Below are 72089 nucleotides of genomic sequence, written 5' to 3'. Positions count from 1 at the left end.
TTAGTGATGCATTCTAACACACAAAGATACCTCTGGATCAGGTATAAGCATATGATAGCCTTTCGGTCAAATTTGTCTGCCCATAGCCTATCTTTTGTAAATAAAGTTTTATTGCTTTCATCCTACAATAGCAGAGTTGCGTAGTCATAACAGAAACCATATGGTCCACAAAGCTGAAATATTTGCTATCTGGCCCTTTACAGAAAAAGCATATTGGTTTCTTCTCTAGATGACAGACAAAATAATTTTGACATTTCCAAAACACAGATAAGGAAAATAAAAAGAGACAAAGGAATCAATAATACATCCTTAAGAACTGTCATGTTCATATTTTATATTTCATCATGATATTAAAACAGTAAACTATAGTTGCATTATTCATTGTTATTGGTTGTTTAAATGAATATAAATGTTTAATCTAAGGTCAGTGCTGGAAACAGAGATGGACTTCAATAAAAGCTTGCTGAAGAAATAAAAGAGTACAAGTTGTAATTTCAAATTAGAAAAAAAACATGCATAAAGGACCCATGGACAAAGCAAAGTGGGGAAGGATTGAGGGTGGGAGGCAGGGGTGGGTGGAGTAGGGGGAAGTGGTGGCTGGAAAATGGAGACAGATGTATTTGAACAATAAAAAAGAAAAAAAGAAAGAAAAAGGAAAAAAGAAAAAATTGAAATAATATTAGTGATTTATTCTCATCATTATTGATTTATCAATATTTTTCCAGTTATTTATCAATATTAAACTATGCGAATAGGATAAAATACCAAGATACTTTCTACATCCAAGTTTTTTTAACTTTTTATTATGCAAAATTTCAAACAGACAAGAGTTAACAGAAGGGTTAAATAAATCCCCATGTACCCTCTACCAACCTTAAGCAATATTCAACTCACAGCCAATCTTTGTTTCATCTACAGTAAAACCTCTGTTTTCTCTGAGATCAGTTTGAAACAAATCTCATCAATTAATCTTTAATTATTTCAGTAAGTGTCTAAAATTCAGACTTTTAAAAGTTATACCATTACTGTACCTAAAATTAACAATAATTTCTTTTTAAAAAAGATTTTACTTATTTATTTTTAGACAGAGGGGAAGGGAGGGAGAGAGAGAGGGAGAGAAACATCAATGTGTGGTTGCCTCTTATGTGCCCCCCAACCAGGGACATGGCCCGCAACCCAGGCATGTGCCTTGACTGGGAATTGAACCAGCGACCCTTTGGTTCACAGGCTGGTGCTCAATCCACTGAACAATACCAGCCAGGGCTAATTTCTTAATATTATAATATATCCAGTTTGTGTTTATATTTCAAATTATCTCATATCTTACCTCTTTTTTTGTTATATTTTTTATAATTTATTTTTAAATCAGGATTCAAATAAGGTCTAAAAATTTTACAACCAGTTTGGGATTCACAGGGCATGTCCTCACCTTCCTTTCTATTTAGACTGTTTTTTTTAAGGCAGGTATAGAGAAAAGGAGGGCGTAACATCAGTACAGCCTAGAAGGTCTCTAGGGAGTGAAAGGTCAGAAAAAGCAGATGTGGTGTGTCCACGTGATCTCTACCTCATACTCACTCCAAACTCTCAGGCTTGCAAAATGACAGTCTAGGTAGAGTATGCTCCTAATTCTCCTTCTTTCTAAGAGCTTAAAGTCATCCCCAATTAGTGGCATTAGCTGGTGTCAGGCAACAAATTAGTGTTGTCAACACAGGTGCTGAGTTATCTGGGATTCTCCTGCTTAGAGTCATCTCCTTCTGGCTCCTCAAATTCATGTGGGATGAAGACTAGGCTCTTGGTTCCTCCTCACATCACTGTCAAGAACAGGAAATCAGGGGCCAAAATAACCTCATAACTGAGGAGTACAACTACCTCAAAAATAAAACAGTACAACAAAGGGGGCAGTAAACCACATTTGAAGCAGAATTAAAACACTAAACCAATAATGTAAAAAAAGCATCAAAAATATACTTAAAAAGATAAGGAAACATATTAGTAATCTGAAGCAAAACCAAGATATGAGGAAAAAGAGTTGAAAATATGAATGAGATAATAAGCATGAAAGATAGTAAAGAACACCTATTAGATGTAGAACAAATGAGTGAGTTATATTACCAAACTGAAGAACTCTTGTCAGAAGGCAGCAGGAAGGTATAAAAATATAAAAATACAAAGGAAAAAAAGAATAATACTAGAATTATCAGAAGAGATATTTGAAAAAAAAGGAAAATATTTCCACAATAAAGCTGGGTGAATGACCTCAAATACAATGCATTCATCTTGCTAAAAGAAGCAGCAATAAAACAAATCCACACCTGGGCACATTATAGTAATATTAAGAACATCTTAAAAATAAATGTAATTGTGTATAGAATAAAAAGAAGAGTTTAACATCAAAAAAAATCTAATAAAAAAAGTAAAAGAAAAAAAAAAAGAACATTGAAGAAAAACAAAATTTTAAAAAGCTTCCAGAGAGAAAGAGCAGATTTCTTGCTCAAGAATAAGAATCATGCCATGAAATGTATTAAAGTGACACTGGATTAAAAAAATAATAATATTTTTAAAGTATTTATGGAAGAGAAACTTAAAATTTTATAGCCAAAGGTCAATGAAGATTTCCTCTGGTTAAAACAAACACACAACCTCATAGTTCTACCATTGACTACGAAGACTAATGCTAAAAACACTAACATAGTAAAAACTCAAAAGAAAAAAAGAAAACAGGAGAAAACTTCCAGATATATAGAAAGTAAGGATAAATCAAATGCCTTGTAACAATGTATTATTGAAAGAAAGAAAGAAAGAAAGAAAGAAAGAAAGAAAGAAAGAAAGAAAGAAAGAAAGAAAAGAAAGAAAGAAAAAGAGTTGAAAATATGAATAAGTATGAAACCAATCAATCAATCAATCAATCTAGAAGAGCCTGAACAGAAGAAAGGAAAAATCAGATTGACTCCACAACAACCCAGGACCAAAAATCAAGAAATGCCAAGATCTTTCTGGATGTAGAGGTAAAGGGAGACCAATGTGACAGAAAAGCATGGCCATGTAAATATCTGGTTTGGGAAGATAAATAGATATACTACGATTAAGAAATTAATAGGAATAAGTAAATATGAGTAGAAGTTCCAAGTTAGGGACAACCACCATAAGAAGAAAAATAAATATAAAACTTTAAGCAAAGCTGAAAAAGAAAACTCAATGCATGCAAAGTAAAGATTACAAATTAAAACACATCTGAATGTTTGCCCATGGAAAGAAATGAGAAATGAGGATAAAAGGAATGAATGAATGAATGAATGAATGAATGAATGAATGAATGAAGTAAGAAGAGTCTTGCATGAACCAATGCCAAAAAGGAGCCACAGATAATTATAATAAATTTTACCTTCTGTGCCTGAAGTCCAAACAAAATGCACAAATGAATGAAAGAAAATTACAATGCCTTTCTTTTGTTTAAAAATTAAACCATATATTCCTTAAAATTCAGCTATCAAAATGTATTTGTGTAGGGTTTTATTTGCAGTATATGAATATCTAGAATAATAAGTCCCCCAAACATAAATTAAAAACTTTGAGATCCTATAAAAGTTTGAACAAAAAACAAAAAACAAAACTAACCTGTTCTCTGCCTGAAGAGAATGAACTGAGCAACTCTCAGTGACTTACGATGATGAATGATGCTTAAAAACACAGCCGATTTCTATATGTATGTGAGTTTTATTGTGTGAGCTAAAGGACACTGACATTTTTTTTTCCATTAAAACCTGAGAGGTTTTACTTTACTATTACAAATCCTTGGAAAGCAAACTGCAAGTGTATATGCTGTCTTGGCACTAAATGCTCTCAGAACATTCCTCTTTTTATTGAGAGGTAAAGGATCCTGAATTCTGATGTTGGTAGTGCTTAATTTTGCCCCAGTTTTCCCATCTACTGAGTAATGTTTGGCACTAGCATTTGAGATGAAACAATCTCATTTCCCTGGATGAGCTGGTTTCACGAAGGCAGGCTGTCATAAGGAGAGCTTTGCTTTGTGAATCAGTGTTAATAGCCAACGTGAAATCTGAGCTGAGGGGTACAAACATTTCTCCTTTACTGAACAATGTCTTTTTGAAAGGTCTATATGTGAAATCAGCAAAATGAATCATTTAGGTCTTTGTCATTTGGAAGAGAGGGCAGCTAGAGCGCCATCAAGGGGGAGCTGGTGGAGAATAGAAGCAGCTCCTTCTTTAGCTGGTAGAGCAGAGTAATAGAGAATCCAAGTTATGCAGTTAGAAGCACTTAAGCCAGAATCTTGACTCTTTTGCTATGTGGCCTTTCTGAATGTTTTCTGGTCTCTAAAATGAGGATAATAGTACCTATCTGAAAAAATTAGTGGCACATTTTTAAAACATAAAATACAGAAAGCAATTAGCATATAATAAGCATAAAAATGTTATCTTTCCCATCCTCTTATTGGAGTCCTCAAGTTTAGTTTTTCTTTTCCTTCTTCTTGTAGAAACCATAAGGGTCTAGAAATAACTCCTTATATTAATGTCAGAAGCTACAATTTCTACTTCCTCTGTACCCAGAAAATTTGCACCCCCATATAAGAAGTTGTGGTCAGGAGCTGCTCTTAAGGGAAAAATACATGTAGAAGAGGATAGTGATGAAATTCTCACCTGAGCATATTTGGCCAGGAAGTAAGCATGTCCTTATTCTGCTCATTTCTTAGACTTTCCAGACACTACATCTCATTTTCCTTAATCCGGGGATAGAAGCTTATCCCCTACACTGCTCCTGCCTCCACAGCGCCTGCCTTGACTTCCTCAACTGGAGGAGTCCCTGTCATTCTAGTCCATAGAAAGTGGAATTCTAGGATTGGCTCCTGTTCCTGCACCTGATACTTGAGTATAACAATGACTCAGACTCCTTCAGGACTTGACATTTGCTTTAAATCTGTATAGATGACCTTCTGGTCATCTTTTTATCAAATTTAAAATCCTAAAAAAACAAAACCCAAAATATGTGGTTGAAGTTCAAAATATGTTTCAAATTTGTTTGAGATACATACTGATGCTAGAAAATCTTTGTACAAAAAGATTCACAAGAGAGCGTTACATGGGAAGGTAGGCGAATTATACCAATTACTCTCTATTTACAAAAACATTTCCACTGTGTTCTATCTGGATGTACTGGGAATGTTGGCTGAAGTTTACTGGTTCTGACAGCTCCAGCTCTCAGTGGCAGTCTCAGCAAGATGGCGGATGGTGCTGCACTGTTACGGGTTCTATTGCCTAAATTATAACATGGAGTCCTGTGTATTTAAGACAGATGCACGTGGTTACATATTTCTTTAGATGAAAATTTTAAAACATTAACTCGAAATACTTAAGTATAAAAACTAATAAGGACAGTTTGACTATTTCAGTATTTTTATACAAATAAAATACAACTGGATTTTTATGTAGGCAAGAGAAAGATAATACTTTTTTAGAGTTCAATCGAATAGGAAGGAAAGAAATTCCTATTGTTTAAGAATAACAAGCTCACAAGAAAGGGGAAATACTTGTTTCTACCAGATATTCAACTTGTACAAATATACATTTAAATAGCCACTTTCTCTGGTACCCAGTCCTTGAAATATCCATTTAAATAGCTTTTGGCTACAACTACCTAGTTTTTAAAATAGTTCTGTTTCCAGTGTCAAACATTTGGTGTCCATTTGCTATACTTAAAAAAGAGTGTGGGCAATGTTGTGTCTTTTGAGATACAGTAACATGACAGAAAGTGACAAATGAGGGAATGTGTCACAATGAAGCATGATATATTATAGTGGAGTGATATGCTGATACTCAACGAATCCATAATATGCATCTTTCTTTTTATTTGCTGCTACAGCAGAGAAGATTATTCTTATAGATTAAGGGACTACTGTCACATCTTAGGTAACAAAGTAAATATATTTCACTGCATTAATATTTCTCTATAAGACTGTCATGTGCTTTTTCTGTACTTCCTTTCTATTAATTTCAGATTAACAGTAGATGCATTTATAAATAGAAATCTATTCTTTATGCCTGACTTATCCAGTGGCAACACAATATTCTGAGTCTGAATTCCAAGTCATTAATAAGGAAAAAAGATTAATGCCAACAATGGACATAAGAATAGGTTTAGACACAATGGCATTTTGATGATTTCCAGAGGATCCTTTATACAAAAATACAACAAAGCATAAAAATCTCAAATTTTAAACAGAAAATTATCCAGATCATAAAAATACATTTTAAAAACAAAAATTGCATTGTCTTTTTATGTGTCTGTTCAGGTTTAATAGCTGTTACATGGTTTTTTGTTTTGGTTTTTTTTTTGGTTCCAAATGTTAGCAACCAGTACCATCTATAATATTCAGTAAAGATGGCTTACCACCAGCTTTTTAATTACAACTATTAACCTTTGGATTTTTTTTTTAAAGAGATGTATGCATGTTGCTCTGTTTCTCAGAAAATTGCTGAGGTATGTTTTGAAGCCAAAGCAAACTACGTACAATCTGTGTTATTAGGCATTAGTGATCATTACATATTTTAATGCCAAAGTAATATTCATTGCGAATACAAATGCAATATTAATTAAGTTGAAAAGAGGAGGCTTTTTTTTTTTTTTGCTAAAAGTAAAGCTTTGTTATGCTACTTTTCTTTCTTTTCAACATGATTTCTTTCTATTAACTTTCTTTATTTCTTCCATCCTGTCCTCTTATTTATTATCAGGAAGGGATGCCCACTGACTGATTTGTATAGTATCATCTTATGACTACTAGAATGTGGCTTAAAATCAAAAGCTTATTCTATATATGAAAACATTATATGTGAATTTAAATAATCATTCTGAAGGAATTCACTGCTAATATATTGTATACAACTTTCCCAAGACATGGTGACTCATGTGCCATTAAGTTGATACTTTTGTCCTAACCTCTGTATGTATATAGGTAAGTTCCTTTAAATAAAATAACAAGTCAATTTTATTTTCACAAGTCAAAAAGTACAAATTAACTCATTCATGAAGCAATCACAAGTTATCCCATTTCTCCTGACTCGTAAAAATAACAAAAAAGAAATTAATTATTTCTGTACAAACAGGTTACATAGACTCATACTCATAATTAAATATGTTTAATAGTTCTCTGCAGCAAAGGAACATCAATTTAAAATAAAATTGCTTTGGTATTATGAGTATTGTTATAAGTGTGAAACTCAACATTTTGCATGTAATAAATTAGGTTATTTTAAAATTTCCAATTAAGTTTTTATATTCAGTATAGAGGATATTTAGTCATAGAAAAGACTTCTTTTTTTTTTTTTTACATGAAAATGACATTTGCTCTAGTAGGAGAGTGTTAAAACACTAATGATAGAGAATGTTACTTTTTCAGAGAAGAAAGGCCCTTGATTTTACATATGTTCTTTTAGAGATAAACTTTTTTGTTGAAGCTCTATTGACCAAACTCTCCCTTAAATGTAAAATCAGAACTACTTCAGAATTATTAAAAATTTGGGAATAGATATACTTAATGGACGGTAAAGTTTATAAATCATAGTATCACCTTATAAAAACAAAAGATCAAAATATTCTCACACAATTACCTTTCAGGACATAATACTTGATATATAAATGTGTATAATTTGTTTAGAGAATATTAATATAAAAAGGTAAAAATGGCCAGCTTGTAATTTTTAACAATAAATGTTTTATTTTAAAACATAACAAGCTTTTATTGTTTGGAAGAACACCATTATGAAGGTCATCATAAATATTTCCATTTCCATAGACACACATGTCTAAATCACTTTACATAGCCAACAATTTCGGTCCATTACAACCAGAATATCTGCTCCCTAGAGAAATGTACCTTATCACAGGAAATAAATTAATTCTTCTGTAATGCTCATTGAAAAATAAAAAATTAAATAAAGCTACTTTTTCTATAAGTATTTAAATTGTGTCTTTAAATTTGCTTTATCCAATCTCCAGATTAATTTCAAACGAAGACTTACCAGTTACACAGTAGCATCCCAATAAAGGAGTAGTATAAGCAGCACATGATGGATTAAAGCCACATATTGAATTGCATTAAATTGTATCATTGAGTTTGTTTAAGGGCATGGTTCACTATGAGTTAAAGAAATCTTTATTTTTAAAATCATAAACCTTTCCACAATTTCATATTTCTGATCTTGATTTATATCTGATCCTTTTTTATAACTCATTACATACAAAAGGCTGCACAAGACCAAATTCTGCTGCCTTTGGGGGAAAAAAAGTACCAGTGATACTATAACCCTAAAGAGACCACAGATAGGTTCATAGAACATCCAATATCTCCATTAGAATAGTATTCTGGTAAATCAAACAAATGAAAATTATAATAATTTAATATTCATTAAATGTTTAGAAATAATTAGAGAAATTATATGGAATTTTGTCTGTCTTATTTCCAGCATTTAGTTCAGTAGTAATGGTGGATAAAAGGTATTTTGTGATTCAAATTTAGTATTTTCTCAAGTTTCAGGGACTGCAGTAGAAACCTAGTCATTAGTAGTATGCCATCTTTCTCCCTTCCCACCCAGATAGTTCAGTTGGGTGCTTTACAGTTGAACTTATAGTCAGTGGTGTGCTGGTAAATGTTTACCAACCAACTCTCCAGAAAAAGAAAAGAAGTCTTATTCATAGTTTTTGCTGTTTTCTTTGGTGAACTTACTCTTTTGGTGGCCAATTTACTGCTACCTACGTCCGATTCAGAGTAGCATGCTGCTATATGGTATTTCCACCATATCTATACAATAGTTGTAAATAACATAAAGAACATAGGAAATGTGGTAAAATACTCAATTTAATATAGTTTTCTAATTGTAAGTTTATGTAATTTGATTTTTAATAATGGTTATTTTAAATAATCAAAAGTCCTGAAAATTTAATAATTGACGCTTATCGTAAGCTGGTTTACTTCTGAAAATCTTTCATACGTGACAATTTTTTTAAAAAAAGATACTATTTTAAATGTTTAGTGTTAAAACTATCAATATTTGGAAGCATAAAAATTAACAGTACTATAGTAATCCTAGGGACATTAATCTGTCAAATGTCAAGTAGCCAGCATTTTTATGTCTCTTGTACCAAAAAGACAAATGAACCTTTGTTATTATAATTTTTAAGCCCATAGAGTTATCTTTTTTAAGCCTGGCTCTTTGGTCATGCCATCCTCCTAAGTTGAGACATTACTTATTATCTTTGCTAAATGATTTGTAACCTTGAGAATATTCTGGGCAACTGTTGTACTTACATTGGCCCATTTCCTGGAAAAGAAAGAAGTTGAGGGAAAGACAATGGATACAAACCTCCTTTGAGAGTTTCACACTGATATGTGAGAAGGTAGCCCTGGAGTTAGGAGAAAGATTCTTAAATGGTCTCGGTGGATGTTTTGAATAGGACATTACTGTGTAAATCAGCCTCTATTTTTCTGAGCCGTCTCCATGACTCATATATACAGAAATAAGGCAAAAGGTGCAATGGACATTTCTTCATTTTTCCAATTTAAAAACTACTTTAGTGGCATATGACTATGATCTCTTTCAACTGTGGCCCTGAAGTAGTAGACAGGAAGACAAGACAATATGTTTGATCAATGAAGGGTAAGACAATTGTACTATGGCATTAGAATTCCTAATCAATCAGTAGTTACTTAATTACAGTTCTACCAGCCACTATTTTTCATGGCTGCATATAGAACAAAGTTCTTTCAATCTCTGGGAGAAGGAGCTTTTAATAGCTCAGTGAGTTACCTGATAATCTTTCAAAGATCAAATTTCAGAGAGATTTTAAAAAATAATGAAAAATGGCCCTTTTAAGGAAGGTAGAGAGTAAGATTTTGGGGAGTTCAATTTCGATAATACTAACACTGCTTAGTATTACTGAATATTTAGTATACTTAGTATCCTAAGTATAATTTTAAACTCATTTTGGATACAGAAAGTAGATTTTTTTAAAAGAAATTTATATTTTATGTAGTAATTTGTAAATTGCAAATTTCTTGTCTGAAATTTAACATGGTTCAATCACATTGACATTATTGTGTATACATATTATAATGCCTGTAGTTAGGATAAGAATCATTGATAATTGTTAGGACTATTTTTTTAATTTTAATCCTTTATTGGTATTTTTATTATACCTACCTCCTCTCTTTCACTATAGGGATCTACTTTAGCTAAAAACCAAGATTCTGACTCTCATATGTGTTTACCATCACTGCAATTGGAATGAGTAATTTTTCTTCCACCCATCATTCCCCATGAGAATGTGAAGTTTTCTCATATCATCTGGATCTAAGATGAATGAAACTTGACACATTTATTTAAAGGAGCTGCTTAACTATATCATTACTGCATGAAACAATCTAAGGTTCCTTTTGACATTTCACAATATGTGAAATTCACTGTGAATTAAAGTGAAATGAATGACTAATAAGATAAAACACAGTTATTTGACCTATTTTTTTCCTCTTTATATTGGCAAGACAGTGGAGGTAAAAATCATAAGGCCAGAATTCATCGATGTCTCTTTGTCAACCCTTTAATAGGAATTCCTGTCTTGCTAAATGCTGATGTAATTGATTATGCATATCACATACAAGAATTACAGAGTGTTTCTTAATTTGTACACCTTGATTAAATAATTTATTTAAGTAAAAATATTAACCTGAAATAGAGATGTCATTTTTTTTACAGAATCAGTTTAGTTAATTCTAACTACAAGCTCCTGGGTGACAAAAGCAAAATAAATAAAAAGCATACCTATTTTTGAAATCGTATTCTGTCCTGAAAATAGAGGAAAAAAGCTAATGTTCTCACTGATAAATACTTAAGAAGGCAATTAATTTTATGTTGTTTTGGAACTGTGAGGCTTTGAACTGATTTCTCCAGACTTCTTACCATATAATAAAGCAATGTTTCAAAAAATAACCAAATATGTAAGATAATTGGTTTCTAAGTCAGTTTTATATTTTTGTATCATATTTTATATGAATTTTAAGAACTAAATTTTCAATAGAATTTTCCATATTAAAATATTAATTTCAAACTCATATTCTTGCCTGTTTAGTTATTATACTAATCTTGGGTAAATTGCATTGCTTTTTCATGATTGTCACAAATGAAATGCTATTTACAATGTTATTTTAGAAACTCTCTAACAAAGATCTTATTTAATATAGAGTCTCAGTTTATGTACACTCTGTTTAATATCAAATAGAATGATATATTTGATCTCTGACCAGTTTGGAAAGCCAATGCTGACTACATAAACTACTATAGGAGTATTTTGCTTGCTTTGCTGATTTTAAAGCAAATGGCAAAATACTACAGATTTATGGTACAGTATATTGATGAAAATACATTATAACTACCATGCTCAATAAGTAACCAATTTAAGGTTTGCAAACCAATAAGTTACTAGCTCATATATAAATCCCACCACATGTTAAATAATGAAAACCTTTTGAAAGATCAAATAAAGAACATCAATTTAAACTTTTGTCAGAATTTTGGTTCATGAATGGCCTGACCTGTCCATGGATCAATGGAATAATTCTTTTAGGTTGAATAGGGCTCTGTCTCTTAATATAACATATTAAGTTATCAAAGTTCAGTGTTACTGAAGAAATTCCAGTTTTTTCAATCACATATTAATGTGTTCGTTCATAGGAGAGCAACCAGGGAATGCTGTTATTACTGAAGAAAATTCAAGTTCTTGAAACTGTTCTAAGAAGCATACTCAAGTAAATTTAAGTCATTAAAGTATGCAGCACAGAGAAAACATGAGAAGACAAGAGATTATAAGTGATTTAGTGTTTTTAAAACCTCCATATTTAAAACTGGGTGACCATGGTCTTATTTGTAGGTTCTAGAAACCAGTCTAGGTAGGAAATGCTAGAATCTGACTCTGTACTTGGGCTTCTGTTTTGTGTACATTAGCTGTGCAGAAGTCAAGGGGATTTAGTATAGTTATGACAAAACCCTTTATCTTCTGGAGGATTCCTAGGAATTTAGACACCTTAAGAAATCTGGCCAGGGGTGGGGGTTGGGGTGGGGGCAATAAATTATTCCTTCATGGGTATCAACTGAGTTAAGGCACCAGGATAACCTTTCAGTTACTTCTGGACATTCCAGAGAGGCAACCTGCAAAAATGGAGAAAGAAAGAGCGGTCTTTGAAATCAGAAAGGAACTGTCAAGTTTCACTGTTCTCTCCATGAAAGCCTTTTCTATCGACTCGCAGATTAATTTTTCTACAGCGAAAAACTGATTATATCACTCCCCTAACTAACCACTTATAATTTGGTGTTCTTTACAATTTCTGCCTTCAGTGAATCTTCATAACTTTCAGAATTAAACCTACGCTGCTTTTCTTGGACTAAGAAGTCTGGATCCTGTGTTATGGCTCTCACTTCCCCCTCTTTCCATGTTCTGATCATATTAAACTGTTTAAAGATATTTGAATGTGCTTTGCTCTTTCGCCTCTCCATGCCTTGTACACACCACTTAAAATGTCCCTTCATTTCAACGTTCACCTTCAAACTTGTCCACCTTACCTGCTTTGGAGCTCTTATACAAGCCTTTTCTTCAAGATTCAATTTAAATACTCCTCGTGTAGTTTCTTTCCCAATCTTCCTTGATTTCTCCATTCCCTGGCTGAGTGAAACATCTCTCTCATGTGCCCTCAGAACTTTCTGTTCACATTTCTATCCAAGCCTACAATGATGTTGTACTGTAGCTATTAATTTGCTTGTTTTTACATTGCAATAAAATACGGTTACCAGGGCTAAGACTTTCAACACCAAATCACTAATTCCACACAAAAGTACTCAAATGACTTGTTGAATAAATGCTCAGGTGTCTGGAAACATAGGGTTGAACTAGGAAATATTAACGTATCTGTGATTTTGGAAAAGAAAAATCAATCACAGCTTAGAACACACAGGGTTTTGGTCAAATTTCTTGCCAGAATGGAACTGACTCCTAAGAGACAGGTTTCAATAGTATGATTTTCAGTGTGGGTTTTGGAAGAGCCACACTCCCCAGTCCATAGTAATGTTGTTACCCGGGGTTCAGGAAGAACTCTATCCTTTCCTCATATCTGCTCCTAACCCAGCCTCCTCATCCTTGTGTCTAAGGGCTCTCCAATCAAGTCCTCTCTTGAACTTTTCCATAAACTATCAGGAAAGATAATTTTTTGTAGAATAAGAAGCTTTAAAGAGCATGAGTTTTGGAGGGTTAATACCTATTTAATCACTATGGAAAACACCTAAAATCAATAAGAGATAGGAAAAAAAAGCTTTTTAAAAAATAAACAAAATTTTAATTGTAATAAAAACACATAAAATTTACCACTTGAAGCATTCTTAAGTGCATTGCTTAATAATGTTAAGTATATTCACATTGTTCACATATTAGTGTTAAGTATATTAACATATTTACATATTTCCAGAATTTTTTCATACTGGAAATTAAAACTCTATATCTATTAAACAATAGCTCCCCTTTCACTCCCTCTCTCCAGCTCCTGGTAACCAATATTCTGCTCTCTGTTTGTGTAAATTTGCTAAGTACCTCAACTAAGTGGAATCATATATATAATATTTGACTTTCTGTGATTGGCTTATTTTGTTTAGCATAATGTTTTCAAGGTTCATCTGTGTAACAGTATATAACAATTTTTTTTTTTACTTTTAAGGCTGAGCAATATTCCATTGTATGTATATATTGCATTTTCTCTATCTTTTCATCCATCATTGGACATTTGGGTTGTTTCCATCTCTTGGCTATTATGAATAATGATGCTATAAACATGGATGTATAAATATCTCTTTGAGGCTCTCTTTTCAATTTTTTTGGATACATTTTAAGGAGTGGGATTGATGTATCACAAGGTAGTTCTAATTGTACTATTTTGAGAAACTGTCTGCCATTTTCTACAGTTGTTGCAGTATTTTGTAGTCCCCCAACCATGTACAAAGGCTCCAATTTCTTTCCAACAATACTTATTTTTTATTTTGTTTTCTTTTCTTTAATTACGTTGTTGAGCTGTGGGATCCAGCTGAAACTGCATAAACTGATAAGTTTTTGTAATGTCCTTAAGCTACTTTGAGTTTCATTTCCAACCGAAAGAATTCTATCTAATACATATTTCTCTGTCCCAGTACAACTCTACACCTTACCACCTAGGCTTTACTGATACTTATAATATGCCACCACAAATCCAATCAGTGAGATGTCTGGAATTAACAGGGATCCTTGTGAAAAAGCACAAATTTACCTTCCACTATTAAGGAGCTTTTAGTCAAACTTTGCATGAACTAACTTTATCAGGATACTTCCTGTTAACATCTGGCTAACAAAATCCTCACTTTAGGCTTTGCTGTGAGGAGGAAGAAGTAAGAAAATGAAGTAAAAGATTGGGAGATAGAGCAAGAGAAAGAGAAAAGGTAGAGAAGAAGAAGAAGAGGGGAAAAATAGGGAGAGGAAGAAAGAAATTAAAGAAACCTGCTATTTTGGAGTGATATTGATTATCTTTTTATATATGTATTGGCCATCTGAATGTCCTCTTTGAAGAAGTATCTGTTTAGATCCATTTCCCATTTTTAATTGGATTGTTTGTTTTCTTGGTATTGACTTGTATAAATTCTTTATAGATTTTGCATATTAACCCCTTATCAGATGTATCATTCATGAATATGTGTTCTCATTCAGTGAGTTGTCTTTTTATTTTGTTGATGGTTTCTTCTGCTGTACAAAATCTTTTTAGTCCCATTTGATTTTTTTTCTTTGTTTCCTTTGCCCAGGGAAATACCTGTACATTGGCAAAATATTGCTATGAGAAATGTCTGAGATTTTACTGCCTGTGTTTTCTTGTAGGATTTTTTATGATTTTGTGACTTTAATTTAAGTCTTTAATACATTTTGAGTTTATTCTTGGGTATGGTGTAGGTTAGTGGTCTAATTTTATTTGTTTTTTGCACGCATCTGTCCAATTTTCCCAATACCAGTTGAAGAAACTGTCTTTACCCTATTGTATGTTCTTGCCTCCAATATCAACTATTAAATGACCATAAAGGTGTGGGTTTATTTCTGGGCTCTCTATTCTGTTCCATTGATCTATTTGTCTGTTCTTATGGCCAGTACCATCCTGTTTTGATTAATATGGCCTTGTAGTGTAGTTTGGTATCAAGATTACTGAGGCTATTTGGGATCTTTTGTGGTTCCATATAAATTTTTTGAGTATTTGTTCTAGAAATGTGAGATATGCCATAGGACCTTCAGGGGTATCCAACTCATGGCCCATAGGTTGCATGTGGCCCAGAACAGCTATGAATGTGGCCCAACATGTAATCATAAGATTTAAAACCTTTGTGTTGCGTATCAGTTTTCATTAGTGTTTCTGTATTTAATATGTGGTCCAAGACAACTCTTTTTCCAGTGTGGCCCAGAGACGCAAAAAGATTGGATACCCCTGTGAGGTATTTTAATATGAATTGTGTTGAATCTATAGATTGTTTTGGTTAGTATGGACATTTTAAAGATAATTCTTCTATCCATGAACACAGTACATGCTTTCATTTATTTCTATGTTCCTCAATTTCTTTCTTCAGTGTTCTATAATTTTCTAAGTACAGGTCTTTTATATCCTTGGCTAAATTTATTCCTATGTACCTTATTTGTTTGTTTCATTAATAAATGGTATTTTTTCTTAGTTTCCCTTTCTGATAGTTCACTATTGGTGTATAAAAATGCCACCAATTTCTGAATGCTAATTTTGCATCCTGCTACTTTACCAAATTTGTTTATCAATTTTATTAGTTTTTTGGTAGAGTCTTTAGGGTTTTCTATATATAGTATCATGTCATCTGTGAATAATGACAGTTTTATATCCTCCTTTCCAATTTGGATGACTTTTATTTCTTCTTCTTGTCTGATTGCTATGCTAGAACTTCCAGTACTATGTTGAATAAGAGTGGTGAAAGTGGACATTCCTCTTGTTCCTGATCATAAAGGAATCACTTTTAGTTTTTGCCCATTGAGTATGAGATTGGCTGTGGGTCTGTCATATATGGCCTCCTTCTATTCCCACTGTGCTGAGAGTTTTGACCATAAATGTGGGCTGTATTTTACCAAATATTTTTTCTGCATTTATTGATATGATCGTGTGATTTCTTATCCTTCATTTTGTTTATGCGATGTATTACATTTATTGATTTGCAAATACTGTACCAATCTTGCATCCCTAGGAAAAATACCAATTAATTATGATTTTTAATATATTATTGGATCTGGTTTTGCTTAACATTTTATTGAAAATTTTAGCATCTATGTTTATTAGAGATATTGGCCTAAATTTTTTTTTTGTTTGTGTCTTTATCTGGCTTTGGAATTAGGATAATGCTGGACTGGTAAAATGGGCTTGAAAGTCTTCTCTTCTTTTGAATTTTTCAGAATATTTTGAGGAGAGGAGGTGTTAGTTCTTCTCAGAATATTTGGTAAAATTCACTTGTGAAGGCATCCTGTCCAGAACTTCTGTTTGCTGGGGGTTTTGAAATTACTGCTTTGATTTAATTACTTATAATTGGTCTATTCAAATTTTCTGATTCTTCCTCATTCAGTTTTGGAAGAGTGTATGTTCCTAGAAATTTATCAATTTCACCCAGGTTGTCCAATTTGTTGGACTATAGTTGCTCATAATATTTTCTTACAGTCCTTTATATTTCCATGGTGTCAGTTTTTGCATCTCCTCTTTAATTTCTGATTTTATTTCTTTTGGTCTTCTCTCTTTTTTTCTTGATGAGTCTCGTTACTGTCAGAGGGCAGGGGATTTAGGAGGAGTGAGTGAAAAAGGTGAAGGGATTAAACAAAAAATACACACACACACACACACACACACACACACACACACACACACAACAGCATGGTGATAACCAAAAGGAAAGGAGGCTGGAGGGGGTGGAGCTCAGCAAGAGGGGGATAAATGGGGATCGAAAGAGACTTGGCTTTGGGTAATGGGTGCACAATGCAGTTTTGTTTAGTTGTACACTTGAAACCTGGATGGTGTTTTTAAACCAATGTCATCCCAATAAATCCAGTAAAAAAAAAAGAAGGGGTTCCTGGGCAACAGGTTATTTGTTCACTGACTAATGCAGAATGACCAAATGCTTTAGTCTAGATGTTTAGCCACTATGTTATAGACATAAAGAAATCAAGAAGTGGAGAGCCAGTTAAGTGTAATTTACTTTTACTTCTACATTTTAGATGCACACACATGCATATGCAAAATGAATATATCTTCTTTGCACTCAATTTTTATACTTTTGACCAAAAGGTCCCAGGCTGGAGAATTAGGCAGGTCTGGGTTACATTTTGCTTCTTTCATCTCATTTGGTCTGACTTTGGGCAAACAACTTTAATTTACTTGCCATAAGTTTCTTCATATGTAAAATAGCAAAATAATAATTCTCATATCAAAAAGTTATTAGGATTCTTAAATGAGGTAGTGTAAAGCACATAATCAGTTCCAAGCATAGGGCAAATGCTAATGATACACACAAAATAAGGTCAATCATGCCACTGTCCTTACAGTTCTCTCTCTTCAACAAATTATTCTAATCCATTGGAGAAGTTCCAAATGCTTTTATGTCTATGTTGTCTGGTTTGCATGAAGATCTTTACTTTTAGTCATTTAGCTATCTGTAGTCATCATGGGCACTATCTTGCCATACTTATTTTTATTCATTGTCATAAAACCTGTACAAATTTAGATCAACTCTTCTTGCATTTTCTTAATGCATTCAGTAGCAATAAAACCTGAGATGATCTGTTTTTTTCTGTTTATTCAATATCTGAATTATTGTTTTTAGAGTGTTTAAAAATGACCAGTATATACTTATTCCACCAATAAAAATGAAGTAAAGAAACTAGATGATATAAAAACATTTATATTTTGAAACTAGATGATATAAAAATATTTATATTTTGGAAAAAAAGCATGGTTTCTTTCATGAAGAATAAAAGCACAAGTGGATAAGGATTTTTTAACTATAGATGTCAAATTTATACATTAAAACTTTTTATTTTACAATAAAAGTGATATGGCTTTATATTGTATTTTGTGATTCCAATAAGCCTATTAGACTGAATAGGATGCTATGCTGAATTTACTGTAACTTTTCATGATATGAATTGGTGTTCATAATAAAAATATTTTTAAAAATAAAAATATGAGTATGAAATATCAGTACACTATAAGTAATAATGGTTTCAAAGTCTCCATTAAGACTTTTTCTCATAAGAGGTCTGAGTTTTTACAGCTGCTCTTTAGTTTTGCATGTGTACAGCTTTACTTTAGAGAACATCTACCAAAGCATCTCTACTTTTCTTTCATCTCAATGTTATGGTTTTACACATTGCTAAATCTCAGGCAGATAAACAGATTCAAATAAGATTTGGCGATAAAAGAAAACAGCACCTACTGTATGTTGAGAATTTCGATGGCAACTTTCAGCCGAATGTGAATTAAAATGGCTAGGTTATAAATCCCCTGAAAATAAGGTTTATAATGGAAATGCTGACAGGCATTTAACGATAGCAGCAGTAGCTGGCACCACTGTAATAAAAGGACTTAAATGAAAAAAAAATGTATGCCTCACAAAGACATGTGGATTTCAGGGTAAAGCTATATGCAGACTCAATGTAAGGATGGATAATAATATGCCTCAGCAATTATGATGCATAGGGGCTTAGTAACAAAGAATCTTGAAATTCAGCTTCCAATCGAATTGTGAAAGAGTTTAAGGAAAAACCTGAATGCAGCATTCTTCAGTTCTATTACTCTGGCACCATCTTCCTCTTACCAATCTATTTTATTTGTGCTTAGTAACAGAGCAGAGAAGAGCTTAGTCAGAAACTGACTCCTGTGGAAACAAGATGGGCATTTCAACAACCAATCCTTTGGAACCCCCATTTTAATGAATCATAAAGCATTGGTTAGGCATGAGGTAAAGAATACAAGTATTTTTTCAGGGTTAGCACTGGACTTCTGTAATCATAAAGTTCATGGTTATGTTTCTTTCAGGTCCCTCCCTAAAGGGAAAAATAGTCTTGAGTAGCTTCTCTAAACAATCTGGATATAGAAAGTTTGCCCTTTGATTTTATTCAGCATAAAATTAATGCCTTGGTTTTCCTTAACAGCAAGCCTTCTAGTTTTTAACTTAAACTCTTCTTATATTTCTGAATAATATAATGAAGAAATAAAAGTTTAAAGTATTCTATATTTCCTGATTGCAGCGATAAAATAAAATATGGTTTTAAGACTGCTAAAAAGCAAATTTAAAAAGTCTTAATATTAGGTTGTAGATCCAAACTGGTCACTAGTAGATTCTTGTTTGCAGACCTTCATACTCTAGGCTACTCCCAGAGAGCTCTGCGCTGAAATTCTTCTGCCAAATAACAAGCTCTTTAGTTATTTCGGGAGGGAATCTTCCCCAGGAAAAGGATAAATGTACACTGGTGTGAGTGTCTATATTCTTTCTTCATGCCTATAAATCCCACCCAAACTGTCAAGGTTGACAATCCAAAACGATAATCAAAACCACTTTTTACATTCATTCTTGTAACTGCCGCAGGCAAGTTTTAAAAGATATGCTAACAAATCCCAACGAATAGTTGGTATTAAATATTTAATATAGCCTGAAATGAATACTGTGGATATAAAATTTAAATATTATAACTTTAATTTCTCTTCTATAGATAACTATAGCCATGTGTGTGTATATATATGTGTTATTAATTTAATTTTTAATTATTTAATTCAACTAAATAATTCATTAATTTAAAAATATATGAATATATACATACACACATACATATGTAGGTATGTATATTATTTTTAACTCACAAAAATTTGAAAAAGAAACAAAATAACGAAAGAAACAGAGATTGCTATTTTATAAGCTAGATTATTTTAATTCTCCAATACCAAAGGCATTACATCAAAAATCACCCAATATAACTACTTATAATTAGTTGAATTGAACATCTCTCATTATACATTTTAGTATACATTTACTGCAATATATAAACATTTTTACTGAATTATACCAAACATTTAAAAAAGTGAACAAATTATATATACACATTCAGTGAAATTTTACAAAATGATCATTTTTGTTTAAACCCACCCAGATAAAAACAAAAAAGCATTAGCAGCACTTTAGATAGCTCCTTTCTTTTCCATCTCAGTTATCATTAACTCTAGAGTTAACCACTTATCTTTGTTTGAGTCTCTCAAGAATAGATGTAAGATGAGGGTTTAGGTGCAAGTGGCTTATTTGAGAAGAGACCCCAGGATTCACCAAGTGAGACAGTGAGAAAACAAAATAAGAAAGAAAAAGGTCAACAAAATGTATGTAAAAGAGTGAGTTAGTGCTATGGGAAATTGGGGTCCAATCCTGCCACGAACACTCCAAGAAAGTCATGTAGAATAATCCAGAACTATCACACTGGAGGATAGTGCAAAAACTCCATTCATCCACTGACTCCATTTATCTCTGACTTGAGAATTTCCTCCAGGAGGGGTTATTTATCTGTACTTCTGGGTTAAGGGAATAAAAATGTGAGAAACACTAAGATAAAATGCTGAGATAAAATAGACACTTTTCACTTCTCACTTCTACTTCTATTATGTAGTTCTTTTGGTCAGAGTTAAGTGCCATATCTTATATCCTTTTGATAAGAGTTAAGTCAAGGACAGTAACTTCCATCTCATTGGTGGTAGTGTTAGTATTTATACACCAGATGACATTTCTTAGCAAGTGAAACTGTTGCCAGATGCTCTGATTTTTGCAGAAGGAAACATTTAGCCAATGCCATGATTGGCAGGATCTCCCAGTAATACTCTATTTTATCTGTTCTAGTGTGGAATCTGACCTAGAAAAACTCCATCCATGTCTTTGATATAATGAAGTACAGATTTATCACTGCATAATATCCTTGAGATTGAAAGGTCCACACAACAAGATGATATAATTGTCCTCCCCTGGACTTGATATGAGGCATGATGGTTTATATTAGAGACAAGGGGAAGCAAGGATGAGGCAGAGTAAGTCATTCCATGAAGCTCATAAAATAGAATAGGATAGATGATGGCAGGTAAAACTGAAATGCTGAAGAAATTTGAGGGAATGTATCAAGATTCAATATCCAAAGCAAGTTTGAAAGTGACTGAGATAATAGTGAACCCAGTGATTCTGAGAAGAGATAGCAGAGTTCTTATCAAATGAATGAAATGTAGTGATGCGGAATACAAATCTGTACATCATACATTTATCTACCAAAGCAACTGTGACAGTGACAGAAGCAACACTGAGAAGACTACAATCTAGGATCATACCTGCAACCCCCCAAAGGAATTAGAGTAACAAGACAAAGAAACTATGTCCAAAGGAAACACTATCTTGGGCCCAGAGACTCAAGGAGAGAAATGACTGAAGTTGGCTAAAGGGTTGTCAGCACTTGAGGTCGGGATAGGGGGAGATTCTGCCTTATTAGATGAAGACAAGAAGAATAAAGATACAAGGGCTCATTCTCAGATAAGGTATGAGTAAACTCCCCTTCCAGCTTACTAAAGAGTTGTTGGCCTTGTCTGGAGCCAATGATCAGGACACACATATTAAGTTGAGTTTCCAATACCTAGATGGTTACATACTGCTGGTCAATTCTGGCTATTTCTGCTGATCAACCTATACAGGGTGGGACAAAAATAGGTTTACAGTTGTTCATATGGAAAATAATTAATAATTAACAAATAATATTACATGAATAAACTCCATGTTTCACTTACTCACAACTGTAAACCTATTTTTGCCATACTCTGTAATTCCCAGTCAGTGGTTTTAAGACAGAAAATTCCTTCTGAGAAAACCTAACCAATAATATCATGGCTCATTAGTACTGATTGTTATTGCTGGTTTCTGTGTGATCTCCAGATTCATTTGATAATCACTTAATCTCTTTCACCTTACACGCTGTTCCTACTCTGAACAAACCGTGCTAATTCACACCTCTGTGTTTCAGTGTGCTATTTCTGATATGTAGTGTCCCTTACTACTGCTCCCAACTCAAAATTTGGACCTTTCCTTTGAAACTTACCTAGCTTTCCTTGATCATGCACATGTGTTTTAATGTTCTACTATACCTATCCTACTATATGACATAGATTTATCTCCAATGACATTACAAACTCCTTTACAAGGCAAAGATGTTTGCACCTACTGGAATGAGGACATAAGTTGGCATGTACCAAGCCTTCATTACATCTTTATTGATTTGAATTGAGATATGCTAGGTGGCCCTTAAAGAAATGCTCCCTTTTTTCATCTTTTTTATTTTTTAGCATTGTATGGTACATAGTAAGCCCTCAATAAATGCTTATATAATATAATTGAGGTATGTTATATGGCACAAAGAGATGGAGAGCATAATTATTTCTCTGTACACCAATTCCCCCATCTAGTTTTGGGAAATAATAAAATAATGGAATGTAGAAGTTAGATGCATAAGTTCTGGATACAGATTTCTTACTCTGCTTATTACTCACAAGTCATGGATTTAGTTTCCTCATCTGCAAAGTAAAGCTATTAATAGCATCCACCTTACATTTAGTAACTTATAAATGTTGGCTATTATTTTCCTTAATATAACATAAAAAGGATCTCGTTTTTCAAGTTCGAGCATGTAAATCAAACTCTGTATTCCTAATATAAATGACAATTATGGCACTTGGTAAGTGACTACCATAAATATGGTGCAGCTTAAGTGTTCAATTAGTCATTACTCTCTACTTTATTTCCTACTAGGGTAACTAAAATCAACTTCTGAATAGAAATATGAAAAATTTTGTGATGGACATATATATTACCAAATGGAAACAGCATCTGCTTTCCCACAAGAGTGTGTCCATTGTTTGTTCCCAAGAACTACACATTTGGTTGGATGGAAGACAGTGAAAACTAAGGCATTTTTGCCTAAAAAAAAGAGGTATCCCAAAATACACTTTTAATTAAGTCATTTTGGTGGGTCTTTATACATCACTTTCAAAACTTACTCCCTTCTGAGCATTGGTGGTGATGCCCTTTCACATTCTAACACTATAAAAAAATAAGTTGGAATGAAGTAAGAACTTCCAATTTGGAAGACACTAATTGCCTGATAGTGCAGTGTGCTAGCCGCTACAGGAACAGAGTGAAAGATGAAGAAAATATGGGTCTTATCTTAAAACAAGCTAGTTCTTAAGCTTCTTCACATACAGGTAAAATAATGGAGTTAGGATGCATATAAAATCATGGAATAAGGGAAAATGTTAATAATGTAAATATATTTGCAAGTATACTAGGAGTATATTTTAGATAATATGCATAAATTAGTAATATTTTTAGTTACCTATTTCCAGTGGAAATTACTATTTTACCATTCAAATATAATGTAATTTAAATAAAAAGTAAAACAGAACCCAACATAAAAGTAGTTATATCCTGTATAATTGAAGATGGCTTAAAAATGAGGACAGCTTAGATCTTGAATTAATTATGCCAAGAAGGTCAAACTGGATCATCAGAAACATTACTTTTGAGAGATGAGGGTTTAAGTATCATTATTTTCTTACAGAAACAGTAGAAACTGGAATCTAAAAAGGGAGGTATATACCAGTACTATTTAATTGAGTTGGGTATAGAAAATAAAGTACAGAGGTATATTCTAATAGCACTTTATAGTCAAGAAAAATGTTTAATGTATTTTTATCACTTTCTATATTCAGATAAGATAAGTAGTAGAGCTAATTATCTATATATCTGTGTTATGTTCTGAACACTGTCCTGATAGCTGTATACTTGGCAGAACTACATGTGACACAGATAATTTCTAATTTTGATTAATTAAAAATAACTTATGTGTCTAATGACAAGTTATGAACACTATAGAAAAATGTTTATAAACGACAAAATGTTCATTTTTGAAATGTCTTGTAATTCACTTAAAAATAAGAGTGATGAACCAGATTTTGTTTTAAAAAGAAATGGATGTATTTAAATCCTCTACCTTCCATTTTTGAAGTTATTACTATTATTATTTATGAACATACTCCTTTGACTCATATACCATACCATATTAAACTTTAATTCAATAAGCACACCATTTTATATTTGCTTTATGAATGACTGTACTTAATAAAAAATGCATTATTTAGATTGAATCAACTGATAGAAGTTGTGGCCTAGGAAAAAAATTGTAGAAGAGTAAAAGTAGGTCATTTCAATGTTTTTTTTTTTAAGTCCAAAATAGCTCAACCTGTGTGTTTTGCTCTGACCTTTGGGTTTTTTGTTTTTTTTTTGAAACCTGTGTTGTTGAAGCACAACACATTTTATTACTAACCAGATGTTTTATTGGGTAAAACAATAGAAGAGCAAAGTTACAAATTAATAATGTACTTGGAATAAGTTAAAAAGTAATAAAGTAGAATAATCTGAATTTGGAAATCATATAAGAATAGACTATGTAAGAGATGCTAAAATTATCAGTATGGTATTGACATAGTGTCCATGATAAAAATCACCATATTACAGACAAATTACAGCAAAAACAAGATGCAAATTGTACAGGAATCCCCCTTTAACTACAAATTTTTGAGTAAGATAAAAAAATATAATTCCATAAATCATATGCAGATATAGTTCAGTGTTAAAAATATCCCTATAAAATTTATATATGGTTTTCAGATAGCTTTAGGGCAAACTTTGATATCCCTTTCTAAATAGTGTCTCCAGAAGTTAACATTAAACGTAGCAAAATTGAAAGGGTATTTATGATTCTTTAAAAGAGTGACCGTGTGTTACTTTTCTTGTAAGTTTTTATTTTAGTATTATAACAATCAGGCTAACAGAAAACTTTCAAGAATATTTCTGAGACTCAAATAAGCCCTTTATCTCAAATTCCTAATTGTTCTCATTTTGTTGTAATTATTTTCTGATTCTATCTCTCTGTCATCTGTTCATATACATATTTTTTTTCTGAACTGTTAAAGGTAGAGTTGGAAACATTGTTTTATGTTACATTGATATATTTCAGTATTTCTTCCAAAAAAACAAAGACATTCTCTTAAACTACAGTAAAATGATCAAAACCACAGCATTTCACAGGAATATACTACTATTATCTAATCAACAGTTCATATTCGAATTTTTAATTGACACAAAAATGCCCTTTATAACTATTTTTTTTCACAGTGTAGATACATTCTATATCACATAGTGCTATGGATCTTTAGAATTCTTTAATCTCAAAGAGCTGCTGAGCTTTCTTCTATTTGTTGACCTTGAGGTTTCGAAAAGTACAAACTAGTGATTTTGTAAAATATTCCTCAATTTGGGATTATCTAATGATGAAATTTACATTTTGTACCTTTGGCAGGAATAACACATGTTGAGCTTTCTTTTTCCTTAGTGCACTATAACTGCAGGCAGAAGACTAAACTTTTGTGATGTATATTTTGACAATTTAGTAAATGTAGTATATAAGTAGGTTTCTGTAACTATAAAGTTACTGCTTTCTTCTTTGTAATTAGTATGTAACTTATAGGGAGCTAGTCTGAGTCTAATTTGTGATGAAATACTTTGTGTCTACATAACTATTTGTCTCAGCAAAATTTTACCCACTAATATTTCAACTTCATTATTTCTTTCTTTTTCTATTATTGTTCAAATACATTTGTCTCCATTTTCCTGCCACCACTTTGCCCTGCCCCACCCACTCCCACCTCCCACCCTCAATCTTCCCCACTTTGGCTTTGTCCATGGATCCTTTATACATGTACTTTGATTTGACCCTTCCCCTTCCTTTCCCAGTTACCCCCTCCCTCCTTCCCTCTCGTTACTGTCAGTTTGTTTTTTCATTCAATGTTGCTGGTTATATTTTTCTTGCTTGTTTATTTTGTTGATTAAGTTCCACTTATAGGTGAGATCATATGGTATTTGTCTTTCACCCCCTGGCTTATTTCATTTAGCATAATGCTCTCTAGTTCCATCCATGCTGTCGCAAAAGTTAGTAGCTCTTTCTTTCTTTCTGCTGCATAGTATTCCATTGTGTAAATGCACCACAGCTTTTTGATCCATTCATTTACTGATGGGCACTTAGGTTGCTTCCAGTACTTGGCTATTGTAAATAACACTGCTATGAACATTGGGGTGTATAGGTTCTTTTAAATTGGTGTTTTGGGATTCTTGGGGTATAACCCCAGTAGTGGAAGTGCTGGGTCAAAAGGCAGTTCCATTTTTAACTTTGTAAGGAAATTCCACACTGTTTTCCACAGTGGCTGCACCAGTCTGCATTCCCACCAACAGTGTACTAGGGTTCCCTTTTCTCCACAACCTCATCAGCACTTACTGTTTGTTGATTTGTTTATGGTGGCCATTCTGACCTGTGTGAAGTGGTATCTCATTGTGATTTTAATTTGCATTTCTCTGATGGCTAGTGATGCTGAGCATCCTTTCACATGTCTCTGGGCCCTCTGTATGTCCTCCTCAGAGAAGTGTCTGTTCAGGTCTTTTGCCCATTTTTTAATTGGATTGTTTGTCTTCCTGGAGTGGAGTTGTGTGAGTTCTTTATATATTCTGGAGATAAAACCCCTGTCTGAGGTATCATAGGCAAATATATTTTCCCATACAGTTGGTTCCCTTTTCATTTTGCTGATGTTTTCTTTTTCCATGCAGAAGCTTCTTATTTTGATAAAGTCCCGTTTGTTTATTCTTTTTTTATGTCCCTTGTTCTAGGAGACATATCAGCGAAAATATTGCCGCATGGAATATCTGAAAGTTTCCTGCCTATGTTCTCCTCTAGGACTTTTAAGGTGTCGCGACTTACATTTACATCTTTTATCCATTTTGAGTTTATTTTTGTGTATAGTGTAAGTTGGTGGTCAAATTTAATTTTTTTTGCATGTAGCTGTCCAGCTCTCCCAACACCATTTGTTGCAGAGACTATTTTTACTTCATTTTATTCTTCTTCCTCCTTTGTTGAATATTAATTGACTATAGAGACATGGGTTTATTTCTCAGCTTTCTATTCTGTTCCATTGATCGATGTGCCTGTTCTTATACCACTACCAGACTGGTTTGATTACAGTGACCTTGTAATATAGTTTGATGTCAGGTACTGTGATCCCTCCTACTTTGTTCTTTTATAATTATTAGAAAGAGTTCTACTGTAAGGAAGAAATTTCCTTATCCATCTATTTGTTTCAAATTACTTACTGGTAATTATTTTATTCAATGATTTATAATCCATTTGTATTATTTACTTACTATCATTATGTATTATGATACTCATTTTGTCCCATATTTGACCAGGTTTAAGCCCCTTCAAATTGGCTCTCATGTCTGTTTGACACGCTTCCCCCTCCAGTAGTCTTTTAGCACTTCCTTAATTGTGTTACAAGATGCTCCAAGCTAATATAAATATACCACATATAGATATTTTGTATGTAATATATGTTATATATAATACTGGGTTGGCCAGAAAGTTTATTTTTTTTCCATAAAATAAAAGACATTTTTCATTTTCACCAATAACTTTATTGATTTGGATATTTTGAGTATGTCGGCTATCTCTCACATGGTAGAACATTGATCTGAATTAATGCCTTGATTTCCTTGCTATCAACTTCAACTGATCTACCAACCATGGAGCATTGTCCAGAGAGAAATATCCAGCATAAAATCTTGCAAACCAATTCTGGCACATTTGATCAGTTACAGCTTGTTCTCCAAACACTGAACAGATCTTTTCTGTGTATGTTTCTGTTGCATTTTTACCTTTCTTGAAATAATAAAGTATAATATGCCAAAAATGTTTCTTATTTTCTTCCATCTTCAATATTAAGATGACTACACAAAAATCACCAATTTTGGTGTTTTTCAAAAAAATGCATACTGATATGACAGCTGTCACAATACAATCTAATAAAATTGTTTCAAGCAAAGTTAAAAACAACTAAGCGCTACTAAAGCCATCTTATAGAATAAAACAAATGAACTTTTAGACCAACCTAATATTTACATGTGTTATTACATACATGTATTATGTATTCTAAATACATGAAAATGTTTTACACTGATACTTTCTTATTGCAATCCAATGTAACAGGGTACATAGAAAGTTTTTCCCTTTTCAACATGTTTAACTTGCTTCTTAAACAAAGAAGTCTACCTTCCATTTTCTCATTTACTAATGTACATAGAAAATACTTTCAGAATTGCTAATCTACACCTCTGTGAAAGTAAGCATACTGAAAATAATTGAAAGTTTGTTTTAATTTATAGATAATATGTGTATACAGTGAAATTCACAAACCATAATGTAAAATTGTATGAGTTTTGAAAATGAATGTGCTTCTGAAACCCACACTCCTATCACAATTTTGAAGATTTATATCACATACTATGATGAAATAATGCATCATGTACTGTGACATCTTTCACTCAGCATAACATCAGTAAAATCTGTTCATGTTGCTTTATGTTGCTTTATCTATTAGTTTTTTTTTCTATTTTATTGCTGACTAATACTTCTATGTAGAATGTAAAATTTATTATTTAGTCTGCTCTGAATGAATATTTTTTTGTTTTTTCCCAGAAATTGGCTTTGTCAGTAATAAAACTTTTTTTCTCTTCTCTTAGGTTCTGTCTTTAAGGTCCTGCATATTAAACTAACCAAAGCTGATTAGCAATGGGGGTGAGGAGGTGGAGGGGAGGGAAGCATGGAAATTCACACAGAAATGTGACTCAAGTTGGTTAGAATTTGGGGCTGCTATACTATTTTAACAAGGAATGGGGGGCAGTGGAGCACATCTGGGAGAGCAAATGTCTTCTTAGAAGACGAAGGAGAAAGAAAAACTTATAAAAAATAAATGAGCTTTTGGAAAGGCCCTTAAGTGAATAGAAAGGAGATATGATAGTTCTGGGACAACATCTGTTTTTATGTGATGTCATGGATTTCTTGTCTCCAGAAGAGAAGGTTAGAAAATTAGATTTGCTCCTGGAGAAGGGACTTAGAACAATTGAGCTCTTTGCGGAGGCTCTGCTTTTAGGCAGATAGGGGATCTCAGAAATTCAAATGCCTTCACCTCAAAATAATTCTTATATCACAGTGGCTATTAATGGTACTTTTCCAGCTTTTAATCAAAATGCCAAAATCATTCTTTAAAACCTTTTTTTAGACATGTTTCTATTTCTTTTGGAAAATACCAAATAGCAGAATTACTGAGTCATATTAGGTAGGTTTAACTTAGTAACAAAACTGCTTAAATTTTTTCCTAAATGGTTGTACCATTTGCACTCTACATGGCAATGTGTGAACATTTAAATGCTTCAAAAATGGTATTTTCATTGTTTTATTTAAGTAATTTGAGTAGCAGTATAGTACCATCTCATTATGACTGTAATTTATATTTTCTAAATATATTAGTGTGGAAATATTTGCTTACCTTATTTTGCTAACATAATCTTTGTTTGCTTTTAGAACTGTTATATAATATTAGCATTTAGATTATGGAACACCTCAAATTAATTTTTATGTTTGATGTTTGGTAGAGCTTGAGCTTTGTGTTTTTTCATATGGATATTCAGTTGTTTAGCTTTGTTTGTTGAAAATACTTTCCCCAATGATTTGCTTAGTGCCTTTGTATACATGCAATTGTACTGTATTAAGTGTGGGCCTATTTGACTTTATGTTTTCCATTGATCTATTTTTTATGATGAAACAAAGTCAAGATGTGTTAATTACTATAGTTTTGTAGTAAAGCTTAAAGTTAAATGATGTAAGTCCTCCGTTTTTAATTTGCCCCCAAGACTTTTTGGTAATTTATTTTGCATTTCCAAATAAATTGTGAGCCAGATTTTATATTTCTACAATAAAAGCTTGTGATTTACATTAGATTGTATTTAACCTACAGTTCAATTGGGGGAGGGTAGAGAATTAACATTTTAACAACCTTGAATGCTCTAATTCAAAACATGGTATATCTCCCCATTAATTAAGATTTTTATTAATTTTTTTCTTGGGAGTGTTTTGTGATTTTTTTGGTGTGTGTGTTGAAGTTTTTCAGTCCTTTGGTAAATGTATTACTAAATGTTTCTTGTTTTTAGACACTATTGTATAGGGGGATGATATTAAATTCATTTTCTATGTTGCCAATATATTAATCTTATAACCCACAGCTTTGCTACATTCACCTACTAGTTCTAGTAGTTGTTTTATAAATTCCTTGAGATTTGCTATGTAAACAATTATGTTATTTGCAATTAAAGACATATTTAATTTTTCCTTTCTAAACTTTATTTCTTTTTCTTTCTTAATTGGCATGGCATGGAATAGAAGTGCTAAAAACAGACATCTGAGCTATTTTTCCTTCAGTCTCTTAATACAATGAATCAATAATGGATTTTCAAATGTTAAAACAACCTTGCATTCCTTGAAGAAACCCCATTTACTCAGAATCTAGTATCTTTTTTATATATCACTGGCTTCATTTTACTAATATTCTGTTAGTGTGACCATATTAAAGGGGTCCATTTCTCTGCACGCATCAAAGCCTAATCAAACATAAACAGGAGCTTGCATCCAAGAAAGTAAAGGTTTATTTTTAAGAAAATGATACTACACACCAAAGTTACAAGTGGGCCTTTGCTCAAAGACCAGGCTCGTGGTAGCTTCCAAGAGGTGGATTATACAGGGGAAAATTATTAATCATGGTGATAAAAGGAGTTGGGGTTGTAGGTTCTACTGATTGGTCGGGGCCAGGGTAGGGAGTAGTTATCTCTGTATCAGGTCCAGATGTCAGCCTTGCCACCGTTCTGTCTGGTTTCATGAGGGTGTGTCAGGATGGACATTCAGTTTTAATGGGCCTGGGGCTGAAACACAACTGAAGTCAAGATGTTATCTTTAACTTGACTAAAGCTCTGTTTCTCTGATCAACAGACCCGTGGTATTGTTCCTAAAACAATCTGATGCTGACCAGAATCTGATGTTCTAAGGGCTTAATGATTAAAGGAGGCAGTGAAAAGAAAGAAAACAGAAAGGGTCATATTAAGTGACGTTTGGGAGTGGTTATGATACCGGTATTGTGCCTGGAGTGAGGGAAGAGCCGCAGGAAACAGCCAGGTGAATGACAACAGATTCCCTACGCTTAGGCAGAGATTGGCAGGAACCCCTGCGTGGAGCATGCCTGAGGCTAGTGAAATTTCTGGATTAGGGAAAAGCCCTCCTGCTCCCCGGAGGTGCGTGGTGGAAGGGAGAGATGTCATGCTGGAGTAAAACCTGCCAGTCTGGTCTGGGAAAAGGATGGGATTGACTGGGGGTGCTAAATGCTTCAGGAGCACATGGAAGTTTGGGCGAGGAGGTTTAAACAGGGGGAAGGGAGAAAGACACCCTCTTGTCCTCCTTGCTCACCCTGTCAGGGCCAACTCTCATTGAGGCTGAGCTGTACACACTGGGTCATGCCCAGAACTGTGCCTCAGTGGTGACCCGCAGGACACTTCAGCATCTTTTGCCACTGCCCAGATCGTATTGGACTGTGCTCTGCCTCTGGGATCTAGCAGTGCAGACATGGGGGCTGGCACTTTGTGGACCAGTGGGCCCTGGAGATACATGGCTCATGGTGACTCTGAAAGGAGGGAGCCTGAAGTTCAACAGTGGCGGGGAAAGAAGCTGCTTAGAGGACAACCTGCAATTCCCAAAGGATAGTATTTTGAATGGGTGAAGGAACTCTGGGCACAGCCTTGGGCTGGTCTGGCAGAGGGGGTATGGGGTTTTTTTTAGGGTTCTGAGGGGATGGGTTCTGAGGCAGAAGCCTGCCATTTTTCTGAATTGTGCAATTTTTGAATAAAAGATCCTTTTCCTTTTTCACCAAAACTCTGCCTCCAGTTTGTCTATGGGCGGTGAACAGCAGAACATTTCTGTTGGGTAACAGTTACATTAGGAATTTTTGCATCTTTATGATGGATGTTGGTATTAGACATTTTGAGTTTTTGTAATGTTTTTGTAATGTTGTAAGGTTTTAGATAGTGCTTCCTTCATAAAATTAGTTTGAAAGTGTTCTCTTCATCTCTATGTTTTGAAACATTTTGTGTAAGATTGGTACTTCTAAAATTCTTAGTAGAATTTGCCTAAAACCATCCATGCCTTGTGTTTTCTTTAAGAAAAGCTTTGTTTATATTTATTTTTGAATAATAAGCTCTACTTTTTACTAGATATGTGGTTTTCATATTTTCTATTTCATCTTGTGCTAGTTTTTGAAAATTGATTTTTAGGAATCCATCCATTTGATTCATGTTGTCAAATTTATAGAATAAATTCATTCTTAACATTTCCTTATTCTTTTAAGCTCTAAAATCTGTACTGAGATCCCATTTTTTGGTATGATAGTAGTAATTTGGGTTTTCTTTCTTTTTTAGCGATGGTTCTTCTCATATTTTATCAATTTTATTCATCTTTGTAGTATGATAAAATATTTGGTCTTTGTCCCCATTTCCAGGCATGGAGCTCTTAAAACCATTGAAATCTTTCTGAGTGATAAGGGTGATTACATCATCTTTTGTTCTAGAGAGTCTCAAGAGTGAGTGATAATAACCAAAAAGACCAAGCCTGGATTAGAAACTTGGAATTTCAGCCCCACACCTTAGCCTCTAGGGAAGGGAGAGGAGCTGGAGATTGAGTTAATCACAAATGGCCAATGATGTAGTCAATCTTGTCCACATAATGAAACCCCCATAATACCTCTAAACAACAGGGTTTGGGGAGCTCCTGAGTTGGTGAACATACCCACATGCCAGGGGGGTAGCATATTCCAATTCCATGAGGACAAGGCTCTTGCAGTTGGGACACTTCCAGAACTTGCCCCATGTGCTATTTTATACTGCTGTCCATTTGTATCCTTTATAATAAACTGTAATAGCTTAGTGTAGCATTTTTATGAGTTTTGTGAGTCTTTTTGGAAAATTATTCAACCTGAGGAGGGTGTGGTCAGAACCCAAGACTTTGTAGCCAAGTTAAATGGAAATGTGAGTAAGTTTGGGACTTGGAATTTTTTTCTAATGTTTTTATTGTTGTTCAATTACAGTGGTCCCCACTTTTCCCCTGTTACTCTCCCCTGCCCTACCCACCCCTACACCTCCTGCAATTCTATCCTCCCTCCCATTGTCTTTGTCCATGGGTCCTTTATACATGTTCCTTGACTTGTCTCTTCCCTATCTTTCCCCCATTATCCCTCTCCCCACTCCCCTCTCGTCACTGCCAGTTTCTTCTTTATTTCCATGTCTCTGGTACTATTTTGCTTGCTTGTTTGTCTTGCTGTTTAAGTTCCACTTACAGGTAAGATCATAAGGTATTTTTCTTTCACCATCTGGATTATTTCACTTAGCATAATTCTCTCCAGTTCCATCCATACTGTTGCGAAGGGTAGGAGCTCCTTCTTTCTTTCTGCTGAGTAGTATTCCCTTGTGTAAATGTACCACAGTTTTTTGATCCACTCGCTCATTTACTGATGGGCACTTAGGCTGTTTCCAGCACTTGGCTATTGTAAATAATGCTGCTATGGACATTGGGGTGCATAGGTTCTTTTAAATTGGTATTTCAGGGTTCTTAGGGTATAATCCCATCAGTATAATTGCGATGTCAAAAGGCAGTTCCATTTTTAGTTTTTTGAAGAAATTCCATACTATTTTCCACAGTGGCTGCACCAGTCTTGACGCTTTTGACTGGTGTCTGAAGCGAGGTCAGCCTCAGAGGACTGAGTTCTTAGACCTGGGGAGTCTGATGCTGACTCTGGATAGTTTGTGTAAAAATCGAATTCAATTATAGGACACCTAGTTTGTGTCACAAAAATGGAAAAATGATATTGGAAAACACTCCACATATCTGGTATGGGGAGAAAAACAATCTTTTTAAATAATTAATTTAGCTTTATTAATTTTCTCTATTTTATGTATTTCTCTTTACTTTTTTGTACTATATATTTTGGATTTAATTTGTTCATCTTTCTTTGACACATGAATTAGTGTTAAATACTTAGATTATTTATTTTAAACATTTAATTCCTTTCCATTTAAAGCTACTAACTTCATTTTTAAGCCCTACTTTAGGTTACTGCCCATAAATTTGATATATTGCATTTTTATTATTCATGTTTAGATATATTATAAAGTCCTTCGTAATTTGTCCTTTGATTATGGATTGTTTAGAAGTGAATTCTTTTATATATAAATGTTTGGGGATGTTTAGAGTTTTTTGTTGTTTATTTTTAACTTCTTATGGTCAGATAGTGTATTCTGTTTCAGCATATGGTTTATCTAGGGAAATGGTTCATGAACACTTATAACAATGTGTATTCTGCAGCCATTGTGTGAGTTTTCTGTAAAGACTAATTAGCTCAAGATGGCAGGTAGTGCTTTCCATATTTTCTATGTGACATTTTTTGTGTAGTTTTTCTAGGGAGGTATGTTAAAATTTTTAATTATGTCTTTTCATTTGTCTATCTCCCGTTCATTCTGTCAGTTTTTGCTTCATGTATTTTGAGGCTTTCTTGGTAAACAACATCACTTACAATTGTTATTTTTTCTTGGTAAATTGATTCTTTCATCATTGTGAAATTAGACTCATTCTGTTTGTAATTGTTGTTTTAAAATCTATTTGCTTTGGTATTAATACTCCAGACTTCAGTTTTCTTATTCTTATAATTTGTGTGATATACCTTTTTTGTTCTTTTACCTTCATCCTATAAAATATAATTTAAATTAAATATAATTTGAATTAAATATATAATATAATTTAAATATATAAATGCATATACTTAAAAGTTCACTTATAGACAACATAAAGCTGTCTCATGCATTTTTAAATACAGTCTTATTACTTCTACCATGTAATTCAGTTTTATTTAATTTATGCCTATGTGTCCTTCTTTTCTTTAATTGTTTTCTTTTTAAAAATATTTTTATTATTCTATTTTATTTTCTTTATTGGTTTTATATCTATAATAGTTGATATTTTGTTTTTAAAATTATTATTGTACAGATTATAATACTGTCAGTGAAAGTCTACTCAGGGTTAATATTGTGCCTCTTCATGTAAAACATAAGAACCTTTGAACCATAAAGGCTTCTTTGTCCTTCATAGCTTTGTACATTTATTCATACACACACAAATATAGCAAATTTGTTTTATTTTGAACACAATTTTTCTTTAAAACAAAAATTTGCTTTTAAAATTTAAGAGGGAAGAAATAACTTTTCATATTTAACCTTATGTTTACTAGTATTGATGATTTACATTCTTTACTCTAGAGATTCTATCTTATGGCAATTCTTCTCCACTTGAAGAATGTCCTTGAACATTTCTTATATAGCAGGTATTCTGGAAATGGTTATTTTTTAGTTTTTTGCTTACCTGAAAATGTCTTTATTGAATAATACTATTTAAAAATAATTTTTCACTGCATATAGAATTTTTTGTTAATAACTATGTTGTTGAAAGATGTTCCATTATTCTTTTCTTCAATTTTTCTGATGAGGAGCTTGCTATTTTTTGATGATTGTTCCACTTTATGTAATGTGTCATTTTCTTTGACTGTTTCCAAGATTTTCCATTTATCTTTTATTTTAGTCAGCTTTTGATGTTATGTACTATTCTGCTTCAAGCTGATAGAGATTCCTGGATCTACAAAGAGATATTTGGTCATCAAATTGGAAAATTTAGATAATTGATTGATATTATTACATGCTATTAATATACTGTTTATTTTCTTTTTCTATTTTTGTTCTTCATTTGTTTCTCAGTTTGGATAATTTCTATTGACCTCTTACAGGTTCACTTATTTTTTTGTTTGCCATTTTCAAATTTCTATTACATTCATTTGGTGGACTCATATAATTTTATGTGAAAGACTTCCATTTGATTCTTTTGTATAAATTCTACCTCTCTGATTAGATTTCCCCATTTCTTTATTCGTTACCACCATATTTTCTTTTAATGACTTGAATTTAAGGCCTTAGCTATGACATTATAACACTCACATTAACACATTTGTTATTTATTTTGTTTGTGTTTGCTACTTTCAATGTTTGAGTCATTTCAAATTATTTCTGATTAACTCTTTCTATTTCTGGTCAGAGGTGACATTTTCTTTCTTCTTTGCACAATTATTTTTATTGTTTGTTGGAAATTGTGTATTCTACATTGTTAAAAGTCTGCATTTTACTCTCTTTTTAGAGGCAGGTACTTTCTTTACAGAGGATATACTTGGTGATCAGCTTGATTCTTTTGAGTCTTATCTTTTAGATTAATTAAGTTGTGTCTATACCAGACTTACTTTAGGACTAGAGAAGTCCTTCTCCTTCAGCGTGGCTTCTCTGGGTTGTCATTGAGTACTTTGTGGCTTTATAGAGGTTTCTTCCTCTAGCTAGTTAGAAAGCCTATGTTTCCTCTTACTTTGATATTCTCTTCAATTCAGATCTCCAGCAAATGTTCTTTACCAGCCCTTGTAGAGTTTCAGTCTACTCACGGTCATTTTTCTAGTGAGATCAATATACAAGGGAATCCTTGTGCTGATTTTTGGAACTCTATTCCTGTAAAACTCACTTTTCTCTAATACCATACCCTTTTAGACACCAGAAGTTCCAAGTGTCACCAAACACCAGTTTTTGCCTCCCCAGATCAATGGAAAGGACCGCTTTGTTTTGACCCTACTTTTCCACATATAGGTCCAGATGTTGCTGGAAATCAGGCTCTTCCATAGGATCACAAGGAAAGCATGTCAAGGACCCATGCACAGAAGATTGTGGTGTGGCAACATGGCTTATTCAGGTGGAAGGCTGCCCCTGTGTCCCCTCTGTCTTACCTCTATCTTTCCCACCATAAAAGAAGTCCAACCATGTCCTCAACAAGGCCAAAATAAAAGCCAGTGTTCAGAGTTTCCGCTTCATATTAAAGCTTAGTTCTTTGGAGCCCACACCATCAGTTGCAGGCCCTGGTAGCTGGTAAAATCACATTATCATATGTTCCCAGGCAAGAGAGAACACTAGAACACGTGGGTTTAGTGGGTTTAGTTCACCAAGTGGGGGTTGGAGGGAAGATAGGGAGACAGAGAGAGGAGAGAGAGAAGAGAGAGAAGAGGGCTTTTTTGTTCCTATGGGATTATATTATCTTGGGTTTGGGACAGGTGCTTTTTCAAAATAACCAATCAACTTCCCAAGCTTTCACCAGCTTTTTGATAGGTCCATTATGTAGTTAAACTGACAGGCCTCTATGGTCCATCACCTCCCACTCCACCTCTCAACAATCCAACACCAGAGGGGGAAAGGAAGGAGTGTCAACCTCATTGGCATTATCCTCTGGGGTATAAAGCTATAGTTTCCTGGTGAAGCAAAGAGGCTCATGCTTCCCAGTTTATTAAGCTCAGTGTCTAATTCCCTTTGCTCTCTTTCTTATTAAAAACTAGCTAACTACCTACACTAACACCAGATAGTGCCCAGACTGTGCTCACGTACAAAGCAAGAGCAATAGTGAATCTCACCCAATGCAGCTTCTTTCTCTTGGATCACAGTCCCAGTATGTGTATTACCCGATGCCTGAACATTGTTTTAGTACATACTTTTTTAGTTTATTTTTACTGATACCAGGGGATTAACTATAGTATTAGTTACTCTGTTATGGCCAAAGGTTGAAATCTTTGCATTACTCTTGTGCATCAAATATATATTATCTGGTACTTCATGCAATTTTTAAACAGATAGCAAGATTTAATTATAAAAAGTAAAATAAAATTTGACCAAAAAGCTTAAAATAGAAGAAAAACATATAACTAAGGAGAGTCAAAGTTTTATCATTGTTGGGAAATCTTACTGGTGGTGTTTACTGTGTTCTAAAGATGAGCTGTCTAAATTAGCTTTCATCAACAATAGAAATTCAATATACTATGTATACTCACTAATAAAATAATTTGCTTTTGTTGTATTTTACAATGTAATATTTAACTTGGTCATCATTTAGTTCATTAATAGTATTACTCATGGTATGAGCTAGTTGTACTTACTAACATATCTATATTTTAAATCAAATAGTCAATCAAATGTATCAGCACTATGGAAAAAGACCCTCATAAAAATATTAGCAAACCAAATTCAGCAGTACATTAAAGATTACACACCATGATTAAGTGGGATTAGTCCTGGGAATGCAAGGTTGGTTCAATATCTACAAATCAATTATGGTGATATACCACATAAATAAAATGAAGGATAAAAATGATATAATCACATCAATAGATACAAAAAGAAGTATTTTCAAAGTCTAATATTCATTTATTATTTTAAAAAAACCCTCTCAGCAAAGTGCAAATAGAGGGAATACACCTCAACATAATGAAGGCCATATATGTCAAACCCACATTTTAATCAATGGTGAAAACTGAAAGCTTTCTCTTTAAGATCTGGAACATGACAAGGATGTCCACTTTCACTAATTTTTTTCTGCATAGTACTGGAAGTCATAGCCACAGCAATTAAATAAGAAAATAAATAAAAGGCATCCAAACTGGAAAGGAAGAATTAAAATTGTCATTATTTGCCAATGACATGATACTCTGTAGAATCCTAGAGAAGTGATTAGAATAAATGATTTCAGTAAAGCAGCATGATACAAAATTGACACTTAGAAATAGGTTGCAGTTTTCAATACCAATAATGAACTATCAGAAAGAAAAATTAAGAACAGTCCCATTTACAATTGCATCAATAAGAATAAAATACCTTAAAATAAGTTTAATCAAGGAGATAAGAGACCTGTACTAGGAAAACTATCAGACAATGAAGAAAGAAATTCTTCAATAGAGAATAAATGAATAAATAGAAATTCATAATATGCTCAGGAATAGGAAAAATTAACATTGTTAAAATATCCATACTACCTAAAGCAATCTATAGATTCAGTGTAATCTCTATCAAAACCAATGACATGTTTTTACAGAACTAGAACAAATAACTATATTTTATATGGAACCATGAGAGACCCCAAATAACCATGGAAATATTGATAAAGAACAAAGCTGGAAGAATCATATTATCTAATAACAAAGTATACTACATGCCATAGTAATTAAAACAATATGGTACTGCCATAAAGACAAACACAGGTCAATGGGACAGAATGGAGAGCCCAGAAATAAACCCATGCCTATATGGTCAATTAGTCTATCAAATAGAAGGCAAGAACTACTAGTGGGGTAAAGACAGTTTTTTTAATAAATGGTATTGGAAAAAATGGACAGGTTCATAGAGAAAAATTGAAATTAGACCACTTTCTTAACACATATATAAAAATAAACTCAAAATGGATTAAAGATTTAAATGTAAGATCTGAAACCATAAAATACCTAGGAGAAAACATAGGCAATATACTCTTTAACATAGGTCTTAACAATATTGTTTTGGATATGTCCTCTAGGGCAAAGACAACAAAAGAAAAATAAACAAATAGGAGTGTATCAACCTAAAAGCCTTTAATCATCAAAAGACATCAGGAAAGAAAAAGTGCAACCTACTAATGGGAAAAGATATTGACATATGATATGACTTATAAGGGATTAATATCCAAAATATATAAAGAACTCATACAGCTCAATGTCAAGAAAACAGAAAACAAACAAACTGATTAATTGATGGGCATAGGACATGAATAGACATTTTTGCAAAGAGGAAATACAGATGGCCAATAGGTATATGAAAAGATGCTCAACATCACAAATCTTCAAGGAAATGCAAACCAAAACCACACTGAGATATTACCTCATACCTATCAAAATGGGTATCACCAATAAATCAACTAACAAGTGTTGGCAAGGATGTGGAGAAAAGGCAACCATCACACAGTGTTGGTGGGATTGTAAATTTGTGCAGCCACTGTGGAAAAGTGTGACAGTTCCTCAAAAATTAAAAATAGAACTACCATATGACCCAATAATTAAAGTTCTGAGTATTTACCTAAAAAATTCAAAATATTAGCTCAAAAACATATGTTCACCCTGGGGTGTGGGTGAGGTAGGTAAGAGCAACAGGAGAAAATTGGGACAACTGTCATAGAACAACAATTAAAAAAGCCTTGTTAAAAAAAACATATGTGCACCCCTATGTTCATTGCAGTATTGTTTAAGATAGTTGCAGGTATGGAAGCAACTATGTGTCTATTGATAGATGAATGTATAAAGAAGATATGGTGCATATATATAGTGTAATATTACTCAGCCATAAAAAGAGAATAAAATCCTTTCATTTGAAACAATGTGGATTGACCTAGAGAATATTTAATGAAGTGAAATAAGTCAGGCAGAGAAAAACAAATACCATATGATTTCACTTATGCGTGGAATATATAAAACAAAATGGACAAACAAAACAGAAACACACTCATTGATACAAACAACTGATAATTGCCAGATAAGAGAGTGATGGAGAAATAGGCAAAAAAGGTGAATGGGTTAAAAAGTATAAATTGCCTGTTATAAAAATAGTCATGTGCATCCAAAGTACAGCATAGGGAATATAATCAATAATATTGTAATAATTCATATGTATGGTGTCAGATGGTATTAGGTTTGTTGGGTTGATCACTTTTTAACATATATAAATGTCTAATCACTATGCTGTTCACATGAAACTAATATTATATTTCAACTATGATTAAAAAAAATGTTGCAGCACTATTTATGAGTTTATTTATTCTTTTCCAACGGCTTTGAAGTAATTTGTTAAAATGTATATCAGCTTGGCACTACTATACTTCAAGTATTGTTCCAATATATTTGTAAATGCAAAAAAAAAACTGTCTTGTTTCAATACATCTTCATATTCTAATGGATGGAATCAGACAATAAATGAGGAACTTAAATAATTTATTAGATGGTAAAAGACAAAGTTTAAGATAAATTCTAATATTACATAATGTGTTTAGAATAGCCCTGGTTGACAAGATTACATTGGAATCTATGTCTGGGCTCATTCTTTTCCATGGATGATTTATTCTTATAGCAATTAATCCTGTTTAAATAAATGTAACTATATAATATATATTTGCTATCTCATCATGTAAATTCCTCTTTATAATTGCCTTTTCTAACTTTTATTAGCTATTACCATTATTTTTTATCCCAATCACAATAAAGTTATAAAAAATTTTTGAATAATGATTGGATTGGCATTATGTGTAAACTAATTTCAGATAAATTTTCACTGTATTTTTTTAATTTTAATTTTTCCATTACTGTTGACATTCAGCATTACATTAGTTTCAGGTGTAGAGTACTGTTGACATTCAATGTTATATTAGTTCAGGGAGAAAAAGAAGGTGAGAAATATCAATGTGAAAGAGAAACATTAATTGGTTGCCTTCCATATGTGCCCCTACTGGGAACCAAACATGCAACTGAGGCCATGTGCCTGACCAGGAATCAAACCAGCCTCCTGTCAGTTTGCTTTGTAGGACAGTGCCCAACAAACTGAGCCATACTGGCCAGGGCTTAAAATTTTTATTCTCTTTCTTAGATCAAATTTTGAGTTGTAAACTACCTAAAAATTTTCCTATTCCATGTCCCATGTAAAAAAACAAGTTCTTGGATTTATCAAGGTTACGCTTTTGGACTTTTCTAATACTTGGTGTATTTTATTACATTTTTAAAATGTTTTGTACTTGTTTTCCAGCATTCAATGTTTAAATTATTCATTTCCATATTTTTACTATATAAAATAGTCAAAATTATTGATACTCATCCAGCAATAATTAAAACTCTGGCAATATTTTGTGATGACAGAAATATTCCCATTATTGTTCTTTGTAAAAATCTTCTAACTACATTTTTGTTTTTTAAGAGGGTCATAATAATTTTAAAAATATGTATTGTTTTTGTTTTAATATTTATATTAATGTTTTATTTATTTGCAATATGCTCAGAGAGGTGATCTATATGTACTCTGTAGAATTTGAGGTTCTACTTGTGGCCTAAATAAAGTTTTTTGCATTATATTGTTTATATACCACTTTTGTAGATTAAAATCATCTTATATTACATTCATCCTTATCTTTGTCTTTAAGATCTTTTAAATTATGTGTTTTTCTTTTACTTGATTCCAGAATAATATATAATCGGTACTAATATAAAACAAGACGATTTTAATTTGCATGATTTAATACATATTCTTAAATAAAAATCAGAATACTCTTAAACATGATCGGATCACAAATAAAATCTGAATTTTTACATAGCAAAACACATACAATTACTCATTTAAAAATACTCTTTTTATTTACCATTTTTACTTAAACTTTGATATTAATATTGTAATCTCTGCTTTTCTTTTTTGCGTTTATGTTTCATTTTATTCCTTTCATCTCAACCTAGCTATCTTTTATTGTTTTTGGTGATTCCCTCTTAACCTTATCAAAAGACATGATTTTCTTTTATCTTTTATATTCAATTTGGAAGTGTAATCTAACAATAATTTAACTGGACTTATAATGTCATAACTAATATGTTTGGTCTTGAGATTGTGTCTTACTTAGTATCTTTTTTCCTTATTCTTCCTTGTTGGTTCTTTTCTCCCAATATTTTCTATACAAACTATTTATTTTCTTCCAACCTAGTGGTTCATACACATAAATTCTGCTTTCTAGTCTTCTAATATTACATTTAACACATGTTAGAATTTGCTACTCCCACCTCAAACCCAACATGAAAGAAAATTAAATATACAAATATATATTTGCATTTTTAAAAAGTAGAAAATGTGTATTGACCAAATACTGACAGAGTTCCCTGAAATAAGTAGGCAGGTGAGAGTTCACATGGTTAACAAAGGTCAATCTCATCAGCTAATACTAGCGATTTTCAACTAGCATACCCACAGCAGACACACTGGTGTGTTGCAAAAAAATATTTAAAACATGCAATACCTGGCTATTTAATCCAAGTACTGACCTCTTTTACACTAGATTGTGAAATAAAAAAATTACAGCAGCCAACAGCACAACAATAGCTGTCAGGTGTGAATGAATCAAAATTATACCTATTTTTTTCAGATCGGCAAAAAATATATTTTTTGGTGTGCTGCAAAAATTTAGTAATTAGCTTATGTGTGCCATGAGATGGAAAAGGGTGAAAAGCACTGGCTAAAACTATTCCAACAGACTGCTGCTCCCACTTGAATATGCTCCCCAGTCCATGTGTAATAAGTAGAATAAATACACTCTCCCACCCTAAAAGATGCCTATGTCTTGGATTCCCAGAACCTGTATGTTAAGTTACCTGGCAAAAGGAAAATGAAGCAGGAACTAGAGTTAAGTTTGCTAATAAATTGGCTTTAAAATATGGAGATTATCCTGAATTTAAGCATTATTAGGAAGAATACGGCAAAAGAGAGAAGCAGAGAGAAAGCAGCTAGAGAAGGACTCAGCACAGTTGTTATGTTTGAAGATAAAGAGATGAAGGGGCCCAAGAGACAAGGAATGTGGCCTGCCTCTAGAATCAAAAGAATAAGGAAACAAATTCTCTCCTAAAGCCTTCAAAAGCAAGGCAGCCCTGCCAACACCTTGATTTTGGTGTAGAGAGACTTGTTTTAGGCTTTTGAAGTAGAAAACTGTAAAACAATATATATTTGTTGTGTTAAGCTCCTAAATTTGTGGTTATGTGTTATAGCAGCCCTAGGAAACTAACATCCCACTGCACCGGAAAATCATAGATACAGATGAAATTATACCCAAAAATAAACTCCCTAGGTAGTTGACCCATAGAAGAGAAAAATACAAATAATGGAAAAAAATTTTTTCCAAAGAAACAGAGTTAATAGAGAAGTCAGAAAATAACTTCAAAATAAGTCTATCTTATATACATCAAAAGATAAGAGAAAAAATAAGATTCATGAGATAAAAATGATCATGATAAAAGTTTGAAGTTTTTGATATGAAAAACATAATTACTGATATAAAAATAAACTACAATTGCACACTGATAAGCAAGTTATTGAGCTAAATGATCATGATGAAAAAACCATGTGAAAATACTGTAAAAAATATTTAAAATAAAGATAATAAGCAGAATGCAGGAAAGCACATTTATCTACCATCAGTTTCTAGGGAAGAATATAATAGTATGTAAGAAAAAGAATGTTTAAAGAAACCTATTCACAAGAGTAAAAGGAGAGTCTGAATGAAAAAATAGCAAACAACTAAGGATATATTCTTCCAAAAGGAAAAAATAAATTTATAAGTGTGCATGAAAGAGGGAACGATGAGCTTAAGTAAAACGGTTGTTTAAATTTAGTAATTATGCAAAAAATTGAAATTGGATCATCAGCTTACACCATACACAAAAATAAACTCAAGATGGATAAAAGACTTAAATATAAGTAGCAACACCATCAAAGTCCTAGAGGAGAACATTGGCAGGAAACTCTCAGATATCCCACGCAGCAATTTTTTCACTGATATGTCTCCTAAAGCAATGGACATAAAGGAAAGAATAAACAAGTGGGACCTCATCAAAATAAGAAGCTTCTGCACGGCTAAAGAAAACATCAGCAAAATGAAAAGGGAGCCAACCATTTGGGAAAATATATTTGCTAATGATACATCAGATAGAGGTTTGATCTCCAAGATATACAAAGAACTCACTCGACTTTACTCCAAGAAGACAAACGATCCAATCAAAAAATGGGCAAAGGACCTGGGCAGATGCTTTTCTAAGGAGGAGATACAGAGGGCCCAGAGGCATTTGAAAGGATGCTCTGCATCACTAGCCATTAGAGAAATGCAGATCAAAACCACCATGAGGTACCACCTCACACCGGTCAGAATGGCCATCATAAACAGATCCACAAACAACAGGTGCTGGCGAGGCTGTGGAGAAAAGGGAACTCTAGTCCACTGTTGGTGGGAATGCAGACTGGTGCAGCCACTATGGAAAGCAGTGTGGAATTTCCTCAGAAAGCTGAAAATGGAACTGCCTTTTGATCCAGCGATTCCCCTGCTGGGACTATACCCTGAGAACACCAAAACGCCAATACAAAAGAACCTATGCACCCCAATGTTCATAGCAGCACAATTTACAATAGCCAAGTGTTGGAAGCAACCTAAATGCCCATCAGTAGATGATTGGATCAAAAAATTATGGTACATATACACAATGGAATACTACGTAGCAGAAAGAAAAAAGAAGTACTAAACTTCGCAACAGCATGGATGGAACTGGAGAGCATCATGCTAAGCGAAATAAGCCAGGGGGCGAAAGACAAATACCATATGATCTCACCTATAAGCGGAACCTAACCAACAATGCAAAGAAGCAAGGCAAATATGACCAGCAACACTGAAAGGAAAAGAAATCAACAGAGACAAGAGGGAAGGGCGGGGGCAGGGAAAGGGAAGGGAAGGGGAAAGTCAAGGAACATATAGCAAGGACTCATGGACAAAACCAAAGGGGAAGAGCTGAGGGAGGGAAGGTGGGAGGGGGCAAGGGAAAGAGGGGGGGGAAGGCAGAGACAAATGTATTTAAAAAGTAAATAAATTAATTAAAAAAAAATAAATTTAGTAATTATAAATTGGAAGAAGAAGAAGGAAGAAAAAGGGAAAAGGAATAGGGAGGAGGTCAGAAAGTGGTGAAAGAGGAAGCAGCAGCAAAGAAAAGGAGGAAGAAGTGTTTTATAAAGTAGTCTGAAAACAGAATTTAAGGTAAGACTTACAAATGAGTTGGAGCAAGGTAAGTTTAGAGAAAAAGGGAAAAATGGTGAAGAAAGATGATAAATTTTTGACTTTTGAGAAAGATACATTTAAATATGTGTTAAAAATTAATCATAACAACTGAAAGAATAGCAATTGAATATAGAGCAATTAAAATATGAACCAAATGAATTTAGTTAATCTAGTAGAAGAAAAGGAAATATTGAGAATGCATGATAAAGAAAAAAACCCCACAAAATGAGATGATAGACATCAGAAATGGCTGATCACATTGAATGTGAATGAGCAGAAACTCTATTATTGGATTACATATAAGAAAACAAACTATTATACTTAAATTTCTTTTTCCATTCTTTTTATGTATCTAAGAAGGAGTTTGCACAAATAGCCAAGAAAAAAATGACAAAAACGCCAAAACTTTCCAAGTATACATCTAGATTTAATGTAAAGTTACAATAATGAGAATTATGTGACATGGGGACAGTAATAGATAAATAGATCAATTAAACAGAATTAAGCAGTAAACACATACACATATGAATATGATATATAATAAAATTTCAAAATAAAAAAATCTTGAATTACCTGCATTTAGGTATTTGAGAATTTCGATTATTATAAAATAATCTGTCTTGGGCTAAAACTTCTGGCATGAGGACAGTTTGTTGAAAATGCATCTTAAATACCAGGTATGTAGATACTTATTCACTAATATCACTGAGTCATAGCAATATGATATCTCATAAATCAAGTAATAATTTCTTTGTCTTCATAATATTAGGTGAAGTATGTGGGAGTAACATAATGCTGACAAAAGATGAGAGTGATGCATAACAATAATAATATTGCTAATTACACTGCTGTAATAATGACATAATAAAGATGTGACTAGCTCGTCTGTAGCATAACTTGTCCTTAAAGCATTGTAAACAGAGGCATTATGACTATTCAGTATTACCCTTGATGCATGGCAATATGATGGAGAGCTACTCTGCAATGACTGGCTCAAGTGAAAAGAAATGTTACATTATTCTTAGATTCATTGTTACATTTTTTTCAATATTGAAACTCTCCTAATTTTATTCATGCCAGTATCAGAGAGTGTGTGCCAAGAAATTAAGTAACTTTACCTAAACATTATTCCCTGCTCTTTAACTTTTTTACTAATGTGCCCAAAGTATGGAGAATTGTTTCAGAAGATATCTTAAACTATCCAGAAACAAAAATGAGCCCTTCAAAAATGTGAAAATACTTTTAACCTAAAAATTGCTTTGGGGAATCTTTAAATATTCCTACGTATTGCTGGCAGTCAATGAAAGCTTCTTGATGCATTTTTAATGAATGATATTTATTACCAAATACAGGATTTCATATTCTATCAGCAGGGTAGTTGAGTTGGCAATAACAAAAACCAAGTTTTAAAAAATGATATAGAGACTCCCATATTTTAGTGTTATAATTTCAAAATTCACAGAATGTTAGATGCACAGCACTTTCGCTTTATAAAAGCTTTCACATGGACACATTGTTGCTTTTCTATCTACTTAACAAACATATTGGTATAAAAACATTTTTGAGAATAATTTTTAAAATCTAGATGTAATGGAAATCTTACACGCTTGAGAATACTGTATGAATGAAAGCCAAAGCCATTCCACTCATTCATTACTCTGCACACGTATAGTTTTCCTGATTATGAAATAGTGATGAGAGAGAATAGGACAAATATTTCATTTGACAATGAAAAAAAGCAGCTCAATAAGGTTATTTCTAGGAACTTACATTAAACTCCTTTTTTGTCACTTTCTGTAATACTTTATTAAGTAAAGCATTCTAATCTCCCCCCTCCATTTACACTTATCCTCACCCCCAAAGAAAAGCCATCTCATACTTTTCTCCAGAGATTAACTACAAAGGGTTAAACAAAATCTACCCTGACAATACTAGAAACAGTTCTCTCTTGGTGTGTGTTGGTTCATTGCTCCACAGGGCATAGCAGATGTTGTGTCTGGTAGGAAGAAGGGCCCAGGAGGTGTGGCTGTCAATCACTTGTTTTTTTTCTTTTTTTTCTTTTTCCTAACTACAGGCTAAGCTATGGATCTGAAGCCCAACTAAAACAATCTGCCTCAGCTGGGGTGTGTGAGGTATCAATAACCCTTGGCAGAGGTGTCAAGAGCCTTGCTGGAACTGAACTACCCTGCTGACCAGATGCTTAGCAAGTTAACAAGACAGCACTGAGCGTTCACCACTTTTCCAACACAACAATTAACACAACTGGGAAATCACTGTACTGATATTCTGAAAAAAAAAATAAAAGAAAAATAAAAGAAAAATCTCATCAAAGATGCCTTTTACGGAACAGAGGCAAATAAACTTTATAATACTCATCCTCCCAGATGAGTCCAGGAGGCGCTTTTGCTGGATAAATGAAATGAAAAATAGAACTATTATTGAAAGTACTTCCTCAATACATTTATATAAATAGTGTGTGTGAGTACACGAAAACTATATTCAGTTTCACCTTCACAAATACTGATGTTTTATCTTTGCAAATCATAGAATCTAACACATTTCCTCAAAGCAGATCAAGACTAAAGTTGGTTTAAGAATATACCGAAATAGGCGGTTTAGCTAAAGTGAAAATCTATAAAACTTGAAAAGAAAACAGCAATCAAATTACTTGATTAAAACAAAAATATCCCTTTTAAAAGACTGCATAACAAGTCGACATATTTCCTGACCTGAATATACTTTGGGTTTGTTTTCCAAGTCATATCACCTTAAGGTTATCTTCTATGCTTTCATTCATAATTTCATTAGATAGTAATTATATAATTTTTTCTGGAAAACAGATTATATATCATTTCTAGAAAAATACACAGTATGTAGTGAAACATGAATATTAGCTTTAAACAATTTAATGTTGTTTGTCTTTGCTTTGAAATTCAATAATGCCATCAGCCTGTAAGACCTCTTAGAGCCAGCATTTCACACAGTGAAAGCAGCTTTCTGTTACAAAAGCACAGCAGCTGTGGCTCCCGCAGATACCCTTAAAGACAGATATAATAAAACACTGGGAGGGAGTAGGTCGACACAGGAGCATGAAATGGACGAGATGAAGCCCCTTTGTCACAGCCAAACAGGCTATACAGTTACTATAGTAACATACAGTATTAAACTCCAGGTGGATTGACTTAATCTTCCTCAAACAAAATATAAAGGTTAACAAAAACCAAACCAATAATGATTATAATCATTCTACCCAAATATTTTTCAAGAAGTTGTTATTTTTTTTGTTTAGTCTGGGTAGATGAGGAAGAGGTACACTGAATCATGTACTAATTCGAAGAGACAATCCTAGAAGTTATGGGTGTCAAGAAAGAAATGTATTATCAAGTAACTTGAATAAATCCAATAACTCAAGTAGCAAGAAAATCAAAGTGACAATGCAAGAACAGTTAGACTATGTGGACTCTCAAGCCCAGCTTTTTATATTCATCACATTTTTGTCAAATGGTGAGATTATATGTGGTAATACCTCTGGTACTAAATTCATTGATAATTCAGCAACCTTTTCCTAACTTTGGTTAAAGAGTTTCAGACTCCATCTGTTTTAGTCTGTGTTCTCAGAAAACAGAGACTCTGAAATAAGAGCTAGGGAATCATTCTGTGGAACACAACCAAAAAAAGTAAAAAAGAAAGACAAATAAAAAATCAAAAATTGAACTTTAATTTTTAACTATGATGGAGGAAATAAATCCAAGTGCTTAGGCTATACAACAATCTCTCACTTGGCGTAGATGTCAAGTCTTGCTTATTCCTTCTTACAGGTATTGTACTTACTGTTACTATTTTGTGGTGATCATCAACTGTCTTATCTATAAATCTCTCCTATAGGCTAAACCTCACAATATTTATTCTACTCAACTGTCTCTCTCTCTCTCTTTTTCTCTCTCTCTCTCACACACACACACACACACACACACACACACACATACATAATCTTAGTCTCCTTTGCTTCTGTAAATACGCAGTTTTTGTGGCTCTATATTCAAGTATTAAATTTCATGTCTTTAATGTAGATACAAACTTGCAGTAAAATATAAACATTAACATGAAGATATTTGCATTTTGGATTAATTCAATTATCATTGGAATTGCTCCTTCTGAATACAGCTTTAATGATCTGAAAGAGTTAAGAGACTTTCTCTGAAACTTAATTTATGCCATGGAGTTAGGCACCAGGGCTAGCTGGACTCAACAGGAATATTTTTCGTAGGTTTTAGCTAACACTGTGAGACATACATTTAATGGATTTAGTTTGGGTAAACAACCTTTGTCTAGACAGCCCAAATGTCACAGGTATTGGTACTCATTTTAAGTGGTAACATCTATGCAAATAATTGCAAAGTTGCATTTTGTTCCTTCTACCAATACTTTATGAATTAAGGTTTTCAACAATATCAAGAGCTGAATGTACACTCACAAGTGGTAGTTTTAGTTATAGACCTTTCTTACCAGTGACCCTTATTTGACAACATGGGAACAATTAGGGCTTAGACTGTACTCTGAGATTTTTATGATGTTATTGCAGAGGCTGGTTAAGATTCCTAACAGTATTAAGAAATCTAGAAAATAGCTGTGGAAAGGAAGAGCAATGGATAGGAGACTTTGGAAAAGCAAAGAAAAAGAAAGGATCATTTATTTTTTACAATTTATTCATTCCTTAAACTTCTTTAATATATCCAGGCATATAAGAAATATAAAATTTTGAGAACTACAAAAACAGAATTGTTTATTTAATTTTCTTGTAATTTATAACTAAAGATATTTTATATTAAATGTTTTCTTTTATTAATTAAGTCATATGGATTTGCTAGTTATGCTTACATTCACCCACAAATTATTTACTTTTTACTTATTATATTTTTGAAGAATGTCAAGAATTGGTGGGGAAAAAAACCAGTACTTGATATATGGAGGCATTGTATTGAATATGGAGATTCTGATGGTGGAATTATAAATGTAATTGTACAAAACTGTCTATAGTGATAGCGCAGTGCGTGCTCCAATTTGGCTTATTTTATAATAGGTGTTTTATGCTTATTTAGGGTTCCTCATGGATTCTAAAATTCTAGGAAAGAAACATCAATGTAAGTAATTTATTCCTTATCTATAAAATAGTAAATTAATAATTTTATCTAATTGTTGAAGAAACAATTTCAAATCATTAACAGTAAATTCTGGAAAATCCAAATCTCTGATGTAATAGAACTTATAAAAATAAGTGTAAGTTCATTTCTTCTCAGGCATATAATTTCATTCTAAAAAGAAATGCACTTCAAATTTTAGTACAGGAAAAAATTTTGTACATTAAAAACATTCAACTTTTTATGCATGTGACTTTCTACTCTTCATTACTTTAATTTTGTTAAGAACAATGTGTCACTAAGGTTGTAATTTATTGTACTGGTTGATAATATTAGAAACTCCCCAGGGGGGAAAAAAAACAGTAAAAAAGACATAGGGTCCAGAATATCTACCATTCCATTAATCTTGTCTTAGATGAAGAGTCAGTGATAGTCTCCTCATATACTGCAATATCTGTTATTTATTCTTCTTTATTTTTTTCCTTTCACTCTCTAATCCACAGTCCACATTTTACCAGAAAGTCTGGGGGTTCAAACCAGTAATTAAGAACCTGGGGCTCTCAGAGCTTTGACAAATATTGTGGATCTGCTCCATTGTATAAGCTACTCACAGAGAAGGAAAAAAATGCAGTTTTAAAAAATAAATTAGTTTAATTCCTAAAAATTCACATAATGAATAATAGTTCATACAGAGCATTTCTGCCATCTCCATTCAAAGAAATAAACAAGGAAAGGAGAAGAAGTTGCAAGTCATGTTTTTAGTGCTATCAGTTGGAAAGTGTGTCAGACTCTTAAATTGCTGTAATTTTCACCCCAGGCATCCCAAAGCATCAGCAAACCATCCAGGATGAAATCCCCAACAATCTGTAAACTCTAGTGCCCTTCCCACAAGCCCTGCGGGACATCCCAAACTCCCCATACTCTACTGCAGTGATTTTTAACCTTTTCCATCTCATGGCACACATAAACTAATTACTAAAACTCTGTGGCACAACAAAAAAATATAATTTTTGCTGATACAACACAAAATAAGTATAATTTTGATTCATTCACTCCTGATGGCTATTGTTGTGTTGGCTGTCATTTTTTTTTAAATTTGACAATTCAAGGGAAAAGAAGTCAGTGCCCTAGACTCAACAGTCAGGTATTGCATTGTTTTAAAAATTCTCGCAGCACACTGGTTGAAAGTCATTGTTCTGATGGCATCCTCAACAACTTGGCTCTGACCTCACTGAGCATTCCATCAGATTCACAGGGCCATCCTCACCCGATTCCTTATGGAGATATGAAAGAAGAATCAGAAACAAATGACCACAGCTGTTAAGGCAATTTATCTACAGAACAAATGTTTTCAATGTCCCCGGAGATAGCACCAAAAGTTCTTAACTTCCCAAGGAATGATGTGAACTGAAGGTTCTAGTCAGCTAATAAGCAAAGATAACCCCTACATGCTCTGTACGATGGACATGCCTGTGAACACACAGCCAACAGTGGTTGAGTAAGCTTATTTCTATAGTAATAACATTTAGTAAAGGCCAATAATAATCACTTAGTTTTTCTTTCCCCCCAAGAAACAAAAGCCCCTCTGGAGGCTGCTTCTAATCTCTAACTATATCTATCTCAGAAAGAAAGTTCAGGAAACTCAAAATGACGGAAACTGTAACTATCATCATGCTAGTTTTCTTTCTTATTCCCCACAACTAGAAATGTGGTTTGCAATGACTTCTGCATAAACATTGAGCCATATTCACAATGAGCAAATTGCTTCCTAGGTACCTCTAAAAGTTGACACTTATTTTCATAGAATGAATGGAGATACACTTATGTCCAAAACTTTTCCATGGAATTTTGTTAATTAGTTTGTTAATGACTTCATTGCCGGACTGTTCCATTTTTCAATCTTCTTTCAAAATGTGAAAATATAAAAATGGGTATCAGCCATCTTGACAGCCATCATATTCAAAAGGGAGCACTAAGTGCCTTTCCTCTTTGAGCAATAAATAGACCCTCTACTGCAGAGTCTGCCTTGCAAGAAATGGCTAGTAAATATTACAGATGTAAAAATTCTCCAAAAAAAAACAAACCCATGAAAATTGTAGGGTGGTAATTTCTGAATGAAATCTGAAGCCCTAATTACTTACCCATATTTTCACTATTTACAATCAATCACCCTTAATATTATATGTAATTTATAATATATTAATTGTTAAAATTTGAGCCTCGTGGGTTCAGGGCTTGTGTCTGTTTTGTTCATTCTTTCATCTTCAATGATTGAAATAATGTCTGACACATAGTAGATACTCAGTGTTTATTTAATCAATAAACAGATGATGAAATTACTGAATTTCACATAATTTCCTACAGCTAAGTATATGGAAAAGAACATTTTATTACCCATTTCAATAGACTTCAATTGAAATTCACTTAAAAAAGAACAGGTTTAAATGCTTGATCTGCCTTAAGGAGTATAGAATTCATAGTAAGGATATAGAAAGTTTATCATTTTATTTATTCATAAAATAATGCTCTCTCTTTGCATATATGTAACAAGGTTACTGTCAAAGGAAATTTCATAGATAAATTTATTACAAAAAATACATATGTACCGGCAAAAGCAAAATGTTTGTAAGGGAATTTTCTAAAACACTGGCTCCTTCAACATGATTTAAGGCAGAATTCTAAAGGGAAATAGCCAAATGCAAGCTTACCAAGGTGGAAGAAAAACAGATGTTTTCTCAAATGATTATCTTATTTTCCACTGTCTTCACCTATCTGTAGGTGTCTGTACTGCAAAGTCAGGATTAACTTTGCTCAGAAGTTGGCCACTTTGGGGAATGGACTAGTCTTCATTGATTTGGAAGACTGGTGTTAGCCATGAGTTTCTGTTTTGTTTGTTGTATTTTATCCCATAATGCAAGGGTGTTCGGTTGCTTGTATGCTTCATTTTTATTTCTGACTGAACTATGGTATGTTTAGGCATGATGCAGGCAGGGCAAAATGTCAATTTTCCTTTTTCACTGGAGTTCTGTGACCAGAAAATAAATTATTAAAACCATACTTATTGCATACCTCATGTTAGTCTACCAAGTCTTTTTGCAATTCTCTGGATGTTTAAGTCAGTCTATCTCAACCAGGTTTGTTAGGCCACGAAAAATAAACCAAGGATACTTCAGATTTTTGTTCCCTAACATCATTTTGAACTCACCTCAGTACCCTGGAAAATATGAGTCCACCATGCCTGACCCCTCTATTATATTGTTTTATTATTTCTATTATAAACTGAATAAAATGAGCATTATAATAGCTATGAAATTATGTATAAGTTTTAATCATAACCATTATTTAATAAACCTGAAATTATATTTTATTATTTGGCCCATCTAGAAAGGATTTAAGAAGTGCTTTCCTTAGTTAAGACTCAATTTACCTGCTCAAAAAAGTGTTTGTTGAATGAACAAAATTTTATAGAATGCTTAGAATAGAAATTACAACATATATGATTTTATTAAAGGCCACCCCAATAAATTTAATAAAAAAGAAACTTATTATACTAGAACCTTCTAGAAAATAGCTTTATTTTAAAGAACTTAATAGGAACACTTAGTCAAGGACATTTCTTGACATAAAGAGCTTACTGTTCTGGATATTGACTGACAAGATGTCTTGGGGTAAGAAAACCCTGTTGGTCTGATACTAGGAATTTCCACTGAAGTTGTAATGGCAATCCTTCAGAAAGGACTAGCAATGCTCCTCCTACCCCCCACCCCCAGAAGAGAAGAAGAAGGAGGAGGAGGAGGAGGCGGCAGGGGGGAGGAGGAGGAGGAGAAAGAGGAGGAGGAGGAGAAGGAGGAGGAGAAGAAAGAAGAAGAAAGAAGAAAAAAGAAGAAAAAAGAAGGCAGAAGAAAGAGAAAGAGAGAAAGAAAGAAAGAAAGAAAGAAAGAAAGAAAGAAAGAAAGAAAGAAAGAAAGAAAGAAAGAAAGAAAGGAAAGAAAGAAAGGCATCACATCTTGATGCCCAAAGGGAATTTTTAACATTCCTGGATTTCACATGCATTTCATTAGAAATAAAATTGTCATGGAATGTTTTGTATAAAATATAACTAAATCTGCCCTCTTTGCTTTGTCACCAATTTATTTGTAAGGAATAATTTTTTGTGCAACAGAAAGTGAGTGGTAAGTGGATGTATATAGGAATAAAGTCTTAGTTTATGTTTGCTAAAAATAAATTCAAATAGTTTATCTTCCAGTGAATTTATCATAAGCTCTGTTTCTGAGCTTTTGCATTACAAAAATAAATTGTTTGGGCAAAGTTGGCTGAAAGGCAAATAAGACTATTAAGGAAAACCATATCAGAATGCATATAAAAGGACAAATTCAAGTTTGCATTAAGAAAACCAGTGGCCACTCCTTTTAAATAGACCATAGTACCTGGGTTAATAAAGTCAGGAATTTCATTGTCACTCGAAGAACAATCATGAAATTCATGGGGGCATATTTTGGTTGCTACAATGATAGGGAGGACTTTTGGCATTTTATGGAGTAGAGGCTAAGTATACTCAGTATCAGGGGAAAAAATAGCATAACACTGAGTCCTACACAATTTTTCAGTGTTTTGGCAAGAGACTTATGTGGGTGTGACTAGCACCTAGAACTTAAATCAATCTTATAAATAAACTCAACTATTTATAAAATTTTAACAGAATAGGAACTTTATAGAAATTGAACCATTATATAAAATGATAGAAGTATGTCCTTTATTCATTACAAACTGATAAAAAGTTATTTACCGTTTAGCAACATATTTCATACCCAAGGCAATGCTAGTCATACCTGCAGTGCTACTACAATACACCCGAATGAGTCTACTTCAGTAGCCATTGCTCTTCACACAAACCAATGATACAGCCTTACAGAGGTGTAAATTTAAGTAATGCAGAGACATAGGCTGACTCTTGGCAGAGCTGAAATAATGTGTTGTCATATACTTCTTATTCTACATTTCAGAGTAGACATAGCAATGGGATAACATGTTCCCAGAACACTGTGTATTGTAGTTCAATGCTCTGATGATTTCACCAAAAAGACTCTGGCTCTTTTCTACCCTATTTTTATTGCTGTGGCCTCTCCAGCACTTCTGTTTTCTGTCTATTATTCTGGGGTAGAGTTAAGATTCATGTTTCTGCCTTCATTGCCTGTCAACTTTCCTCATCCAGCAATTACATAAGCTGTTCTCACTGCTTCTTATCCAAGAGCAGGAAATACTTAAAGCTGAAGATTACATTAATGGCCCACTGAATTTTCAGAAGAAATTTTGAGTGTATGCTGCCTAAGTTTGCCTGTATTTACAAGAAAAACTATGCCCATCAAAATATTAACTACTGTCACAATGAATCCTGTTAAGTTTCAGGATTTTTAAGAAACAAATTTATAGTCTTTTATTTTGTTGTTTGATTCATGCAATATAGCAATGCACAAAAATTACTGACCACAGAATCTGGTAAAAAGTAAACACTTTGTCAATTACTGTTATTATTCTTTTTTTAAAAAATTTATTTTTTCAAATACATTTGTCTCCCCCTTTCCCCCACCACTTTCCCCTGCCCCCTTCCCCCCTCTTCCTTCCTCAATCCTTCCCCACTTTGGTTTTGTCCATGACTCCTTGCTATATGTTCTTTGACTTGCCCCTTCCCTTCCTTTGCCCCTGCCCACCCCTCCCTCCTTCCCTCTTGTCTCTCTTGGTTTCTTTTTTCTTTCAATGTTGCTGGTCTTATTTTCCTTGCATCTTTGTTTTGTCGGTTAGGTTCCACTTACAGGTGAGATCATATGGCATTTGTCTTTCAACCCCTGGCTTATTTCGCTTAGCATAATGCTCTCTAGTTCCATCCATGCTGTCGCAAAGTGTAGTAGTTTTTTTTGTTGTTGTTATTATTCTTATTACCAACTCTTCATGCTGCTCTTCCAGACATTCAAGATAAAAGCACTTTCCACCTTGATTCCAGGAAAGAATCATCTTTTAGCTTTTGCAAGTTTTATAGGAAACTGAAAGTTGCTTTAGAAGGAATGCATAAAATAACTGGTAATATTTGTAGGTTTTAGCCATGAATGGTTATGATAATAAAGTGGAGATCAAAACCACATAGACAATTTAGATAGTATTAGCTTCTTTAAGTCTTAAGATAAACTCTTTAATTCTCTCCTCTGAAAATAAAAAGACAAATTAAATTTTCAAAGTACCCGTATTTGTTTCTAAATTATCTTAATGTATAGATTAAATAATAATTAAAAAATATAAAAGCAATCTGGAAGAAATAGAGATTATAATATCATGGGTTTTTGTTTTAGAGTTAGACTTCAGTTCTTGTTTTGATATTTGTCTTAATATACAGTGTGATTCAGAGACTTGGCTACAACTTTTTTTTTTGTAATGATTGGGCTTCTTGGTGACAAATGACCCTAATGACAAAGCATATGTTAGCATCAGCAATGAAAAAAGTTAAAGTTTTCTTTTATAGTTATGTGACACAAAAGACAACATACAAGTATGACTACGTGTAGCTAAATCAGCATATACTCTACAGGCTTTTCTCTATCAAAAAAATCTGTGGCAAGATCTTCAAATAACCTTTAAAATTAGTCTGTATCAGATTTACTGTGAGATTTCTGAGAAATACTGCAGAGATTTCAAAATGTCTCCAATTAAAATTCTTTATGGATAAGAGTGTGAATTACATCAAAAATTGTCCATGGCCAGATGTGGCCTAATGTCATATGTAGGAGCTCTGGGAGACTCAGAACTTTGGTGTTCAATTTTTTTCCTTTCTTCCTTTTTATTGAATTTATTGGGGTGACACTGGTTGACAAAATTATACAGATTTCAGGTGAACAATCCCATAGGATATCATCTGTACACTGCATTGTATGTTCATCACCCCAATCAAGTCTCTGTCATCACAGATGATGAGACCGCCCTCTATTTCTCCCCACTCCCCTGCCTTATGAGTTTTTGTTTGTTTGTCCCTTTGGTTTCTTCTTGTTTGTTCATTTGTTGCTTTCAGCTTCATATACCACATATGAGTGAAATCATATAGTTCTTAACTTTTTCTGCCTTATTTCACTTAGGATAATATTCTCAAGGTTCATTCGTGTTGTCAAAAATGGAAGTATTTTATCTTTTCTTATGGTTGAGTAGTATTTCCTTGTGTATATGTACCACAAATTCCTTATGCAATTATCTACTGAAGGACACTTCAATTGTCTCCATGTCTTGGCTACCATGAATAAGGCTGCAATGAACAAAGGGGTACATATATCTTTGCAAATAATTTTTTTTCAAAATTTTCAGGTAGATACTCAAAAGAGGGGTTGGTGAGTCATATGGTAAGTCTATTTTTAATTTTTTTTTCCGTAGTGGCTGTATCAGTTTACATTCCCATGAGCAGTGAATGAGGGTTCCTTTTTCTCTACAACCATTACGACACTCGTTATTACTTGTCTTGTTAAATACAACCATTCTAACCAGTGTGAGGTGGTATCTCACTGTAGTTTTGATTCGCATTTCTCTAATAGCTAGTGAAGTTGAGCATCGTTTCATATATCTATGCCACCATCTTGACCAGAAGCCTGGGGTTAACTTTTTCAAGGATGTTGACATGTTCACTTATAATGAGATCTTTGACATTTTGACCATGAGCAATTGTTACAAGGTAAACTTTAATGTTTTTGAATGGGAGTTGTGGAAAGCACAATAAAAAAATAAGCAAAACTTCCTAGATCCTTCTGGGGTTTGACAAATGGACTCAATGATTTTCAAGGTCTCTGCAAGCCCCCAAGTCTGTAACTGTTTTTGAATTATTGGAATTTTGGAGTTTGGAAGTTTCATATGATGTAAAATAGCATTGTTAAAATGCTTTCAAAAGAGGACTGGTTAATGATGGGTGATATCTACATAGCAATTTTTTGTCATATAGGTACATTCCCCAAAAGGCAAAAATACTTCAAAAGAAAATTTGCTTCTCAATTCAAGCATGTAAACTGCATTTAGGGGAAAAATATTTTCCCCTTGTAAACTAAGGCAAAACTATAATTGAAATTATTTTAATTATTTTTACTACTAATAATATTTGAATGCCATGCTGTATTTTCTCTTTCCTGTAGCAAGGTTAAAATTTACGTTTCAATCCATTTCTTGTCAAATCGAATTTCCATTTTAAGAGTTAAGAGCAGCTATATCAAGTACTTACAACAATGAAGGTGTCCTTAAAATATAATTATATACATTTGCCATGGGATAAACATTAATTTGTTTAATTGATATCCACTTATTAGACTTTTTATAAGGTCATTCGGTAATGGAGATGATATGTGCCAAGTTTTTGGTAGTTTTTGATCATTTTAACTATATATAAAATGTAAAGATATGGAGTGGTCTTTATGGCCAACATACAAGTTTAAAGTTCAATTAATAATAACAGTAACTTAAAATCTTGATACACATTATAACTTACAAATTGCTTTTATATTTGTAATAACATTTTAAAAATTTGTTATCCTAAAAATGGATTTTTTCTCAAATTAATATAATTCTTATTTCAATTTGCTGAATCCAATTCAGGATTCCTTTCCAAATGCATTAAATTATTTAGAACAAGTCAATTTTAAATTAAACAGAAACTCTGAAGAATAAATCTCTCCAACATGTTAAGGTTCTCTCCATCTACATATTAAACTTTTGCCCTTTTTGAAGACTTATTCCATCATTAAAATATATGTCTTGTGTGGAATCTCTTATGGTATCAGGGCAGAAGAAGATTTTTATAAGGCCTTGTATCAGATTAATGACGTTTGTGAAAAAGACAGGTAAAATAAAAATGAGCCTGGTCACTACTAGTTTAAGATTCTTGTTTTCAGTTTAGCACAATGCTTTCAGATCAAAAAGAAAATTTATAGTGAATTAGCTTTAGAAATACATTCAACAAGAATTGTTACTCTTAAGTGTTAGCAGATTATGCTTATTCTATAACATTTAACAACAAAAACATTGTGCAGTATTTTGTTGATTATGCCAAAGCAAGTGTGTTGAGAAATCACTGGCTTTTTCATGTCTCTAATGCCTGATTTATTTGGGGCAAAGGGAAAACAAGAAAGGAAACATTTCTAGAAAAGCCACTTTAGTAATATCTGAGACAACACCATTCTTATTTCACTGGGATTTTATTTCATTCTTGCAGGCTTAACATCTCACTGCATGAACAAAGAAAATATCATGTGAAAAGGGCTCCAGGCTAGCTACTTCCAAAAGGATTCAACCTTCCGAGTGCTATCAATATCATCCATGCACCCACACAGTTAGCGCTTTTGAATACATTTACTGAAAACCATTAATAAAGCAACAATCTTAGTCTGGTTCTTAACCATGTGTCACAGTGAAATAAGTTCATGTAAATCTGTGAACTGCACGACAATGATCAAATTAACAGTCATTTCAAGAAAAAATGCCCCTTAGGCTGAAAAATAATTAGTAGTCTCTCACTATCTTTTCCTCCTAATAAAAATCACGATATTATTGTTGACTGTGCTAATAAAACACCTCCCGTGACCCTGATGTAGCTTGATGTAAAATGTAAGGACTGTTCTATTGTGCAGTCTCACACATGTTTTATTGAACATTTCCATTTGGCTCTTCATCTGGGGACACAAGGGCCCATAGAAGCTGAAGAACTTTTGTCACAGTGTAATGCAACTCTCACTTGTTTATTGCTGCAGTTAATAAAAACACCCACTCTGAAATTCATTATCTTTGAAATTTAACTTTTAACTGCATATGCTGAATATTCAGGGCTTTGAATATGAGCAGGAACAAGAGCAAGAGACACAAAAAGCAAACAGGAAAAACTCATTTAGTGCATAAAGCAGCCCAAGGTCAATACATATGTTGCTATAAATGCTAAGTCTGGGATTTTGATTTTCAGAAACACATTATACTGAGGAAATCATAATGGTCACAGGTTACTCAACAAATTTTTCACTCAGTTATTTATATCTACTCCACAACTATTTCTTGAATGTTTTTGGTACAAAACAGTATTATAGGTTTCTTAGGGATAGAATAAAGTACATATATAATCCCTGTCCTCAAGTTGCTTATCAAAGATATGACAGATGGGTTTTTTGTGCTGAAGTACATGATGAGCTAATGTTGGTTATTGATGTTTCCAATATACAGATTGAGGATGACTGTCAGTTATCTTTAAAGAAACAAACAAAACAAAATACAGAAACCTGATAAAGTCAGCAAACTACTGAAGCATGTGAATCAGAACACTGAACAGCACGTACTGTATATTGATATCACAATTCAGAAGAAACCTGGTTTGAAGATCAACGCAATTCAATAAAGGCTTTTGAACGTGGCAAGGTGAGAAAGATATTTATTGTCTTTTCCCTCAACTAGCTTGGAGTCCAGTGAGGAAAATTCACAAGCATAAGTAATTATAAATAAGCCAGGATATAGCAAATTGTTCTAGTGACCATTTACTCTGTAGTGGCATATTTTGATTACAATTCTGTAAATTCTTAGAATTATATCTTTGAAGTAATGAGTAATAATACATATAATACCTTTGAAAAACTGAGCATTTCAGGCATACATATAATTTTAAGATAATTTCTATTTTTCAAACATTATTAGAAAATGTGTATTAATGAGAAGATAGTAAGCAATTGGAAAGAGAAAGAAAATACCAAGCTTACAGGAAATATTACAAAAGTATATGATAAAATAAAAATGTTGCAAAACCAAGGATGTTTTGTTTAGCTTAATTTTTATATAAATGGTTTCTCAGCATTCTTCTAAACACTCTTTTCTCAAAGTATGTTCCATGGACTACAATGTTAAAAATGTAGTCCAGTAAGGTCCAGTAAGTCTGGAACTATTTGGTTAAGCCAAGTTAAATATCTTTAAGGTTTTTTAACATGATCATGTGCACCGTAAATCGTTAGGACCAAACTTTCCTCTCACAGAGCACCTCAAGGAACAGCCACACTACAGAACAAAGGTTGAGCATGACCACATCTGATGTTGGATGAGAACAAATGCAGACTCTCGAGTCCCATCCCTGCAAGAAAGTGTCTGAAAGTCCAGATTCTTAACACACTCCCCATGCGATTTCCATGTAACTGCTTGGCATCAGACCTTGGCCTGATTTTTGAGAGTCTTTGATAAGACTTGCAAATTTACATTAAAATGCTACAGGTGAATCAAGGTTCACACGTATTACTTTCAATATGTTTGCAGACATTAAAACACTATTTCAAAAAGCCTCTCAATGAGCCAAACACAGTGAATACTTTCATAAATACCCTCGGTGGAAGAGGAAAATGTTTTCATTCCTTGGGCTGTGCTCTCCTTCTACCTCATAACAATGTTAACACATTAGAGAGAAATAGGGAGAAATTCCTGAATGTCAGTGTTTGAGAGACCTGGCTGGATATACTTAGTACAGTTATCATCTACACTGTTCATTGCTTCTTTCAGCCTGGGATCAATTCCATGGGCCCTTCTTTTTTTTAACAAAGCAAAGTCACCTTCTATCTTTCTTTCCCAATCTCTAAGTAGCCCAAGTACTCATTAAAGAGAAATGAGAGGAAGTATGTTATTATTTCAGATATTACAAGCTGCTGGGTGTCCAAATACTAAACATTTTATCTTATGTCATTTCCACTTTATAAGATACACAGGCTGTTTTGATGAACTATTCCCACTCTGAGCTTTGCAACTAAGGCCCAACAGGAAACAAGTCTATGAAGGTGATAAAGAAAAGCAGTTAGAACTGTCAAAGAAGACCAAAGGCAACAAGCTAAAGGAAAAATGTGTAAAAGTCAAGTCCATAAATTAAATTGTTTTCATCTACTCTCTCCCAAAAGATGTGATTGGTGTGGCCAGCGTTGTCCACAGCACATAAGACTGTATTGACACTAATCTTTCTAAAAGATTAAGAGTAATGCCACTACTATCAGGATGATTTTATTAATTGTTGGGGGAAATGGGTGTTACTGTCCTTATAGCTAGTCAGAGTTTTCCATTCTATTCCTCACATTCTGTATTTTCAAACACTAACAAAACTATAACTTCTGTTCATGGAATTGATTCTTATACTTAGGAATCAGTGTAATTTAGAGTTAAAAATAAATCATCACAGCTCAAAAATCTTGCCTCAGTTCTTAAGATGATTTATAATGGTTTATTAAATATGCACTTTTTTATCTCAATTTATTTATTTGTAAAATTATTTTTGTAACGCAATTTTCTAAATCAATATACATTGGGAAACTAAGCCATTTGTTTATGAAAATTCTTCAGCGTATATAACAAATAAAAATTCTGGATGATTGTAGCCAAATGATGGATGAATGAATGAAGAGAGCTGATACACACAAGTACAATTCTTCTCTCAATTATTCAAGTTCTAACTGTGAATATCATCTTGATTTGTCACTGTGATGTAAAAAGCTTAAATTATGCTAATACGTAGTTTTGTTGTTGTTTCATTAATCTGTCTATATAACAAATCATCCCATCTTAGTTTCTTAAAGTAACACTTTATTACCATCTTTCACATTCCTGTGGATCAAATGGATTCAACTGGGTGATTTTTCACTTGGAGCTTCACGTGGGGTGGCAAACGAATGGTGGCTCGTGCCAGTTCATCTGAAGGTTGGATTGGGCTGGATATCCAAGATGATGGTCAGTTCATGCTGGATGTCAATGGGAGCTCAGCTGGAGCTGTTGACTGGCCTCTCCATGTAACTAACTTGGTCCAGGCTCTTCAAGGAAGCATCACAGGTGCAAGTATACCAAGCCATTCAGGGGTAACTACAAAGCTCCATATGACCTAGTTTGAAAATCCCAGGGTATCACTGCCTCATTCTGTAGGAAAAGGCAAGTCACTAAATTCAGGCAAGATTTAAAAAGAGAAACACTAGATTCTATCTCTTGATCTGGGAAAGGAAGGAACTGATGATGTTTAGCGTTGACTATCACCAATTTTTTTGGTAGCTCTTTCTTCAAAGATACAAACATGTATCAAAGTTAAAGAGAGATATGTCAGTAAAAGCACTTCTCCTTTCTGATATAAAGAGGTCCAATACCATTTCAATTCTTTCCACGTTTATCTGGTTGTGAGACAGAGGAAAAGTAGCAAAGCCCATAAATGGAACTTACTTCATTTCAAGTGTAAGCATTGCCAATAATTTTATGCCTGGCCAAAGATGTGGCAAATATGGCAAATACTTAATAAATTATGAAGCACCAAGAAAATATAGTCACCCTTGCTTTAAATAGAGTTGCTTAACAGACTGTTAAGCAAATTTGGTGAGGAACCATATTTCTTATTTCATTTACATCTCCATGGAGCAAATAGTAATAATCCTATTTTGCAGAGGAGGCACAAAAGGTTAAGTGATTTTTTTGCCTTAAATTACACAATTAATTTATGTGTAATTTACAATTACTGAGTAGTATAACCGAGATTACAGCCCACGAATGGCCTTTTTTTCTACATATGTTGTTTCAATGAATAGTTAATAACTACAGTGAAACTTGTAGAGAAATCGGAGGTGGAAGAGCGAAGGTAGGGCAGAATAAGATGCAGGAGGAGCCAGGAATCATTATACTGAGAAACTTTTGTTTTACACTTAGTTGCTTCAACAAGTATTTTCTATAACCCTATATAGCCAGAGTGACAGTCATAGCAACCACAATTTGGGGAAAAATTTAAAAAATAAAAAATGGTATATGTGGGGAGCGGAGGAAGAGAGAATAATGTTGTGAAGGTCATGGAACCAGCAGCCGGAATGAGGCGCACAGTGGCTGGAGGTGGGATGTGGGAAATACATTGACAAGTGATGAACAATGAGATACATGCAGAGATAGGAGAGGTGACCCTTCCCTCCCTCGGTGCTCCCACCCCTGCTACTGAATAGCCTTTTGGGTTTGTATAGAGCTTGAGGAAGACTGTGAAAGAAAAGATGAAAACGTCCATGCTGCCGGCTGCATGGCACTCTCTGATTTTTTTTCTCTTTCCACTGTTTGAAAACAAAACAAAACAAAACAGCATGCCTGTAGCAAAGTGAATTAATTTAAAATTTCAATAAAGAAAAGAAATATAATGTAACAAATGAAACATGCTATTTCTTAATTATATACTATTATGCTTCTACTCCAGAATTATGTTTGTAGTTCAATCTTAAAAAATGGAAAATAGTATGAGCTCAACTACTTTATTTGATTCACTTCATTTCTCTAAACTGTATAGAATCGTTTTAAAATGGAGGTAATTTTTTAAAGAAAAACACTGACAAAATTACAAAAAAGAAAGAAATATAATGAAAGTGTTAAATATCACCTATTATGCTATTATTCTTTACAATTGATTTTTATGTGTTACTAGTTAGAAGATTTATTTAGGCAAAATACTATTCATAAAGCTTAAAATCTCAGCAAAACTTGTTTCCAAAAAATTTCAGGCCAAATAAGGAACTTTTAAGTTATACATTTTTGAATTGATTCATATCTTTTAGGAGTTAAGTGGTCTCTCAAATAATTTTTGATAATTAATGTACATTTCAATTCATGAGAGAAAATGCATACTTTAAAAGGATACTGGATTTAATGTCATTCTTTATCTACTTCTAATTCTTATCTACACATTCATCTATATCCATCCCAGCCTATTATGAATAATAATTTCTAACTCTTTTATGATCCCTGTTTTTTGCCGCAAAATGCACAAAGTAATTAAGCCAAATTGAAACAATTCGTAAATACATTATTCAATAACTGAGTTGCCAAAAAGTTTGACTGTACCCTAAGGAGATAAAAAAAAATGCCTATACAGCAGTAATATCATTCCACATGTTACATTTATTCTTGCAAGCCAGCCAAGCTCAAATTAATTGTACTGACTAAACTTTTCTTCTTGGAGAAAATTAAAGATATGCTGTTGTCAACACTTGAGCACAACCTTGCCGACACTTAAACGCAGAGAAGGGTGTGACATCCTGCCCCGGCTGCCTTGTGCTAATTAATCACTCTGGTATTTAGGACCATTCAAGCAGACAAATTAATGGGGAATAATTAGTGTATCTTTGTTCCAGCTCAGCTTTGCACACCAGACACTCTCTGGGAGAGAGGGGAGTTTGCAGAGCGCGAGCCATTAGCACGTGCATAGTTTCACTTCTGTTCAGCAAGTTCTTCGGAGATTAAGAGAAAGGCTAAATTAGCAGACGTGTGACTGAGGTTAGGACACCCCTCTGGAAAGAAAGCCCTCTGTTTGGGTATCGGCTTACAGAAGCAAGTTCTTAATCCATATACTGACTTACATGAAACAATTAAACCTCAGGGAAAGAAATAATTTCAAAAGCTATAAAGTAGTATTTTTAAAAGTATAGTGAATATATTTATTTTTATTTGTATCATTTATATTTATTTATATATCACAGAGATAAATTCAAGTCTCATGATTTTACTGAAAATGGACTTTTATCAACACATAGTATTCATAAATTTTATAATTAAATAGTGTAGACCATTTAACCTCTCTGCTGTTAGTAAGAACTCTCTGCAGATACTCCCTACGGCCATAAAACTTAATTTGTTTCTTCTGATAGGAATCATAGAGTAGAAAATTCAGGCAAAGTCTACATATACAGTCAGTGTGACCAGCACAGTATTGATTAAACAATGTCCCATTTTATACTGTTGACTAGTTTCAGTGTGCACATGGACTGAGTTAAGGCAGTTTTTTTCACAAAATATGTTTAAAAACTAAAAATTACATATTTATCATTACTGTATTTTGATAATTTTATGATTTGGTCTCACCACTAAAAATAAAATAGAGAGAAAGTCAACTGATTCATGAGTTCAAATTCTCCTGGGTGAAATGCATCAGTTTTACTTTAATACAGAGAGTCCTCTCTTCTCCAGACAAAAAAATCTGATTTCCACAAATAGTACTTCAAAAGTCAGATTTTATTCTGATGATAAATTATTCCTGGGCTTCCTATTGAGTAACAGTTTGCTATATGAAGAAATCTAAACTTATTACAAATAATTGTGCAAATATATGGATATACATTTATATAACTACATTTATTTTTAATACCACATGTGTGAGTAACCTTTAATTACTTTTTTAATATTTTTTTGTAAAGAAGGGGTTTGACTACAAAAAGTATGTTTTCTGTGTTCAATGTCTATTTTCTGTTTCACTACCTCACTCTCCAGCTTTGGCCTTCAACAATGAAGGTGTGAATTATTGCTGCAGCAGCAGCACAGAGAGAACATGCTGCAAATTCCACACCTATTGTAGGAAGGTTCACACCCTGATCACCTCCCTCTCAGAAAGCAAGGGTACCTCATGGAGGGGCAGGCCTGAGTAGGTCAGGAGCTGATGTAAAGGGAGACCACACAGCAAGAGAAAAGATCACACTGCCTGATCAGGTAATCAATCCTTTCATACAGAAATTCCACCACCCAAAATATAAAGATGAAAATAAGCGAGGGCCATCTGTGAACAGGTTTAGTTCTGTTAAAAGCATATCATGATTTAATAGTATAAAAGAGAAATGTCCCTACCTGGGATATACCGTAATTTGGAATATTTTTTTCCCACACCCAACTTTTAGGTTTCAGGAAAACATGATATTGTTAGGCATAATGCTCTTGGAGTTGTGCTGGTGGAGAGGGAGAGAGAAAAAAGCCAATCACAAAACCACACATTCTTGCAATTTCTTAGAGGCGAGAAATGAATCTCTCTAGTTTCCTCTGAGATACTAAATTACTGCCTACAATGAGCCCAGATGCCATTAGAAAGGCTTCCATCCTGGGAGTGGGCCCTCCTAGTACTTTGAAGGTGCCTAATCCTCATTAAAGGCAAACCCTGCACGTAGGAGGGGCTGCGCTGGCATCAAGGCACCTGGCGATGACTAAAAGCGCTGGCCCCATGTGCGGCTGCCGCTGAGCAGCAGAATGTAATTTAGTCGCACCAGCGGGAGCAGGGGTCAATGATTTTATATTAATGGGGATCACGACAGTTCTAAGCTGTGGCGTGCTTTGAAATAAGTGTTGTACAAGGCAGCAAAGAGAGCTCGGCTGAGGAAATGAGCTGTGTCACTGTCTCCTCATGCCTAGCAGCAAACACAGCAATGTTTTTAGTTGCTACAGACTCTGTGCCATCATAATATTTTATAAACAACAATTACCTCTTTCATTTAAAAATCTCAAAATCCTAAAGTAATACCACAGAAGATGCAACTAAATATGAGAAAATTCCTTTCTAATCCAAACAGAGTCTAAGTGTGGCCAATGAATAAACTACTGATGGGATGCTCAGAGATGAAAACCAATTTATACAAATAAGTGTAGGCCTATAACGAATAGTTGTTGTGATGCTATTGAAAGATGGTATGCTAGTACATACCTTGACATGCTGTCAAAGTGCCCACGCCTAGAACAAAAGAGATAGAGAAAGGTTTAGAGGCATCAATTTTAAATAGTGTTCAGTATTCAACCTTTGCAATAAAAGCACTATTATCACAATTTATGCAAAATTTCTCTAAGTTATAAAACTATTTCAAATTTATTTTTAGGAATACTAGGTTTAGACTTCATATTCCATTTTTAGCAGGTCAATATTTTTTTCTCCAAGTAGTAATTGGGTATGAGGAGCAAGAAATTATTTTTGTCAGCATCTCTTAGGGTAAGACAAAGAAGCAAAATAAGAGCTCCTCTAGGTTTCGGGGATGGTCAGATGAGAACGGGTGCATTGTATGTGGAAAACAATAGAGGTATAACAAGAAGGGAGGTTTTTGATTTTCAAAATTTCTTTTGAAGTATACAGGTAAGGGTTACCTGAGCCAATAGGGATAAACATAGAAACTGCTTCAAAAATGATTGATTAGGGGTAACTATCATTATGTGGATAATGGCTGTCTGAGAGTTACAAGCAAATTCAGCTGTGAAAAGGTGGACATGTTGATGCAAGAAATATAATCTATTCTCATTAATTGCTACTTGGTAAAACAATTGATTAATTTTCAATATTTCTTCCATGCACAAGAAAATTTTGGGGGATTAGTGAGCCATTACTGTAGAATAAAGTGTTATCATTGAAGACTGAATGACCCATCATCTGAAAAACAGTTTCTATAAAACAAAATCCATACTTGATTAGTCTATTAGAAATGTGCTTTCCAGAGACAATCTGTAAAACAATAGTGCCATGATGATGTTCTATATGAAAGCTCATATACATTCAGACATACATATGAATATTATGCAGTCTGACGTGTTTAAGAATTGCTGCATTCTATAAAGTTTTTTAAAAAAATCCCCAAAGAATGTTAGCATATTAAAGGTTCTGAGACATCATGAAATACTCTTTAGTTTCCTCAGACTTTTATGTATCCAACTAATTTCATTATTACATTTTTCTCTTCAACCTATTAACATCCCCTTCTCTGAAACACTCTTTGGAAAATGCTGTATTAGAGTTTACTGAGCTGGTGAATATGCATTTTCATGAAGTGGAGCTAGTAGATGTAATCTCAGCTCCTAACTTAACTCCCTTGTACGTAAAAATTGGTTAATAGAGATCTGGGTTGTAAATTATAATTTAATTAAAATTCCAGACTTTCAGAAAGTGTGCAATAATCTTCATGGTATTTATAAATTTATAGACCAACATATTGCAGAGAAACACTCTATCAGTCTCAGGAAAAAAAGAGCAGAGGAGCAGGAGCAATGGGAGTCACCTAAGGTTGACTTTTGATGTGGGGACTTGACTAATTCATCATGATTTTACATAATATGGAAAAAAAATAACTTGGATATTCCCAGAAGGGAAGTATGTGTAGTTTTGTTGGAATAATTCAAGCCAGGACTAGGTGAGGTGAATGAGGCACTCTCTCAACCACAATATATAAAGGGTGACAAAAACTCAGTAATCAAAATACATAATATTTTAGGTAATATTTTTTTAAAAAATTGATGCAAATAAATCCATGAAAAACAAAGTATAACACTTTAAATAAAGACAAGATTAGTATTACAGATTCCTCCTTTTGCCTCAGGCTCCAATATGGCTGACACAGACTGGGGATAAAGTACCAGGAGACAAACGGCAGAATGGAGCACTTAATTGGGAGTTCAAATTAGTTCTGGTCCTCTCTGCTAATAAATAGCTATATAACTTTAGAAACACCTATCAGTAGGTAATGTCTCTGTACATTCATCTATGGAGAGAATAGCATATCTGTTCTGAAATGCATTTGTTTAATGATATGTTAATAGGTGTTCAGGAAAACAGAAAGGTGAGTAGTGCAAATATGTTTGGGAAAAGCTGCATCAAATTTGGTCAGATTACTTTACTATAAGACTTCCTAGAACTTTTAACTTGCTGATATATTTCATGACTGTCTTATAAGAAAATAGGCTATACAACATAAGGAACATTTATTATTATCTCACAGAGTATGCAAAATGCTGAATCAAATGATATAAATTCCTTCTTCCTTGGAAACCTTTAAAATTATAGATTTTTTACAGGTAATGGGCATATAAAAAATAGGAACTTGGTAAAATTAAAACTTTATGGGAAAATAGTTTTAACTATTCTTAGAGAAATCTATACTTCTACAAACAATTATAGCATAACTGACTTCATACTTAAATTACCTAAAAATAGAGGATCTACAAGTTGGCTTCAACCGCCAAAATAAATTTTAGATTAGGGCTACAGTTCTGGTATTGAAACTTGACAAAAAACATAAAGATGGAAAATGACCTGACTAGAAGATGAACCACCATGAGAAGATGATAGTAGATGGGAAAGGTTATTTTTTTAGGAACTTATACTTATGAAGATGCTTCTGTATATAAATGTGAAATTTGAGAATCTATGTAAAAGAGTTATTAATCATTATACACACACATACATAGACATAGATATAGATATATGTAGATGAACAAATAGATATTGAAACTTAGAAAGAATACTTTTAAGGTATATAAATGAACTCTTAATCAGAGAATAAAATGATGTCATCCCCCCTAAATTATATCAATGGCTTTTTAAATGTTTGATAAAAATAATGCAAAGCAGATCTATGATAGATTAATAATGCATTCAGTAGGTTATTTTTGGAGAAGCTCAATATCAAGTAGCACAACTGAATATTGCACAAAGCATCTCTTGGAAGCTATTCCTAAAACAAAGCACTGAATTAGAATTTTCATTCTAACATAAATATTTTATGTTCAAATTCTAACATGAATCTGAACATAAATATTATTTTTTATCTTTAATTTTGGTTTCCAATTGTTTTCTTCTATAACCCCACATCAATTTTGTCCATCAGTAATTGCCACATTTAATGTCTTAGCTCATTTTCTTAAATCCCATTTTCAGAAACCCTTGACTCCAGAGGGCCTATAATCCACTAAATCTACCAGATTTTCATGGTCTTCATCATCCTTATGTCCCCTCTTTCCCACTTACACAACTAACTTCCTCAGTCAGTTATATTTACTCCCTCACATGCCTTCCAATTCTCTCATTTGTTCCTCTTTTAATTCATCACACTGGGTACCAAAACAACCAACATAATTAAATCCAGTTCAGCCTCTTCTGGCATATACATTTGCACAGAATGAAACTGGAGACACACACACACACTGCTTTCTGTCCTCACTTTATACTTATGATCACAGAGCCTCAGTTGTGTTCTGAGTGCTTGATGATACTATATTGTCATTTACTCTCTCTGCTATTCAGAATTGGTGACTTATTCATTACTCCTCTGCCAATTTTTCAGCATTAGCTAGTTCCCCCAAGTTCACGCTACAATGACTCTGCTTTTTTTGGTTTTTTTTTCACTGAAAAAATAGAAACCTGTAGAAGAGAATTTCCACAAGCTTATCTTATTTTCTTCATAAGTCTAGCAATCTGGTCCGGAAAAAAAAATCCAACCATTGTTAATATAATGA

Source organism: Pteronotus mesoamericanus, unplaced genomic scaffold (genome assembly GCF_021234165.1).
Source record: "Pteronotus mesoamericanus isolate MK-2021 breed Mesoamerican mustached bat unplaced genomic scaffold, CSHL_Meso_final contig_20, whole genome shotgun sequence".
Classification (NCBI taxonomy): domain Eukaryota; kingdom Metazoa; phylum Chordata; class Mammalia; order Chiroptera; family Mormoopidae; genus Pteronotus; species Pteronotus mesoamericanus.
The sequence above is the reverse complement of the archived record's forward strand: the minus strand, read 5'-3'. Positions refer to the sequence as shown.